General features: G+C 39.9%; 2 protein-coding genes across 3 annotated transcripts; one reads left to right on the top strand and one right to left on the bottom strand.

Moving 5' to 3' along the window:
* Positions 1-26,737: 26,737 nt before the first annotated feature.
* Positions 26,738-28,275, top strand: LOC112819977 (COP9 signalosome complex subunit 3-like). Its single transcript, XM_073888833.1, is given in 1 exon segment — positions 26,738-28,275. A coding segment is annotated over 1 exon segment (1,272 nt). The 5' UTR covers positions 26,738-26,803; the 3' UTR covers positions 28,076-28,275.
* Positions 28,276-33,944: 5,669 nt separating this feature from the next.
* On the bottom strand, positions 33,945-52,809 carry MACIR (macrophage immunometabolism regulator). 2 transcript variants are annotated; one of them, XM_025866863.2, is made up of 3 exons: positions 52,627-52,809; positions 44,779-44,865; positions 33,945-36,699 (listed from the first exon to the last, which is right to left on the bottom strand). In XM_025866863.2, exon 3 carries the CDS (start codon positions 36,674-36,676, stop codon positions 36,053-36,055), a length of 624 nt encoding a protein of 207 aa, XP_025722648.1. In that variant the 5' UTR covers positions 36,677-36,699; positions 44,779-44,865; positions 52,627-52,809; the 3' UTR covers positions 33,945-36,052. The 2 variants fall into 2 exon arrangements, with proteins under 2 accessions (XP_025722648.1, XP_073744946.1); XM_073888845.1 differs by lacking the exon at positions 52,627-52,809 and adding an exon at positions 45,918-45,982.
* Between the last annotated feature and the right edge of the window lie 19,280 nt (positions 52,810-72,089).

Genomic DNA, 72,089 nt, shown 5'->3' with positions numbered 1-72,089 from the left:
GCAGAGGGGGTAGGAGAAGCAGACTCCCTGCTGAGCAAGGAGCCCGACATGGGGCTCCATCCCAGGATCCTGGGATCATGACCCCCAAGCAGAAGGCAGCCAATAAACTGACTGAGCCACTTGGGCACCCCAAGCAACCAACTCTTGATTTTGGCTAGGTCATGATTTCAGGGTCATGAAATCAAGTCCCACTTCGGGCTCCAAGCTCAGCACTGAGTCTGCTTGTCCCTCTCCCTCTGCTCCTCCCCCTACTCCCTCTCTCACTCTCTCTCAAATAAATAAAATCTTAAAAAAACAAACAAACAAAGACTTGGGGATATCTGAATACTAAGAATATAAAAGCAGTAAATGATATTGTAGCATTTATATGTATCTCTGTTGAAATAAATTACTCAGATTTAGACTGCAAGTCAGGGTGGAACTAATCAGTTTACTAAAAGCATTCATTCAACTTTTAAAACTATACTTTGTGAATAGGTTACTCCAGAGCAAGAATGATGAAATATTTTTCAGGATGGACTTATTTTTCAGCATTTTGCCCTAGTGTCTTGAAGACAACTCTTTTGAGAATATGCTTTCCCAGTTTGGGGTTTGGGGGTTGTTTTTTGTGTTTTGTCTTTGTTTCTGATTTACAAATCTGGTAACACTATTGCTATAGTTCAATAGGATTCTTCGCAATATTTGATGCTTTACAAAATGAACATAAACACATCCTCAAGACTCTACTAATTGGATATGCTTAAAAGTTGTTCCAAATATTTCTTTGGATAAGTTAATGGAGGTCCAGTGCCCTGGGATAGGGTAAGTGATCAAGTAAAGCATCAGGGGCTAGGGTTTGAGGAAGGTGAAATTATCTGGCATGCTGGACATTCCCTCCCTGCTTTCAGCAATTACAGGATTTCCCTCTGGGAGGTTTCCACACAAGAGTCTCAATTAGAAGAGTCTATTAACAAAAACAAAGCCTTCTAGACAAGTGTTTTTTGCAAGAATATTCCATTCAAAACAACCACAGCAATATTTTCAATAAATATGTTTATAATATTTCTGATGCTTGATATAAACATCAGAATCATCCATTTTTCATTCTGAGAAGATTGAATTCTCAATCTACTATGTTAGCACACATCAAGCTAGTAAAAGAAATCTATGCACAGCATGACCTACTTTTGATGTACTGATTTTTTTTCTCAAAAAGAATTAAAAACTGTCATTAAAAATTCAGATAGAACTGCATTAACACAATGGATGTAAAAGCCTATTTCAACACAGTAGAATGCATTGTATTTTTCATGAGATTCTACAACCAATAATTTTTAGGTATATTTTGCTGTTAGATACATTAATATAAATCCTCTCAGTTCTTAGAATATAGTTTAATTCAGAGTCATATCCTCAGTTGCCTGTTCTGGTACCTAATTCATTTTGTAAAGGGAAGAACCACCTTTATTAAGGTGGATTAATTTTGATATTATGAATATTCATATTTTTATCATACTATTCTGTTTTTCATTAGACATGCTCAGAGATACTCTTGCCTCTATAGCAGAATTTTATTTTTATTACCTAATTTTTCTGCTTCAGTTATTATAAAATGCATTTTAAGTTTTTAAAACTTTTTTCTACATTCACAACTCTATGACATATGCATATATGTTCATTTTACAGATGAGGATACTAAGGCTCATAAATTTAATCTAATTCAAAGCCTAGAAAAGGGTAAAGTCAATATTCTAAGCAAGTTCTCTCTGTCTCTACACCTCTGTTCTTCCCACCACATCAGGTAATGAATCATATATAACTGTACTACAACTAGCTGTGAGCATAGAGATGATGTAATTTTTGACCTGTTTTGCATGCTCAGTGACACCTAATTATCATCAACATCATGCTTCTAGTGTCATCTAGCTATCAGCATTCCTTTGTCATTCCTTGCCTATTAACTCTTTTTCAATCAAAGCATATTCTTTTCCTTGCATATGCCTCTTCTTTCTTAAGCTACACAATCTATTGAATGAATGAAATATCATTCCTCATTTTCTCCTCCATATACACAAGTTGAGGGCATTGGTCACATAGTAGAAAGAACACAGGCTTTTGACAGGTAGATCTGCATTTGACTCCCAACACCACCACTTAAAAGCTACATAACTGTGAGCAAGTTATTCCTCAGAGATCATCATCTGTAAAGGGCATAATGATGCTTATCTTATAGGGTTTATAGATTAAAAACAATGCATGCACGTAGTAGGTACTCAGTAAATAATTTCTCTCATTACTATTTTCATCATTATACCATATGCTTCAGTTAAATCAGACCACATATCCACCCCACCCCCAGTATTGTCTATGCTTTGCCACCATTTGTCTGTAATTCTCATCCACCCCATTGTCATCCAATTTATTCTTCAACCTTAGTTCAAAAGTCACTTCCATCAAGCTTTCCCAGCTCCTACTAACCAGGAGAGATGTCTCCTTTATCTGAGCTGCTATAGCACTTGGAACTTGCTTACTAGATCCACTTTATCTTGTATCACAATATGTTTACTTTTGTCTACTGTGTCATTAAACTGTACGAACCTTATTTACATGGTCAACATCATAATCTCTGTTTTCTCCACAGCATCTAGCTCAGGACCTGGCACTCAGTATATGGATGAATAAATCAAGTATATAAAGTTTTTATGAAATCTGTATTCCTTCTTTAATAGCCTCAAAATCTCTTAATTTAAAATGTGCGGGAACTCTTAAGCTAACACTTTTAGAGATATGACTCATTTCTACAGTGACCAAATAAAAACTTCAACTCTTTGACCCTTCCCCAGAACATCCCTACGAAGATGGAGATGAATAAACTGGAATACCCAGAGGAGATTTAGGAGTTCTGAGATATATTGTAAAAAAAAAAAAAAGTAGTCTGAAACAAAAAGAATAGGAAGATGGTCAGTACTGTGATATGAAGGGAGAAGTAATGTGTAAAATCAGATAGAAAAATAAACTGCTTCTAATGGAGAGTGAACATCCCTTGGTCCATAAAAGGAAACTCTGTGATGCATTTGTGAAAAATCAAACAATTTTATACCATTGATTCTTATATTAAGGTTCTCTAGAGAAACAGAGATGATATAGTTATATATAGCTATATATATATATAACTTATATATATATATATATACATAAGAGATTTATTATAAGGAAAGGACTCACAAGATTATGGAGGCTGAGGAGTCCCACAATCTGCCATCTGTAAACTGGAGTCACGAGAGCTCTGGTAGAGTTCCAGTCCAAAGTCGGAAGGCCTGAGAACCAGGAGTACCAATGGCGTACATCCCAGTATGAGAGCAGAAGACCAACTTCCCAGCCCAATTAGCCAGGCATTAGTCTCCCTTCCTCCATTTTTTATTCTAATCAGGCCCTGAAGGCATTAGAGGATGCCCACCCACATTGGGGAAGACAAACTGCTTTACTCAGTGTACTGATTCAAAGGCTAATCTCATCCAGAAACATCCCCACAGACACACCTAGAAATGTTTTACCACCTCTCTGGGCAACCCTCAGCCCAGTCAAGTTGACACATAAAACTAACCATCACAACCCTCAAGTTTAAAAGGATGTAATTTTGGCAAAAATAAGGAAATTCAGCGACTCATACCAGGGTAGCTAATAACTCTTAAGCCTGTTGGTGAACACAGCCACAGGTCTGCAGGTGAATCACTGAAGAAAGGCTCTGGGCCAGAGAACAAAGTAGGCGCTGAAACCCAGCAGGTGCTCTGCGCACCCAGCTGCACTGGGTTGGCTTGGAACTGCCTCCACCTGGAGGAATGGTGCCTTCTTACAGTTTGCTGGGAAGCTGTGAACCTGAGGGGTTGTCACAGAAGACCTGTTCCAAATTGTCTCCGATGGTCAACAACAGCCTGTCAATAAGCCCTTTGGGCATTCCGATAAAAGCGTGCCTCTTCTCTTCCCTAGTAGGTATGTAACCCTTCGCACTGCATGCTGTGAACTGGGGCTGTAAATGCCAAAGGTTCAAAACTATTCAGTGCATCAAGGCCTCACTTGCACTTTCACCACATATAAATTCTTACAGGGCAAGAAAAACACCTTAAAGTATTAAAAATAGATAGTTCTTGGGTGACTCTTTGAAAACAGACATGCTTTCAATCTTTTGTTTTATTTAAGAATAACAGTCTTACGTGGGAATCCCACTATTGAGGCAAAAGACATCAGAGAAAGACTTGTCACATGTGCTCCTGGGAGGGAAATTTTCTCTCCCACTACTCCTCCCACTTCTAAAGAGGCACCCTCTCAAGCTTGTTTCTTTCAAAGCTTTAGAAAGTAGGTGGGACAGAAAAGGATGACAATGTCATTCCATGTGACAGCCCCAGCATACAATGAAAACTCCTCTGCCACTCAGCCCAGTGTATTCCCTTCTGCGGAGACAAATTCTGATGCTCTGCGATCGTGACCTCAAACCACTAATAAAACCATCCTAAGTATGGACTTGCATCCTGGCTTGCTGATAGCTGCCCACCCACACGAGCCGTATAAGCAGCAGCTTTAGGAAGTCTGGGGGTGGGATCACTTTGTGTGGGACAGTGGGAGGATGAGGGCACTAGCGCTGAACGTGGCGTCTGTTCCCTGAGGCTTTCTGGAACCCAGGGGAGGTGATGGGAGGGGCCTCCTCACCCGCAGAAGCTGGAACAATGTGGAGACAATTATACAACCGGGAACAGTGGACAAAAATAGGCCAGAAGAGGCATCACGCAGTTCCCTCTGCCTGGAGTGTCCTTCCCTGCCCCTCCCGTTATGGGAATTCTATCCACCCCTAATGACCCTTAAATACCTGCTTCTCCAGGAAGCCTTTCCTAATCTTCCTCTTTTGCTCTCCCCTCTTTCTCCCTCTCCTCCACTAGTACATGCTCAGAATTCATCTTCACTTCCTCTATGATGTTAACCTCTATTGCACTTAACTCCTCTTTATTAGTATTTAAGTGTATCTTGTTTATTGTGTTTGAATCTTCTTGGGTTTGTCTCCCATATAAATCACAGACAACTCGAGGGTAGAGACCAAACTTGGTTCATCCCCATATACCACCAACACGAGGCACAGTGCCTTGTTCACGGCAGTAGACAGGGCCTTTGCACATACTGTCTTATTTACCCAGGAAACACTTCTCTTTTCTCCACCCACGCCAGCCCACTTAACCAAGTTTACTACTACTTGTTTGGAAAGGAACACTATCCTCTCACTCCTCATGCACCCTTTCATGAGGAATTCCCGCAGTGGCTTTGATGGTCTTTTGTCCGTCCCACACTGGCTCACTCCATCCTAGGACAAGGAGCTGCATTTGATTGGGATGTTTGCAAGAACGGACCGAGTAATCCCAGTCTAGCTCTTACTCCCTATCCCAGCTTTCCTGATGGTGTATTCTGGTCTGTGATCTTGCTTGCAGCTTTAAAGCATAAATTCAATTCAGAGAAGTATTAGCAAGCTTATATGACTATATATGTAAGCTCTATCCTAAAGTCTATCCGTAATACAGTTGATATTTTGATCTCCATCTGTCTGACTCCTTTGTCTTCCTCTCCATTGTTTCCAAACTCAAGCAGGAGAGGAGTGTTATGTACAGTCCTCCTAATGTCTCATTACTAGTCCTATTTCAGGTTTTAACAAATACATCACTTCCTTGGAAACTCTTCCCTGACCACTGAAACTTGGTTGGGTTCTCCTGTACATCATATATATGAAATATTATATATGTATAAATATCACTTTGTCATACCTATTTTCCCCTCCGTGCCACTTACCCAACAGCGTATTTTTCTGTGGGACTGCTTTCTTAAACTTTTTATTATAGAACATTTTAAACATACACAGAAGCAGAGAGAATAGTATATGGATCCGCACACACCATCAACTAGCTTCATCAATTACTGACCCAATTTTATCTCATCTATACCCCCAACCCCCTCAACAAACCCAGACAACTTTGAAGAAAATATCCCAGACATCGCATCATGATATCTATATTTATAGCACATATTTCTAATACACAAGCACTAAGCATTAATGTTTGATTTTTTACTTCACTTTTTGTGGGATTATTTATTTTAATGATTACTTGTACTTCTTCCCTCAGATTACAAACTCCATGTGTCAGAGACTTTTTTTTATCCTGACTATATTCCTAGTACATAGTAGGTGCTCAATAAATTAAATATGAAGGAAACAATTTTAAAAGTGAATGTGCAAAATAAGTCAATCAGAGAAAGACATGTATCATATGATCTCACTGATACGAGGAATACTTAATCTCAGGAAACAAACAGGGTTGCTGGAGTGGTGGGAGGGATGGGGTGGCTGGGTGATAGATCCTGGGGAGGGTATGGGCTATGGTGAGCGCTGTGAATTGTGTAAGACTGTTGAATCACAGACCTGTACCTCTGAAACAAATTATACATTATATGTTAAAAAAAAAAAAGAGAGAGAGAGAGAAGAAGAAGAAGATAGTAGGAAAGGAAAAATGAAGGGGCGGGAATCGGAGGGGGAGATGAACCATGAGAGACTATGGACTCTGAGAAACAAACTGAGGGTTCTAGAGGGGAGGGGGGTCGAGGAATGGGTTAGCCTGGTGATGGGTATTAAAGAGGGCACGTTCTGCATGGAGCACTGGGTGTTATATGCAAACAATGAATCATGGAACACCACATCCAAAACTAATGATGTAATGTATGGTGATTAACATAACATAATAAAGTTAAAAAAAAAAGTGAATGCAGAAAACCATTTGCAAGTTGGGGGCCAGACAGCATCCATTCCCCTTCTTTTGTTACTAAAAGAACAGAAGAAGTTCCCTCAACTCTCAGTCCCTGTGATCCAAGAAGTTTGGGCTCTACCCCTGGCTCTAGAGTTATGGCACACGGATCAGGCCTGACAAAGAGTAATGCAACCTCATGGTCAACAATACTGGTTTAGTGATGAGCACAGGACCCAGTCAAAGACAATGGGTTGCTGGGAAACTTGGTGCGCAGTCCGCAGAGAGACAAGCACTTTCTCCTACTGGACATGAACCTGGAGAATGCGAGGTTGATATCAGTGCAAGGCCAGAGTGTATTTGAAAATGGCTCTGATACAGAGGATGGAGAACCAAGGGACGGGGAGAGAAATCAGGGTCTAGAGAAAGCACTTGAGTCAAACGTCATGGGAATCAAACCTACCTAGGGATTTTTAAAGTTACGTTACTCAGTGAATACCCTGTTGGCTTAGACGAGCTTGGGTTAGAGTTTCCAAGACTTTTCAACTGAAAGTTCCTGTCTGATTATAAGGGAAGAGGGAAAAGAGAAAGGGTAAAGAGAAAACCATTTGCAGGGTAAATAAAATATATTCTTTTCAGTCGAGTCCTTGGCCTAGTAATCACATATCCTGAGATTTTAATGGCAGATCAAGCCTCTAGCCTTCAGAGCCCTCATTTATATGATGAGGGGAACGAAGCGGCCTCTAAATCCCCTTTGAGAAATTGACTGAGTTTTGTGGGGAAAACCCGAGAGAACATACGGAGGGATCTGGACTTTCTTGCTGGGAATAGCATCTGATTACTAGCATATTTCCTTTCTTGGTTTAATTCATTGTAAAGCATTTCATATCTTCTAGGAAAGAAATAATAACTTCCTAAATGAGAAAGACCCCTTTCACTTTTGGGCAGGAGATGCTCTGTAGGAAAAATAAGTCTTTCCTCACTCATTGTGACCCGACTGTAATATAATATCAGCATTATGAAAGCACATTCAGATATTAGGCATCATCAACAGGGAGCCAGAGATAAGCTTTTAAAAATTTTCCCCAGCAGAGACTTTGCCTTCTGCAAAGAGTAAGCTCATCTTAGCTGCTATGGAGATCACTTGTTTTCTTTAAACACACGTGTGTCTTTATTTCAAGTTCCTCTTTTTGGAACAGTGTGAAAATGTTCACCTGGTTGAGAGACAAATCTCAGAATAATACTTAAAGGCAACAAAAAAAATTGTCTAATATTTAGAAATCTCTTGGCTTTAAAGTCTCGTATTTTCTCCTAACAGAATTTAAGAACTATATTTATAGAGTTGCAAGTAGGAATCTACTTTTATTGAAGGAGGTCAGAAAAAACTGTGGCGGGAAAAGAAAATGGTCTCAGGAAACATGGAGATAGGGAGAAGTCCTCTGGCTGTAGTCCTCCCACTTGCTACCTACTCTCCCACTAGGTCCGAAGGAAAGAAACTCGGGCAATTAGAAAGCCTACTTCCCCTTTGTATTCTCATCCACCAGAAGATGCAGGAGCAGGAGAGATTGCTCTCTGAAAGACACCTTCTCTGATCTCACTAAAATCTGTATTTTATTCAAATTTCTGATTGTAGAGATTCATAAAATCTTTCTAAGGAGCAGTGTGACAATAGAATTATCAATACCTTAAAAGCAGACATATCCTTTGTGGTATTCAAGATGGCTCCTGGGATTCACTCCTTCCTGGAGCTCCTCCCACAGCGAATCCTGGCTGAGTGACTGCAGTAGCATCCTATCCCAGCTGTAACAAATTGCTACAAATGTGGCTACTTAAAACAACACAGATTTAGTGTCTTCAAGTTCTGGAGGCGAGAAGTTCAAAATGGGTCATAATGGGCTAATATCAAGGTGTCCACAGGGAGTGTTTTCTCTGGAGTCGCTGCGGGAGGATCTGTTTCCTTGCCTTTTCCAGCTTCCTGGGCTCGTGGTCTCCTTGTAGCCAGCAATCACAGCACTCGGACACCTGTGTCTGCAGTCACATCTTCTCTGACTCTTAACACTCCTGCCTCCCTATTTTACTTATAATAACCCTTGTGATTACAGTGGATCCACCTGGGTAATCCAGGCCAATCTACCCATCTCAAAATGCTAACTTAACAACACCTGTAAATTCCCATTTGCCATAAAAGATAACACAGTCACAAGTTCCACTGTTTTAGGACATCTTTGAGGGATCATTATTCTGCTTACCACAGTGACCAATAGAAAATGGCAGAAGTAACAGCTTGTGATTTCCTTTGTGAGGTCATAGAAGGCAATGCAACTTCAGTCTTGCTTTCTGGAATGTTTTTGTCCTGAGGAAATCGGCTGTCATGTGTGAGGACACTCAAGCAGCCCTGTGGAGAGGCCCATGTGAAGAAGGATGATGTTTTCCCACCCACAACTGGCACCAACTTAGCAGCCACATTTAGAGCCACATGGAGTGGATCCTCCATCTATGGTCGAGCCTTCAAATGACGACAGCCCAGCCAACACCTGACTGCAACCCCAGGAAAGATCCTGTCTAGCCACCCCTGAATCCCTGACCCAAACATAAAACATTATTTTTGTTCTATGCCTCTAAATTTTGGAAATGCAGTCAGTTGTATTGGAGGGAATTCTGAGGAAAGAACAGTGCACAAAGTATATGCACACAAAATTCTGAATAGAGAAACTCATCAGAGTTTTTATTAATGAAACCTTAAAGACAACCTGAATATGCAGCTATGGGGGAATTGGTTAAATAAAGTAAAACATACCCATATAATGGATGAGTAAGTATCATGTTGCAGAACATAAAGGTCATGTAGAACAATAGTTCTCAAACCTTTTCTGGGTAAAACCTTTTCTGTAAGTAAAACTTTTAAGAGAAGCTTGCATGATAAAAGCAAATCTTTCCAGCTGAGGTAGGTTCAGCTTCCCAGAGCCAGGCCCTCGCTAGCAGTGGTGCATCCCAAGAACACCCAGGATTCTGGGAGCACAGTTTGAAAGTCACTGTTCTAAGAGAATTTTCACGTCACATGAACCAGTATACCAACTGAAAGAAGCAAGATCCCTGTTTTTTGCCATGTGCTTGTCTCCCTTGCCAGCCTCATCTTAGGTGCTCTGCCCTCGCCATCAGTGCGCTGGCCTTCTGGCTTGCTCAGCTCTCAACTTCAATGTGACTTCCTCAGTAAAAATCTCAGTGTCCATTTCTTCCCTTCTCCCCATACTAACCCAGATTGGATCAGGTCCTGAGGCTGGAAGTCTAAGATTAAAGTGTTGGCAGGTTTGATTTTTTGCTGAGGTCTCTCTCCTTGGCTAGCAGATGGCCAATATCTCCTTGTATCCTCATGTGGTTGTTGTCTGGTCTATGTGTCCCTATGTCCTAATTTCCTCTTCTTATGAGGACACCAGTCATAGTGGATTAGGGCTATTATGGACTGAATGTGTCCCCTGCAAATTCATATGTTTAAGTCCTAACCCTCAACGAGATGGTATTTGGAGGTGGGGCCTTTGGAAGCTAATTAGCTTTAGATGGGTGGGACCCTCATGATGCGATTAATGTCTTTGTAAGAAGAGGCTAGAACTCACTCTCTCACTAGCGCTCTTTCTCTCTCTCCCTTTCTCTCCCCGCCCTCCACTTGATCCCCATCCTCTCCCTCCCCCTCTCTTTCTCATGGCCATGCAGGGTATAGTGATGTGGCTGGCTGCAAGCCAGGAAGAGAGCTCTCATCAGTAACCAAATCTGTTAGCACCTTGATCTTGGACTCAGCCTCCAGAACTGTGAGAAATAATGTCTCTTGTTTAAACAACCCAATCCAGGGTGTCTGGGTGGCTCAGTCGGTTTTAAGTGTCTGCCTTTGGCTCAGATCATGATCCCAGGTCCCACATTGGGCTCCTTGCTCCACGGGGAGCCTGCTTCTCCCTCTCCCTCTGCCTGTAGCTCCCCTTGCTTGTGTTCTCTGTCAAATAAATAAATAAAATCTTTAAAAAACAAACAAACAACCCAATTCATGGTATCTTGTTATAGTCGCCCAAGATGACTAAAGCAACGGACCACCCTAATGTGGATAACATGTTCTCCTGATATGATGTGACGAGAAGGGCACTTCATTTCTGTGGTATTCTTTCCAAAACCCATAACCCTAGCCTAACCTTGGAAAAATAAGAAAATCAGACAAATGCAGATCTGAGACATTCCACAGGATATGTGCCCAGTACTCCTCAAGACCATCAAGGTCTCGGGGGGCAGATGGGGGCTTAAAAAAAAAGGAAAGATTGAGAAACTGTCAAAGACCAGCAGAAACATTAACAGAAAAACTGATGAAATCCAAATGAAGTCTAGAGTGTGGTTAAGAAAAAAAAAGGAAAAAAGAAAAAATCCTATCAAGAATAGAAACTTTATTCTGATATCCAACTTGGGGGAAAAGAATTGTCACAATTCTCTAGAAGCAAGGTAATTTACATTCTCAATACAGGAATGGGAAAGGAGCGATAACCTCATCAAACCCACAGAGAAAGTCCTTATTCAAAGTAACTTGTTGGAAAATTTGGCTCTCATTCTGTGTACATTAGAATCCTCTTGATAATCTTGTAGAAGATACATTAGAAAAATACTGATTCCTTTCTATTCTCCCTTATACATGCCACAGCCAGAATGCCAAGTCAGCCTGAAATATATATTAGGAAAAAATATATTAGGAAAGTATATTATTTTTTTTAAAAAAAGCTTCAAGTTGAATAAACTGAGTTCTAAAACCATAAAAATCATTCAGGTAATATACCCAATGCTAATGCAGTTTTAATCCCTTTAAGGAAGACTGTTAAGAGGTACTAAACTTCCAAGAAACAAAAAATGAGTAAATGATTTAACAAAAAAAAAGACATATATAATCTCATATAATCATATCAGAGGGCCATTCTTATAAATTTAAACTAATAAGCAGAATAATAGTCTTTCATTTCAGTGGTACTATAAAAAGCCACCAAATTTAAAAACTTTTGGAGGACTGTTTCAGGGAAGGAGATACTTAAAAAACTGTGAGTACATTGTCTTTTGCTCAGATAATCTTTTATGTTACCCAAGCTGCTGCCCTCCTTTTCTGGCCTTTTCCCTTTCCTAATTCCTTAAATCCATCTTTCTCCGCTGTCTAAAACCAGAGAGCATAATTAGAGGGCATGTGGCTCCACCTTTTATGGAAATAGCTCTACTCCTTATTTGCATGTGTTTGGACCCATTACCAGCTGTCTGTAAAAGCAGGAGGGTGACCATTCCTCCTTATTATCCAGGCAGATTCTGTTCAAAGCCAAAGATTAGAACAGTGCAAATGGTAGAAAATAGCTTTTTTTTTTTTTTTGAAAAATACAAGAGCAGTTTAAAGTGAATAGAAATTAGTGGATCAGTGAACTGGAAGGAAACGTTATTGCCTCTGAAATAGCCTTGCTCCCACTCAACTTTGCATAACAATATTCAGTTTGCTATTATGTAGCACGACTTCCAGCCTGCTGCCCAGCCCAAATCAGGAAAATTCCTCTCTCTACCATTGGCTTGGTGTGAATGAGATGCACAATGCAACCCAAACATAGTTAAACCTTTTAGAGAGGACTATTTTTTTAATCTAAGCAATTATTTCTGCCATTAACAGGTATAAAATGTCTTCTAACAAGAAAGTGCAGAACAGCAAATGTGCTTTTGAAATATGCAGCACAAGATGCATATAAATAAGACATTCTAGGAGTCTATCTGCTTCAATTTTATAAAGCAGATGTCTGCTGTCCTAAGCAAATAGTTCAAGTTGTTTCCAAAATATGGAGGCAAAAAGCAATAGAGGTACCATTTACACACTCATTAGTAAGAGAGGAAATGCATCTGCTTTGGAAAATTGCTGCTCACTAAAAAGCAAGTTTCCCTAGCAACGGCTACATCACACAACTCAGACCACTTCTAAGCTACAAGAGAAATTACAGGAAAATATATAAAAAGATTTTTATCGAATATTTTTTATCTTTGCCATGGGAACATTTCCCCTAAACTAAGATATGCCTAGGGAAATTAAGACTTGCCATACACCAGGCAAAAAAAAAAAAAAAAAAAATTTAAGGATGTATCTATAATTACTCATCGTTTGCTAAGGGCAAAAAGATGGAAAGCCTTTCTATAACATCAGATGACAGGGAGAGAGAGAGTGTGTGTGTGTGCAAGAGAGGAAGACAGAAGCATGTATAAACCAGGGAAGTGTATAGAGAGGGGATTCCCTGTCTCAGACACCATCTCAGTAGGGGGTATGGTTGGTTTTGTGACCCCTGGCTCCATTCTTTTCTTTGTGGCTGAATAATCTTAACAAACCAAACAATTTCTAATTGGATGATAACAGAAGCAATAGATAGAGGCTCTAAATCCCATAATTCTGTCTGTGTTTTACCTCACTCCCCATCCCAGCTGCCATTGGTGAGGAGGTGGGCATTTCTTCTGTCATCCTTCTCTCTAAAAGCTTTCATTATTCAAAAAGGCACTTAGAATTCTCTCAAAGTTCATCCAAATCCAGTAGGGAATATCTTGATTTTTCCAGAAAAAAAAACTATAAAATATGTCTTTTTGCCATGAGAACTGAAATAATGTCTAAAAATAAAGTGGAACATCTGAATTTCCCAGCATTTCTGGATTGTTCTGGTATCTATGTGTTGTTTTAACTGAAATGCTGCTTGGGAATATAGCATGTTTTCTCTCAGTAAATCATTACCTTATAATACCACATCTGAATGTATTTTCATTGCTGATTCCAGTTTTAATGCCATAAATAAGAATTTGTTTTCAATGTCTTTTCATTGTACCAGGTAACATTTCATACAGCCTATCTCCGCCTAGAGGATCATTTTCGGTCCTGCATCTGACAGAGTGAGCATGAAGGAGCCAAAATAGTATGAGTAGTCTTCAATCCACCATGCTCATGGTACTCTGAGATGGGGGAAAAAAATAACAGCAAAGTAAGTATATGGCTTTAAATTCAAATGCACTATCCTGTAAAAACCAAGATATCAACAATGGAAGAAAGGAGCTGAGATCAACTCAGTACCTGTTGTGTGCTAGGCATTGTACCTCCGTTCTTCCTGTGGTCCTTACATTTTTCAGAAGAGGGTTTTGAAGCTCAGAGAGGAGTCATTTGACCAGCATCACACAGGAGTAGTGGTAGAGCTGAGATTCAAACCCGAGTCTATCTAAAACCATTGCTTGTGCTCTGTGTCGATCTCCCTTTGCCCCTCTGATAGCAGGGATTATTTTTGTTCCCCCCCCCCCTTTTTTTTCACCCAGACTTCTCCTTGGCAGGGCTCACAAACTTGAGCCTTTGTTCTTTTTAGACAGAACCGTTTCATTTACAAATGTGATTAATAGCCAAATTTAAAGCCAGAGATTTCATATAAAATCTTGATTTGCGGCTTCTTCCAAAGAAAAACATAAAAAGATGTGACAGCACCAGGATTCCCTCATAGCCACTGACACCTGAGGAAAGGCTGCATGCTCTTTCTTCAGGTGTCCCCAGCCTGTCACTTCCACAAGTTAACCGCGTGGCTCCGAGAGGCAGGCCCCTGAGTTTGCCATTGCTGGATGAATGGTATCAAAATAAGTCACCTTATATTCCAAACATTGCAAGAAGTGCCATGCCTTACAACTTGGGAATGGGTACAGGGGGCCAGCTGGAGGCTGCAAAACATACCGAAGGAAGGAAATAAGACTGAAGAACAAGATGGAACCTGTGAATTCGTTTAGACTTGCTCAGGCTCTAAGCAGGAAAGATAATGAGCCAAGATGTTTGAAAATTAGTCATGAAAAAAAAAAAAATTAAAGACCTGTCCTCAGCCGAATAATGATCTTCCATGAATTTCAGCTAAGGAGATAAAAAGAGCAGGAGTCAAAGAATCTAAAAACTAGAATTCCCATTTTCACCCACTTTACTAGCTCACTTGGTGATCTGTAAGCAGCGCTCGGCCTGCAGTGGCTTCAGGTGCCACATCTGTAAATGGAAAGAACTGAGTGTTGCCTTCGGGAATCTGGGCTGAGGGTTGTCCAAATGTCCCACTTGGCCAGAGTAGCCAGAAACATTTGTGAGTCTGTTTTTGAAATATCTGACTTTTAAAAATATTATCAACGAATTCAAAACTGTTAAAACACCACCTAAGCCAACTGTGGGCAGTGAAAGAAAATGTCTCTGGGCTACATTGGCCTGCAGGCCCTCTGTTTTCTGCCTCTGGACGAAACAACAGTTAGCATCACAATTCTGTGATTTTAAGTACTGAGTAGCTAGAATCGTCCTTGAGAAGAAGAGAGGTGTGTAGGTGGGTATGTTTTCAGCGGAAGAGCTCAAAAAGATGATATGTGTGGCATTCGCTAAGTGGCCCGTTTTGCCATCCTCCTCTGAATCTTGCATCTCACGAGTACAAAGTAGGAGAGGTGGGCAGATGCGCTGTGTGAGCATCACTCAGAGTCTGAGTGGGGAGATGCTGCTGGAGAGGAGAAGGGGCAGAAGGTAGAGACTGCCCTCCAGGGAAGCACGGGAATTATACCCACACCCAGGAAAGCCATGAAGGAAGTAGGTAAGAACATTTTAAAAAAACATGTACTATGTGCTTGGTCTTTCATAGATCCCATTTAGTCCCTAAATCTTTAAGGTAGATGCTGATGTTACCCATCATTATCGCAACAACAATGTACTGGGCATTTGTCATGAACCAGTGCGAGGTGATTTAATGTATGTCTTATGTTAGCAGCAGCATGTTACCAGAATCTTCTACGGCCAATATACAGATGAGAAAAGCAGGACGTCATGACAGATTCAGCAATGTGGCCCAAAAATCTACAGCAAATTAATAGGCAGTGTGATTCAAACCAAGGTCTCTGTCTACACTGCACTTCCTCTTCATTCTTTTCTGCTTCTCTAAAAACTCAGGGGACTGATTAAAAATCCCATCATCAGGAAACAGTAGGATGGAGATTCCTTTGCAACTTGGAGTCTTCAGAACCCCTGGCTGCTTGTTGCACCATCTATCCCCCAGTAGCACCGGGCCAGACCCAAGTCCCCAAGGTACAATGCACTTGAAAACTGTTCCCCTAAACTCTTCTTAAATTCACAAACTACTATGCTTTGGTTTTCATTTCTGGGACACAGTGTATATACCTAAGGTATATGATCCCTGGCTCCCCTAGAGAGGGAAAGCAACTCTGGGCTAAGAAAATTAGACAACATTTAATAATCACTGTTTCTCCTTTCTCCAATAAAGCAAAAATATTAGAGCGTGAATAACACCGTACTTAATTAAAAAAAACACACACACAAGAAAATATAGAGCATCTGAAAAAGAATGCTAGTGCATTGAACATATTTCTATTCACTTTGCCACTTGCTTCCCACGTGAGAAAAATATTCTAGACATGATTTCCAAATACAAAAAGAAATGCAAAAACAGGCTAAGTAGAGAGTGTTTTGAACTAGACAGAGCCACACCAACACTGACACCAGTGAGCACCCACTCTGTGCACTGCCCTAAAGCACTGTACATGTATGACCTCTTCTCATCTTCACCCGACTCCACTTTTCAGATTCGATCACTGAGACACAAAAAGGCTAAGGGACACGCCCAAGGTAACACAGTAAGTGGTGGAGCCAGCTTTCAGACCCAGGCGCGTGATTCCGATGCTTTGATGCCCTCTCAAAATTGTCAAGTGAGAGAAGGCACGGTCTAACATGGCCAGGCACGATTTGTAGGATTTGGAGATTCCTCTTTTCTTTGGTTCCTTCCCATTCTCTAAAAGTACATGATTCACTTAGAGTGATTCACACAGATACACTTAGTATGTAAACTACACCTGTAGAAATCTTTTTAATGCACACGTTAATTCCTACAGGTCCGTAGGGCCCTGTTGAACACAAATACAGAAAATCACAGGCCCCTTAGACACAAGAGTGCTTGGAACTGCACATTTAATAAAGTGTTAACTAAATGAATATACTCACAGACCAAAATAAATAAAATAAATAAATAAATATACTGACAAACCAAGATAGGTACTTATATGAGGCAGAGGCACACAATGTCTGCCTACTAAATGTTTGATGAATGAATGAATGCTGTGTCCCTTAAAATTTATTTATTCATTCAACAAATACTCATTTGGTGCCAACTCTGTGTCAGGCACCATTCTAGGCTATGGACAGACAGCAGTAAGCCAAACAGACAAAATTTCTGCCTTCATGGAGTTTACATTCTGATGGAGAGAAACTGAAAATAAACAGGATAAGTAAGATATTTAGTATGTTAGTTATAAAAGCTAAAAGGAAAAATAAAGCAAAAAAAAAGTGGGTTGAGACAGTTAGAAGTGGTTTTGTAATTTTAGATAAGGTGGCAGGAAAAGGCGTCCCTGATTAAGAGTCAATGCTTTTAAAAATAATGCCCTGGTAAAGATTTTTAAACTTCTTTTTAAACATTTGAAATTTTAGTATTCCTATATATGTGGTAAATTTGGTCAACTATATTCAATTCGTATTGTTGGGTATGAGAAATGTGATTTTCTAGACTCAGAAGAAATTGCAGGGAGTCACAAAGCACGACAGAAAAAGAGGATATATCTTATAAATCACTAAAGACAGGTCTAGATTATTATTGTTTTGCTTATTTGTATTGATATCTGATACTTCACAACTGGATGTATTTCCAAATGAAAACTAAATAAGTCAGTCTCATCTGGGAGCCTTCTTGAAAATAACCCACTGGTGCAGATTTCCGGCGTCCTTGCCTGACCCCTATGCTTCCTGAGTGGCGTTTGAGGTGGCAACCATATGATGTGGTCTGTCTCCCACACACCTCTGACCTCCTTGGGGTCAGCAAAGCACTTAGGGCCACCAAGCAGATAAAACAGTTTGGACTCTTTCTCTTGCTCTAAAACGTGAAGACTCACTAATGAAACCCCACTCAGTACTAAAACAAAAGAATTTCACAATATCAAGACCTTAAAAGTGGATACTATGGAATTGGGGTTAAAAATCAAATTATCAGGACACCTGGGTGGCTCAGTCTGTTAAGCATCTGCCTTCAGCTCAGGTCATGGTCCCAGGGTCCTGGGATCGAGCCCCGTGTCGGGCTCCCGGCTCAGCGGGGAATCTGCTTCCCCCTCTGCCTGCGGCTCCCCCTGCTTGTGCTCTTTCTATCTCTGACAAATAAATAAATTAATTAAAATAAAATAAAAAGTCAAATTATCACTCAAGACACAACCATCTGTAGCTAATTCTATATGAATAATGAGAAAAAGCCCTATTCACCTTCTTGGGGTTCACTAGCCTTGTCAGCACTTAGTAGTGTGAAATTATACACTAGGCACGGCAAAAATGTTTGAAGGTTTATTTTTTTTCCATTTTTTGTTATCATTTTGTTTGTCCACAAAGAAACTTTTATCAAGTTTTCGGTCTGTGAACTTGCCTCCATGTGTCCTTTGCTTCCTACAGCAGGTGTCCATTTAAAACACGGATAAACATTTGAAAGTATTTTGCTTTTGAAAACCTACTAGGCATTAGTTAATATTTCAGCTTCTTTGGTATTAGATTCACTTTTGCACAGAAAATAAGTCTGATTCTGATAACAGAGAATGTGTGACTTAGATATTTAAAAATATATCCCAAACCTACTTATCTGACCGGTAAGCCTTCTAAATCTATTTGAGTCAATAGCATATATTTACTAAGTAGAAAATCTGGAAAGTTCTTTTTTTAAAAAAGATTTTATTTATTTATTTGAGAGAGAGAGAGAGAAAGAGAGTGAGAGAGAGAGCACAGGACAGGGGAGAGTCTGAGGGAGCAGACTCCCTGCTGAGCAGGGAGCCTAATGCGGGACTCGATCCTGGGACTCCGGAGCTGAAGCACCTAGGCGCCCTAGAAAGTTCTTAATTATAATTAGACACACAGAGAACTACCCAAACGCATTAGAAGTGAGACCACTCAAGTACTTAGCCCTCGTCCTGCTGTCAGCTCTATTCATGTTTCACTCCGGCCTCATAGCTAAATGTCACAGCTTCACGCCAAATGCACCAAGGACTTTCCTGGCACCAATGTGCCTACTTCACAATGAGCAATATTTCAGCATCATCAGAATTAACCATCCACTAAATTCGATTTAATAAGGCTGCATCATCCTCAGTGTTTCACCTTCATGCACAATTTATTATAATTTCATATGAAAAGCCAAAAGCTCAGAAAACACAGATGCTATCATATTCCTGAACAGAAAGCCCTTTTCTTGAGCAGTTTTAGACCCTGGAGAGCAGCTTAGACTGTAATTGGGAGTCTTCTCCAATCAGCTGACAGAATTCACATTGAAAGAGATTAAAGACAAAAATGTCAGGGTTTACTGATTGTGAGAAATCCCTGAATTCTCCTTCAGCCCTTCAGCGCTGACAAGATGAGAAGCCTCAAACAGGGACTCCCAGGGCCTCGCTGAAAGCAAACCCAGCCCCTGGCTTTCTTCGGGAGCTCTGCTTACACCACAGAGTGAGGGAAGACACACTGCTTTATGTGATTTCAGCGTGAGGCTGGAAAGCACTTCATCCGTATGTAGGTCTTTTCTTAACTTTTATTTCGTGTTACTTTCTCCTGGCTTACAAGAAGGAAAAACATCAGGCACTGTAGTGCACATCACAATTGAGAAAGAAAAGAAGTAAACTGTAAGAAGAGACTGTCAAGTAAAATCTAATATTAGAAACATTAACAAGGGTATAACATCATTTTGTTGGCCTCTAGTTAAAATGGTGCATCTGAGGTTATTTTAAATTCAGGATAAAGTCTATCTTGAGACTGCATAGGAAGGTCCTCGTTAGATGGAGGTGATACAGATACAAAGCTCCCACGGTTAAAAAAACAAGAACTTTAAGGATAGGGCAAGGGAACGAAATCCTCTTGCTGTCCTAATTCATCAGGTCAGTTGCTTGTTACCAACTAAATAAACCGGCTGTGTGCTCATCTTATAAAAGGGCTAGGTTTTCCACTAGAAAAGCAGAAGCCAACCACAAAAGTGTGGTTTCCTCAACAGCACCAGTGTGCAAACTGGTGTGTACCGGAGGCAAAGGCAGCCAGTGCCCCCTCAAGCCAGAGGTTCCCAGCAGTGTCGACAGGCTGTTGTGGTCCTCTGCCTAGTCTTGCACACTGAACAATAACTGAAATCCATCACAAGATCACTTGCCAGTCCTCCTCGGTTAAATGGGTCTTTATTTTTAGAGAACAATGGGAATTATAGGAAGCTGGAGGTCTTACATCACAGAACTATAAATAGTTGCTGTTAAATGCAGCACTATGTTTTTGTTTTTCAATTCTGAAATGAAGTTGATATTTGAGAGGGGTTTTTCATCTGTTCGACAGTTTATGATGTCCCGGTGATGTCATCTTATCTAGGTGATTAAGGCCTTATTTGGCTTTTCAATCAGACAAACCACTAGCTCTCAACAGGAATTTTAATCAGAAGGATTGCTTGCTGTGCTGAGACTGTCCCCGGTGAACAAACAGAACATTACTGACCTTTCCTCCACAGGAAATTTAAATTTGTATCATTTGGCTGGTTAGGATTTCTGCCATTCCCTGTGGACCAAGATTAGAGATGAACTTTCAGGTTCAGTCATACATTAAACACACAAACACATAAGCTGTGAAAAGCCAGAAGCAGAATGATGTGTTTCCCCTGATGCAAAGGTCACCTCTGTTTCTGCTCATTCATTCCAGCGGACCACAGGCTCCTATGCTTACTGCCCTCATTTAGGGAACTCAAATTGGTAAATAGCCATTCTTATGGGTCCTCAGCATGTTCACTGCATTACGATTATCTGCTATATTTAACCTAGCTCTTTCATTTGTATGTTAAAGGAAAAAAATATTTCCCTTGTGACAGATTAGACCTAACAGGACATTTTTTTTTTAATGTGTAAATGAGGTTAGATTTATCAGAATAGTTCTGGTTTGGTCTAGAAAGTTTCTGACTTGTAGCAGCAGCAAGGGAAAAAGAAAAAAAAAATCCCAAGTAAATATTCCTTAGAGAAACCTGCTGCTCTCAAAATAAGCAATTTCAGGGCACAAACTCATAAAACTGCTGTGTCATCAAGTATTAATTAAATAGGTTAGGGGAGTCACACAGAAAGCAGATCCTCTACCCCAATAAAGTCAGTAAAAATAACTTCACTAAACTGGTGACCATGATCTCCAGGATTATTAAATTTGCAATTGTTTTTGTATTTCCTAAACTGATTCATAAACTGATATAATTATAAAACAAAACCTTCTCTAGGATCCCACAAAGCATTCATTTAATGACTTAGGACTGAGAGGAAAGGTTGAACGGTTTTACTCTAGAATCAAATAAGCAGATGTAATAACTAAAAAAGAAAAAAGACTCAGGACTAACGGTTTATTATATCTTATTTAAAGGGTGAGGTTGTCTGAAACCAAGGTGAGGCTACATTTCCAGCTCAACACTTATCTCTAAATTGGTCTTCAATTTAATTTGTTTAGCTACACTGTAATATCTGATTCCAGGAGGATATGCAATTAATTATCAGGAAACATCAGGAAAATACTTAAATCTAACCTGCTGTAACGAACATACAGGTCTAGGTTAGGAAGCAGTTTAGAAATGCTTTTTAAATATTTATAAGTTAGGTAATTCTATTAATTTTATAATCTGTTTGAAGGATGCTTTGTAGTTTGGTCATGAAAGGGCTGGGGTTTTTTGTTTGTTGTTTGTTCTTAAAAAATTTAAATCAGTGGGCTAGAGAATGGTTTATCTTGATAGGCAGGTTTGATTATGCATTGTTTTTATGAATTGCCTTCACAATGAAAACGAGTCACACAAATGAGAGAGAGGAAAATCATTTCAGATTTCAGCTAGGTGCAAACGCACAATTGCTTGACACTCTTCTTGGGAAAATCAATTTGGATTTGACGTCGGCCGTATCATTTCTATTGCACAATATCAAATATCAAAGATATCTTGAGAGAATAGCTTGTTCTTCATAGCAGAAGAATATGCCCCAAATTGTTTTTAAACTGAGCTTTCAGGGTCTGTGAAATGCCATGGCATTACTTTAATGATTAAAAAATGAAAAGTCAATAAAAATGAATGATGCATTCATCCTTAATTATATGCCAAAGATGAATAGATATCTATATTATGAGCTGGAAAAAAAAAAATGAGTAACTACTGCACCAGACACTGTGCTAAGCAAAGACATGTTAATTTAGCTCCCATCCTCCACAATACATTTAAAAAAAACTGAGTCTGGAATTCAGTAGCTCAAGGTCATATAGCTAAAAGTGTCAGTGCCAGGATTCATGCCCAGAATTCAAATCCAGGTTTTGTCCAGTTTCAAGGCCCGTGTTCTTTTCACCGCATATTCTGCTGCTTGGTTTCATACTGATCTGGCTCCTTCCAGTCATGCAGCTTTCAATTCAATGACCAACCCTAGCAGTGCAGAACAAAGGTAGTTGCTTCCTTAAACTCACCTTGCTCTTCTTCCCACTGCCCTACCCTGGGAATTCTGGGTAGGACACTCCTGTCCCTCTCCAAGTGATTATAAGAAGTGCCCAAGCTAAACAGTGCATGCAAAGAGATTTTAAAGTCATCCTGGCATAATTATCCTAATCAACAAAAACCAAGTGCAGCTCAATTAAACTTTTGAGAAGAAAAGATTGTGTGGGAGTTCAATAAATTAAAGTGTAAGGTCAGGCTTTTATAAGGTGCTCCAGATTCTATCACCTTGCTCTAATTCTTGCATATTTCAGCAGTCATGTTTTTTTGTGACTTCACAGAAATAACAAGTCATTTTAAAAATCCCGAGATGGTTACAAAAGTACTGTTAACACACACTGAGCATCCACATATAGCCCACAACACTGAGAACACCGGGATAAACTTGGAAGTCTGCAATTGCAAAGTTATTTTTAAATCTAAACCAGGTGATAATTTAAAAAAAAAAAAAAGGGAAGAGGTGAGTGTTACTGAGCCAACTTAGATTTCTCAGTTTCCGCAGTGTTTGCCTTGCTCCTTTCATTTTTGGCATTATCAGTGTCATAAGAGTTTGAACAAATCTAGAGCAATTATCCAGAAACCTTCACACATAGGCTGACTTGATCATCCTGAAGTCTTTGATTCACATATTTCTTCAAACATTAAGTGAAATTATTTACTTGTAAAGATTCCTCATCTCCTTTTAGAATGGTAATTTCAAAGTTTTTTGAATAGTACATCAATGAGAGCAAATAACTATTATCAAATTGTCAAACAAAAGGATATCTTTCAAGATAACGCAACTGCACAAAACCTTTGGTTATCTGTACACAAAACAAAGAGCATGCTATATTTAATTTAAGAAAAACTCATAGGCTTTCTGAATATTAACTAATATCGTTAAAAGCCACCTACAACCTAATTTGGTTTAGGGTCAAAGCATTGTGTGCACACAGTAGGTTGTCAATGTGTAATCTGAATGAACCTAGGCAGTTTTAACCTAGGAAATTGTCAGAGGGAAAATTTATATATATTTTTCTGTATGTATAATTCTATATATCTGTAACAGTGACTGATTTCAAAACAAAACACCAGGAGAATGAGTATGAGGCTGCCATGTATGAGGCAAGCCTTCAGAAGGGGCAACAAGACTTCCCAGGTACGCCGAATGCAAGTCTGTGAATGGGGAGTTACTCATTAAACAGCCCACATAAAGATTCTTGTTAGTACAGATTTTTTATGGAGCAACCAACTGCACAGAGGGCTATTATAAACTTCGATTATGTATCTAAATTTGTATGAATGGAACACTGCTTTAAAAAGCCTTTAGGTACAAAATTTTGAGAATTTCTGTAATTTCAAAAAGGTCCAATCACACACTCACCCTCCTCCACCCCAAAGTTCCATTGCTTCAGATGTTTTTATTAAAACTAGCAGCTACAGAGGTATCGTGAAGGCAGATTTAAGCCAAATAGGCTATTTTGCCTTTTCCATTTTCAACAAATAAAATTTGATTTTGAAGTTTTTTGCCGGTATGTCCATCTTTCAGCTATATCACAGAACCTTAAAGAGAAGAATTATTATCATTTGAGGCTTTGTTACAGAATGAAGAATCTATAGTTGTGCATTTAAAAAAAATGTGTTTTTACTTCAGAAGCTATGAAAAAGTAAGCTGTACCAGCCACAAGAGATTTTTGGAAAAAAGATCAAAAGATGGCTAATATATTTTTATATGAAAAAAGAACACAAGCTCAATTCTCAGTGGCTCTTGTCAAAGCCAGTTTGCACAGTGGCTAGACAACAAATAAGGGCATTGTTAGCAACTCAGGAAAACTCCTACAGAAATAATTGAAAATTTCCCCTCTGGGTTTTCAATTTACCCTCAGCAAAATAAAAACAACCCTTAAACCAAAAATACACACTAGAAACTGGACCAGGGGGGCGCCTGGGTGGCTCAGTGGGTTAAGTGTCTGACTCTTGGTTTGGGCTCAGGTCATGATCTCAGGGTCCTGGGACAGAGCCCCCCACGTGGTGCTCTGCACTCAGCGGGGAGTCTGCTCGAAAGATTCCCTCCCTCCCCCACCCCCCGCTGTCTCTATTTCTCTCAAAATAAATAAATAAATCTTAAAAAAAAAAAAATAAGGAACCAACCAGACCAGGCATTGAGAGGAGAGCCAAACAAGTGTTTGTTTTTATCAAAGATTTTATTTATTCACCCAAACAAGTGTTAATGGAGAGATGTAAACATGCAGGTTATGGTACATGTACATATTTTCTTCTCTTCTCCATTCTTATTAAGTACACATTAACAGGGAGGCCTTATGGGAAGTTAGCTGTGGCAAAGTGTAGCCCAGTAAGAACAGCTAATAACTATTGGAGGGATGGACTATGTTATGCTGTATAGTTTGATGAGAGCCCTGAGAGCCGGCTGGTCCCAAAGATGGGAAGAACAATGTGTGGGTTACCGGAGGCGGGTCCTTGGACCACACCCAACCCCGTGCTTTATATTCAGTGCTTGAGCACAAGCAGCCTGGGCCCAGAGAGGGTGGTGGGGTCAGCTCCAGCTCTTACAAGTTGTGGGGGCATCAGGGCAAAGAGGAAGGAAGAATCCACTTTCTGGATACTTTGTCATTGTTATTATCCCTTTGTTACCAAAGGTGCTGGCAACAAAATGTATTACAACACACTTTCTGGTTTTACTTCCCACCCCCCCACCCCCCCGCCACCGCCCCCAGCCCAGGATAGGATGAGTAACCATATCACAATTTACCTGTAGGTGCAAACGAAATCGAACTCTGGGGAGATAGATTTTGTAAGGGCATCTTGGGCCAGAGAACGTGATCAGGAATTCTGCTAATGTGCCGAAAAAAAAAAAAAAAAAGGTCTTCAAACAATCAGAGATGGCTACCTGAAAGAACTGTGTGGTAAGAAGCAGAAAAGTTCTTCACGGTAAAGCAGTATCATGCTCTTAAAAGACAGACTAAAAACCATGACCAAGAACACAACCTCACTTGAGGCACAAAAAATGGATTCTGCAAATGGGATATTCAGCAAATATTTCACTGCATGGTTCAGGAGTCCCTAACCAAAAATAAAATGTGTGCACGGGAAAAGGTTCACAACACAAACTTCAGAAACCTATTGAGACAGATGGGCTCTGTTCTGGTGTCTTTTATTTCCCAAACTGTATTAAGTCCTCAAATTAGGAACTAGAAGGCAAATCCAAGAAATTTGAAAAATATAGCACTGGGTAGAAAATTACTAGCAAAAAAGATGTAGAAAAGAATGAAAATAAAACTGTCCATTGTTTAAATGGTCCTTATTTTTTTATTTAAAGATTTTATTTATTTATTTGAGAGAGAGAGAATGAGAGCCAGAGAGCATGAGAGGGAAGAGTGTCAGAGGGAGAAGCAGACTCCCTGCTGAGCAGGGAGCCCGATGTGGGACTCGATCCCGGGACTCCAGGATCATGACCTGAGCCGAAGGCAGTTGCTTAACCAACTGAGGCGCCCTTATTTTTTAATCTTGCTGAATCTCAAACCCATGTTCAAACATTTAATAAGATAAAATCCTGAGAAACTGGACTCAACAAGAAGAATTTTGGTCATAAATTTAACTCTTATGGTCATAAATTTAAAAAGTTTAAAAAATTGAGTTCGTATCTCCAATATATACACACCTATTTATATTTTTACAATTTACATATTCACTACTCTACTGGAACAGTATATAAATGATGTACACAACAAATAATTTTGAAAGATAAAAAGTATTTTTAAAGCAGATCTAATATTTTCCTCTCAACCCAAGTGTATGATCTTTGCACAACTGCACAACTTGGAACATCAAACAGCCCACTTCCGGCAACACTAGTTCACAAGCTGGGTGTGAGCAGCAACGTACATGCACCAGCTCAGACACACACGTTTTGAGATTTTGCAGTATTTTATTTAAAATACTTCAACTTTGGGCACCTGGGTGGCTCAGCTGGTTAAGCGACTGCCTTCGGGCTCAGGTCATGATCCTGGAGTTCCAGGATCGAGTCCTACTTCTGCTTCGGGCTCCCTGGTCAGTGGTGAATCTGCTTCTCCCTCTGACCCTGCCCTGTCTCATGTGCTCTCTCTCTCTCTCTCTCTCACTCTCTCTCAAATAAATAAAATCTTTTTAAAAAGAAAGTCTTTAAAATACTTCAACTTTAAATGTAGTGCTTAAGAACCTTCTTAAAGCAGTTGTGGGGCAAATTACGACAGCAGTTCAGGGATTTCAGAGACAGTTTTCCTTACTGTCAAAAACTGCACTTCATTCAGCAACTACAATGAGAGAGGCATTTATATTACATGCAGTATGTCTAATTCTCACAAGAACTATAAAGTAGAAACGATTTTTCCTATTTTATTTAAAAAAAATGAAACCGGTGGAGGATCGCCGCGGCCCCTCCTCCTAGAGAAGCCGCCTTTTCCCGCGTGAGCCGCCTCTGCTGCTCCTGCCGCCCAGGGGGGAAACATGGCGTCTGCCCTGGAGCAATTCGTGAACAGTGTCCGACAGCTCTCGGATCAAGGGCAAATGACTCAGCTTTGTGAACTGATCAACAAGAGTGGGGAACTCCTTGCAAAGAACTTATCCCATCTGGACACTGTGCTCGGGGCTCTGGATGTACAAGAGCACTCCTTAGGCGTCCTTGCTGTTTTATTTGTGAAGTTTTCCATGCCTAGTGTTCCTGACTTCGAAACGTTATTCTCACAGGTTCAGCTTTTCATCAGCACTTGTAACGGGGAGCACATCTGATACGCAACAGACACTTTTGCTGGGCTTTGCCATCAGCTGACAAACGCACTTGTGGAAAGGAAACAGCCTCTCTGAGGAATTGGCATCCTAAAGCAAGCCATAGACAAGATGCAGATGAATACAAACCAGCTGACCTCAATACACGCAGATCTCTGCCAGCTTTGTTTGCTGGCAAAATGCTTTAAGCCTGCCCTTCCATACCTTGATGTGGACATGATGGATATCTGTAAAGAGAATGGAGCCTATGATGCAAAGCACTTTTTATGTTACTATTATTATGGAGGGATGATCTATACCGGGCTGAAGAACTTCGAAAGAGCACTGTACTTTTATGAACAGGCTGTAACTACTCCTGCCATGGCGGTCAGTCACATCATGTTGGAATCCTATAAAAAGTATATTCTAGTTTCTTTGATATTACTTGGAAAAGTACAACAGCTACCAAAATATATGTCTCAAATTGTGGGTAGATTCATTAAGCCTCTTAGCAATGTGTACCATGAGTTAGCACAAGTCTATTCAACCAATAATCCCTCAGAACTCCGCAACCTGGTGAACAAGCACAGTGAGACTTTTACTCGTGATAACAACCCGGGGCTGGTGAAGCAATGCCTGTCTTCTCTTTATAAGAAGAATATTCAAAGGCTAACCAAGACCTTTTTAACATTATCATTACAAGATATGGCAAGTCGTGTGCAGTTATCTGGACCTCAGGAGGCAGAGAAATATGCCTTACACATGATAGAGGATGGTGAAATTTTTGCAAGTATTAATCAGAAGGACGGTATGGTCAGTTTCCATGATAACCCTGAAAAATATAATAATCCAGCCATGCTTCATAACATCGACCAGGAGATGCTGAAGTGCATAGAGCTGGATGAGCGACTGAAGGCCATGGACCAGGGGATCACAGTGAACCCCCAGTTTGTACAAAAGAGCATGGGATCACAAGAAGATGATTCTGGAAACAAACCATCTAGTTACTCTTGAAACTAACATCCATCCTGAGTTAGATGAGAGAAATTTATCACCTTGGCCAGTGGCAAGTGTTAGGAGGGCAGCAGGGAAGACCAAGCCTGTTTGACCTGGACATTGAGAGATTACATTTTGTTTTGACATCTTCAGTCCTATGTGCTTTAAGAAAACCATTCTCTCTGCCAAGAAAGGAAAAAAAAAAAATTCAAACTTTAAAGTCTGTTTTGGATTTATTTATCCTCAGATTAATGTTGTTATTGCATTAAATCTACCTTTTTGTTTAAAAAAAAATGAAACTAAGTTTCATGATCAGCTGTATCCTATAAATAAGTGGTAGAGCCAGGGTGGGTATTCTCAAAACCACAAAATCATAGTGGTCCCAACTATAGGACATTATGGGAAAGGCCAGTATTTTTAACTCTTTCAATATCTTCTTTACAGCTGGCTCCTTAAAGCAAAGAGAGGGGAACAGAGAAACAAATGGTTGGCTATTAAAAATTACCTTCGTTTTAAAGAACAGCCATCAGATATTTCCACCTGCTTCCCTCCCCTTCTCCTCCAGCAAACAGTCCTAGAAAGAGGACTGCAGGCCAGAATTCTGCGAGTGGTTCCGGTGGTCAGACACACGGGCCTAGGGTAAGGTTCCACCAACAGTCGTCCCAAACCTCAGAGTCTAACCAGCACTGTTTCCCCAAACAACATCCTCTCATCTTAACAAAGAACTTGTGAAGGGTGAGTTTTGGAGCCGAGAGAGCCGCGGGTTCTGTTCCACAGAGCAAGCACAAGAGCAGCGGAGAAATGGAAAGCTGGATTCCCTCCCCACTCTTCTCACTGGATCGACTCTGTAGTAGGAGCATCCTGGACTTTTTCTCAGGGCCCAGTGTTTCTGGCTATGTTCCCAAAGAGCCTGAAACTGGCTACTTGGTACCCCAGAACTTATTCCTCTTCCAGACACAGGTGCAGAGACCATCCGTGAAAACTCTGGACTACCAGAGACCCACAAAAGATGAGCTCAGTGAGGCTGGGGTAGTTACTTTAAGGTAAAAAGTGACTGGATTAGGAGAAATGCTGATTGTTAAATTCTGCTTGGCAGCTTAAGTACCATGACTTGAAATTTCACTGCTAAACTCAATGGAAAACGTGGGTCAAATACACTAGTGACTCAATATGATTTCCTTTCCTGGACATTTTAGAAAGATACATGACTTACTTTCTGTCCAGGTTGGTTTAGATGGTAGAGAAAGTAGAACGGATGAATCTCAAGGCCTTTTCCGGTTTTATATTCCCACACAAGCATTCTTCCCACTGGCAAACCCCTGTTCACTCCCCACACCCAAGCAGAGCTTCCCTATGAAGCTTTCTCCACACTTAAGGTGGAATCAGGGAACTTTTTCCTCTGCATGCTCCCAAGATCTTAAGTTTATGTTTACTAGAAGCACTCACTTCAAAATGCAAGTGTTTGTTCTTCACTATGGCTCTCTGTGCTTACTCGGCCTTGTATTCTCACGACTTATCACCATGCCTGGCATGGACTATATCACAATAATAATCTTGTGGATGAATAACTAAAGGCTGACCCCATGAATCTGAAGAAGCACTGATTCCTACAGATAAATTATAATAGCTTGGTCGTGGTGGTTCTGTTTCAAACCAGGATTTGTTTTTATACACTTTATATACATCCATCCTAGTTCTCTGAGCATTTTGTCTGTAGCCTCCTAAGATCACTACATCTGGTTGTCAACATACAAAGGAACCTCCTCTCATTAGTGGTCACACTAAATCCAGCATAACACAAATGAGGTGGCTCTTACAACTCTTCTATTCACAAATGAGGAACCACTGTCATTTCCAGCATTTGCTGTGATTTCTATACAAAATTGCCTGGCCTGGTGGGGAAAGTTAGGCTTTCAACTGTTCATTCTCTGGCATCTCTATTCTACTCAAAGCGTTCCTCAGTATCATTCCAATTTTAGTATATGTGCTGCCGGAGCAAGCACCAAACTGTTCCTCCAAAACAAGGGAAGATTTTTTTAAAATTTGAGAAAAAAAAAAACAATCCTCATCTATTTTGCTTGGAGGGCTTGATCCAGCAAATACTTAAAAAATGAATTTCAGGGTGGGATGTAGCTAGGCAATGTTATAACCAATGTAATAGAGTATGTCCTTTTCCCCTAAAAAAAAAAAGTCAATTTGTCATGTTTAAGGAATATCTTTCTGAACTACCAGTGAGTCACTTTATGTGGCCTACTGCAGAATAATATTCAATCCTAGAAATACTCTATCCCTTAAAAAATTTTTTCCTTTTAATTTTAGTAATTTATTATAGGAGTATGACACCAAAACTGTATGTGAAACATTGAGAATAACAAAACCCAAACTTTATAAATATTAGAAAGTACAATACAGAAATCTACCAAATAATGCAGGATTCTAGTTAGCTGTATTAAAAGATGAGGAAACTCCTTGCACAAAACACTTCCCATATAGTTCAATTGCTTATACAAATTATGTCAAGAATTCACACTTTTAAATATACTTCTGACCCTGAATAACTAAAGCAAGCCTTCCTCTGTCAGCCTCAGCCTGCCCCACTCAAGGAGGAAGAGTGGTGCAAGAACAAGCAAATCACTAAAATATCCATTTACTTACTCCCGCATAGCTCTCACCTTCCCTGACCCCCAATTCCAATATTTCAGTTAACTACCATCTACCTTAACTCTTCTCTTCCAGAACACAGGTCAGCAACCAAGGAGAAAGGTGCAGATAACAAGTCAACATTATTGCCATGCTACAATACTTCTTAGATTCAATTATTTTGTTAAGCTTTTACCTTCCCCAAACTTCCTATGAAGGTTTTTTTTTTTTTTTACCTTCTACACAGATCAGCAACAAAGTCAGCATATTCAAAATAAGTTGGCCCTCCTACTGCACAAAATAGCTCTTTCCCAGATTTCAGTCCCACAGGATTTCAGCTCCTCTTTCTTAAATTGCTATTTATTCAACACAACACTTACTTGGCATGCATCTTAGGCTACCTTCCCCTTCGCTTCTCTCAATAACAGCCACGTCCTTGGAGGTGAAAGCTAGCTTGAGCCCTTCTGTACCCAGAGTGCCAGCACACGCTCAGGAGAAGCCCTATGGGTGACGGTAATGGGGATGGGAGCCATTCTTCTCCCATCTCTGGTTAGGAGACGGGACCCAGAACAGCCTCCTACTCAAAAACACTCAGACCATTTTTCAGTTCACATTATGACCTACTGTAGGGGGTATGAGGGTGTGGTAAACAAACAGGTTTTATCTCCTACGTAATTCTGATCAATTCAGCACCAGCTGCCTATTGCGCTGGGTTAAGAAAGATAATGAGACCACATCTGGACTGAGAGAGAGACTGTACTCTGACGGATTAGGGACGGCGGCCGCATGCGCAGGTGAGGAGCATGTGCAAGTGAGGAGCATGCGCCGTGTGTGCTCAGTGCTTGCCATCCTAGCTCCAATCACTGAGCGAAAATGTCAATTTCAGCACTTTCAAAAACTTCTTCCTGCCTAAGTTCCTTTCCTAAATGAAGCATTAGACCAGGGATAGAGGATTCAAAGTCTTCCAGATATCTATTTCTATGTATCCTTTTTGTTTGTTTATATGACTGTTTTTATTTTAAAAAAATAAAAAGCCTTGATGTTCTCCATCATCCCGATCTCTAATTATAACTTAAAAAAAAGACAAAACCCAGAAACAGTAGTTCAGTTATAAAAAAAAACAACAACAATCTGTGATACCTCTACTTGAAATCTTTTTCCTAAGCTACTGTTCTTTAAAAAGATGGCAAATAATTTAAGTTAGTTAAATTTATTTTACTTAAGACAAAACCTGTTTCGGTGGTTATTAAAGCAAAAATTTAATTTTTCCCAAAGCAAAAAAGAATTGATAATGCATTCTAGTTAATTTCCTTAGCAAATGTGCAGTTTGATATATCTATGTATCCTTTTATATAAAAGTTTGGTGAAGAATACTGTTCCTGGTGAATCAGACTTAAAGGTCAACATGATGGACCCAGCGTTCCCTCCTCTTGCTGCTAGCTTTTCCACAAAAGCAAAAGCATCAAAGCTCTTCATTCCAGAAGCGACACCAGCCGGGATCACTTAAGGATCCCACAGACGGTGCAGCCACTCACTTTCATTCTAGTAGATGCCGCATTCTTCTGTTTAAAAAAAAGCTCTCTTTCCTCATCCTGTGCTCTCCCATATATCTGTACATCAAAGACAACCCCAAGATCAGGGGTAACAACATTGGGAGATTTGGTTTCTGACTTCTCTGAAATCATTTGATGAAACCTTGCAAAGGGCCTTTCACAATGGTGAAAATACAAACTCAACAATCTCCCCCAACAGGAGCACAAAATGTCCTAGGGGCTCGACAAACTCAGAATAACAAATCAAACCCATTCTTCTTTTTGATTTGTTCCTGGTCGTGTTCCCCTCAGCCAGAAAAATCCTTAATTTTTTTTTTGTAATATAAAAGATCGAAGACTCCATTTCATAATTCTTATCTAAAGCAGCATTATTACAAAGCAAATCACATCGAGCGCGGACAATCTCCACTTCTAGCTTTATAATCCAATTGATTTTATTTCTAAGGCAATCTTCATCAATTTGCACTTCCCTAATCAAATTCTGTTGTTTAAAGAGGCAATTTTGCTTAATACTTGCTGTCCCCTCTGCATTACGGTAATATGCATCCTTGCTCTCCCACCCCAACCTTCCCAAAGCATTTGTGCCACTTATGAACTGCTCCATAGCTCTCCTCCTCCTTTCTCCCACTGAGAACAAACCACTTAGGCCAGGGTCATTCAGAAGTTCCCTCAAAATGTGTTCAATGGTTATAATGAAATAAAAAGTCTTTCCAAGATAAAAAAAAAAGTATGTTACAGAGTGAGAAAATAAGTAAAAATATGTTGCTTTTCTCAAGAATTCAAGAAATATTCTTTGTTTAGTGAAAGGCCAGTTTGCCTTTTTAAGTTAACTTACAATCTTATAAAAGCTTCCCAAATCCCAAATACTGAAATCATTTAAATAATTACCTCAGGGAAGGAAAAAGGCACACACCCCCATGGGCATTATATGACATAAGGAACAATAGAGCCTGGAACAGGAGCCTCGCTGAGCCAGAGTCTGGAAGGTCTCGGGGTTCTGAACCGGTTTACATTTCAATCCATCCCCCACAGTCTTTTCCTCCCTGACTGCTAACTCCAGGACCCCTGGGACCAAAGGTGCAAACACAGCCAAGGAGAAGTCGGAGACAAACGCAGCTCACCTCAGACTGGCACCAAGAGTGAAATGCTATTGCCACTTTATACATCAACAGAGCCTCTAAAGCACGGTATTTTTGCAAAAAAAGAAAAAAATATATAAAGTGATGTGGTGCTGCCATTTATTGAAAGGCAGGCACTGTAGGATAGCATCAGGTGTCTTCTGGGCAAGTGTGCCCTGTTCAGTATGAAATGTTAAATTGAATAAAAATGGCGGGGGGAGAGTTCAAAAGTAGAAACCATGTCAAAAGTCTGAAGAAAATGGGATTTTTTTCCCCCTAGCGAAAAGAGATCCGGGCTAACCTTTTTTTTTTTTTTTTTTGATGGGATCCTACCCACTATAGGAGCACAACAAGATCATGGAGTGCAGAGAAAGCGAGGTTGAAAGAAGGAGCTCTCCAAACACATTGCGTCAAGTACAGACCCAGAGTTTCAAAACTTCCTTTCTAGGAAACCGAACTTAAAATTATTTCTCTGTACTAACCAGATCATTGCCCATATGCCGCACCTCAAACTTCCAACCCCTTCATTTTTGCCACTGAGGCTCACTTGTCTTTAAGTAAAAACAAAACAAAACAAAAGAGCTACATATTTTTATTTAGCTCAACAAACTACTTAGGTCCATGGGCAGGGGACAGATCTCACAGGTACACAGCTGTGTTTCCTCATGGACTGAATACATATCATTGCCATGAATATATCCTTTACCCTGAAATGCGAATGAGCACCAAAAGTAATTTTTTTTTTACAAAAACGGGGCCTAAAAATCAGTCCTTAGGCGGAATTCCTGAACAGTAACTAGCCCGTCGATGATGGACCTTATTTAAAGCACCACACAACAACGTGTGTTTACATCACCCTTTTATTTCATAGTTAGAAATAATACAGTTCCACAGGGTAAATCATCAATAAATAACGGTGTTTTAATCATTAAACGTAAAAATCCCAACTCTTTGGCATCTGACAGGATTCTATTTCTTGTCAAACTAATGACTGTATAGATAGAGTTAATCTTAGTGATCATTCGTCAATACAATATGTTACAAAGGTGCAATTTACTTTAAAATATACAACAGCTGAAAATTTCCAGCCCACCAAGAAATCTGATCAACTCAGTAAGATATGGGTCAAGTTCCCCAAGGTGCTTTCACATGGTTTGCCTCAGTGAAAGTATAATAAATGTTGATTAAGAGTTCCTAGGGTTTTCTTAATACTTATTCTGCTCTAAACGGAGTTTGCCATTCATTCTGGCTAAAGGAAAGTCAGTCCTCCCTGCACCAGGAATGACCCACTCATTAATAAAAGGTGTTCTTATTTTATAAGCAAAACTGCAAACACCTAAGAAACTCACAGCCGCCAAACTAAAATTTAAAATCAGCAGTTCTATGCTGCCAGAGATGCCAATTCAGTAATAAATTGCACCTTCAAGAGTCAAAAAAGAAAAAAAGAAACAGAAACTTTTACAAAAGGTTAAGGTACATACATTTTTCTCAAAATATATTCAAGAATAGTTGAGCTGTATTTGTTACTAAAGCCAGGGCGTTACTCCTTTAGCAACAAATTAAACCAGTGCAATTGACATAAATTGTTAGGTAATCCAGGATTAACCCATTAAAACCGTAGAAGCACTTTAGGCTCCTACACTAATCCTAGAAACTGGAATTTCAACGAGCGCTTGAGTTGCACAGAACTAAAACTGGAATGACTTGATGCCATGCTGAATGGTATCACTTCATACTTAGTTTAAGCATTCGATAGTAGAAATCATGAGTCCTTCTATTAAAGTTTCATTCACTTACAGAACATTCAGATGCAAACAGTATTATGCCTATCATCCACAATTAAAAGAATCCTTTCCATTTTAAAGTTCCAGATGAATTTTTAACTTAGAAAGTAAGCACTAAGGAAACTTTTTTTAACTTATGAAAACTTCATATTGGAAACTTTCTGGAAAAGCTTCCCCCCACCCATTGTAAAATAAATACTTTGTATCCCAAATTTAATTGTATTAAGACACACTTTAATAATGCTATAAAGAAATATTGTACAGCCATAGAGATCAATAACTTTCCATGCGGAAATAAAAAAATCCATTGCTCAATAGTATTATTGAGGCAAGTGAAGAAAGATTATTCTCTTGTCAATCTGAAATGTTAATTTTTTCAGTGCAAAACCAGTTATAAAATATTTAAACTCAATATTTAAAAATAAAAAGTGGTCCAATTCAGCAATGTTCAAGTTTCAAATTTCATAAAACAAATCATTGTACATACATTTTATAGTAAAATACAGAGATTAAAGAAGTACTTGAGTACTTAAAGATATAAATTTCTAATGAATCATACCAAGTCAGCAACAACCAAGCAGATAACATTCCCAGTTTGAGTGTTGGAATCATAAAGACGGCGTGACTGTACCAAAGCCTTTTCTTCCTAGCTAAAAAGCCATACAAACTAATGGCCAACATTCTGTTTTCTTTGCAGTTGCGTGCTCTAGAATGATTTCCCCCCAAGTACCTGTGATTTCATTCCTGTATTCAAATTTGATCCAAACAATTTTTATGTGCCAGGAACACTTAGCTGATATAACCATCTATAATGTGAAGAGTCCTGTACAGAGAACAACAGTGGGTTTTTCCGGCCAAGCGGAGGCTGACCTAAACTGGTTTACACTCTCTGCACGTCACTCATGTATTATTCCTGGCAAACACACGGTCCCCTCTGAGGGTGAGGTGTTGAAGCTGGTACTGGAGCACTTCTGTGTCAGCTGGCTCCTTGATGTTCATTTTATCTAGATTGAGGTAGTCCAGAGATTTGGAGTGAGCCCTCTTACCTTTAAGAAGACAAAGAGGCAGAGGCCCATGGAGGGCCTTGTAAGGTTCATAGGGTAAAGATTTAGTGCACTTGTCTCCTGAGCTGGGCATCCGCCTTCGCCTCCTGCCATTGACAGCCGGGATCTCGTATGGCTGGTAGTACCGACTTCTGGTTTTATACAAACGGGAGGAACGCGCAAGTCCTGCGTCCAGCTGCTTGGAGCGCAAGGAAGGCACAGCTTCTCCCTTACTCTCTTCACCTCCCGTGCACTTCTGGGCTAACTTCAGGAGTTCCTCACCAGTTGTGAAGCCAACCAAATAGTTAGAGTCCATGTGGAGAATCTGGTAGCCCGACACAGTCCGGCGCATGGGCGAGCACGGCGTGCTGGAGCAGCGGGGCTTCTCTGCTTCCGCCTTGCCCGGGGAGCTCGCCTCGGCCACAGGCAAGGGCAGCGTGGCCAGGGTACTTCTGGACTCTCCGTTAACATCGACTTCCATTTTAGGCACGAGGCGGCACACTCCTGAAAGTAAACAGACTCAGATTGTAACGGCATCGTGCACAGAACTGTGGGCCAAGCTGCAGCAGTTGAGACGGCTCAGGGAGCATGAAATAACACCGTCCTGAGAAACAGCCACTGTCCACCGGCCAGATGTTTATCTGTGTCTATAGAGCATTCCAGAGCAGGCATTAAAATGACTAGGACTTCTCTACCTTCATGAACTTGAAGGCAGGTTAAATTAGAGTCTGGAGGACGACTAAAAGGTTCACATGGAGAGGGAAACAGAAAACAATACTTCTCTAAATGAGGCACTCTGTTCCATCACACAAACTTTATTCCTTGATGTGGTAGTAAGCAAATCAAATACAGATCTCAACATGAGGCAAATAAAAATATCCTACACAGTGCCACAAGAATCCGCCAGAGACACCCAGCTTGAAAATTTACATCTTTACATTTTCCATCATTTAATTTAAAATAAGCGCTCAGCTCTTCACACCTACAATTTTTTTTTCAATTGCATTTAAGGGGTATATAATGAAAGATGAGAATGGATCGATTTCTGCAAAGGTTCCAAACAGGCCTAAAAAATGCTTTTAAGGTATGGAGGAGTCAGTCTTAAGGGAAAGTTCCCCAAATGTTGCAAATGTTCTTCCTCCCATGTCCCTAGTGAATTATTTACAGCAAACCATTTCGTAGTTTAAAAATAACCCTAAATCCAATAAATCAGGTCATTTTTAATATTGAACACATATAAAATATCAGATGCACTTTGACTATTTAATCAGAAAATATGCCATTGATTTGCAAGTTATTTTATTTTGCAATACCTAAGACACCGCACTTCTGAATAGTCTAATAAATGGCAGAACAATTCTCAATGAATGCTGATATCATTCATCACGATGATGACACTACATAGTTTGGAAAACCCCACTGACAAGAAGTACCACAAAAAATAGCCAGGTTTCTAGGAAGCTGCAGATAAGTCAAATTTTGGAAAATAAAAAAATACTAAGGGAAAGTGAGTGACAGTGTCATTTCAGAGAAACTATTTCTACTTGATCATTAGCGAGGAGTAGAAAACACAATTTTAAGTACCTCAGGTTGCTAACCAAAATGATGTCAAATAGTAACTAATTTTAAGATGAAAAATTTATTAGAAAAAACTTACATTAAATGATTCTTATAAATCCTTTTGTAAAACAAATAACCTTTTCCTGGTTGAAGCATTTCCCAAAGTTTGGGTATTCATTTAAAATCCAAGCAATTCTAAAGCTTAAAAAAAAAAAAAAAAAAAGAACCTTATTTCCCTCACTTGCATGCTATACTTTCCTTCGTTAGGAAATAAACCAAGACTATGAAGAAGTCACCAGATACCACCTTGTCCTCACTACAGTTCACATCTAGAGCACAACTGAAAATTAACATTGAGTCCTGAGATAGAGCAAATGCCAAAGGGATCCACAGAGCTTTATTTATTTCTTGCTCTAAATCTTAGTCTATGTAGTTCCAAATTTAATTTAATCAAAATACTGTAGCCTCTCAACCCTTCTAGATTTAAGGTAATTGGCTTTATTCTATATTAGTAATGTAAAAATAAATTTATATTTGATTGTGTGATTTATTTCTCTGTTAAAAGGACAGGAATAGTGGGGGACTATCAGCTACTCTGATAAGCATACAGAAACCTGAAGATTTCTTATCTAATAAACTTTAGAGGGCCCGAGCTTCATCAAACCTTATGCTGAATAAACAAATGTTTCCTCCACCAATCTAATAGTTCCTTTCTCACTAATTCTAGATCCCCAGAAGGAGCACAGAAGGACGGATCCAAGGCCTCCAACCTACCTAACCTGACAGGCAGCTACAGGCAGCAAGTGTGTGCCTGATAGTCCATTCTGAAAGACAAGGAGAGGGGGTCAGTGAGGCTCAAATAACCAGGGCTGTGGAGGAAATGGAGCACACACACAGATGGGTACCCCACACAAGAATGACCCAGGTGATGACACTCAAGCACTCAGTCCACATTAGGTGACACACTGCTCTAGGTCCTTCCAAATCTGGGGAATCCGTGACAGTCCACAGACCACTACCAGCCACCTTCCTGTGTTCTCATTTGGTGCATTATAAACTTGCCCAAATCCATGCATCCACACTCCATCCATTCGGATTTGGGTAATAATTCAAACAGAGGCTAGGCTGAAAGTCATCTTCTGTGCCTCTGAGGGATAAAAATTGCTAAGCAAGGGAAGAGCGTACAAAATCACAATAAAGAAGAGCAGGCACAGGCTTCTGTGGTCAACAGGACCATCAGCAGTTTGCTCCTATCCTAAGCCTGTTCTGCTGCATCAAGGGAGACCATCAGGAATTCTCATAATCTCTAGAGGCGGAGGATAAAGGATGTCAGGATGCAAAGGTTTGAGAGAAAAAGGCAGAAGGTATCTATTATCTAGAAAATAAGCACCCAGAAAATGAGAAAACTGAAGGCAGTGAGTGAAGTGATCTATAAAGGTCACAACTGGATGGGACATGAAACAGCTAGGAGGACAATACTAAGAGATGAGTAACCACCATGGCTTCAGTTTCCAGCAGCCATAACACCATAAAAACCAGCATGTGGGTTGGCCAAAACTACCTAACAGGATCTTCAGGCATCTACCTGACAGACAATGATTTCACCTTGACTGTCAAACAAAAGAAACCAATGTGGTCTAAGAGCTCTGGAAATTCCAACCGAGCAGCCTGGTGTTAAGAAACCTACCATATTTTGCTGAGGTAAACAACACACCCCCTGTTCAAAGACACCACTTAACCAGCAAGTTAAAGAAACAAGCACTTCCAATACACTCTAACAAGTATGTGGCCTAGGAACTAGGGTCAACACTCTACGTCCAATTTCTGAATTACAGTCTCACGGCACTGGAATGTAAAAACGCTTGTCTTAAATATTACATATGTAGCTGCAACCTACTGTACTTCTGATAAACAACTGTAAATTCTGGAAAATTGCTTGCACGTTTTAGCTACAAAAACATCAGTACTTCTGCTCCAAACAGTAAGACAGTCTCAAAACTAACAGCTCTGTGAGGTGGTTTCAATTGGTTTCTTCAGTGTCGAATGTATGAGAACATCTTCAGATCTTGATATTCGGGTAGGAACGTCAAGGGTGCGGCAACCTGACTCTTATAAACTGCTTAGATTTTTTAAAAATTTTTTACTTATATATTGCCCTTCTAAAAACCACCTAGTAGTGTGCACCACTGAGAAAGCTAGGTGGTGGCCGCCTTTCAGAAAAGAGAACACAGATTGGCAAATATTTTGTTTTTAGCTAGGTGGAATGCTGACTAAGCAGTATGCCCTCCACTCTTCAATGTGACCAAAAGCAAACTTCTTCTGCTATTAAATTCCTGAGAATTTCCTGACTGGATTTCATACTGGAGCAAGACTCTGAGAGCAGTGACAGGATCAACTTCCTCAGGTGACCTCTTAAATGAGCAGAAGTAGTATAGGAACACATCTAAAGAAGTCAAGCTACTTTCTAATTCTCCAGTCTAGCAAAAAAGAAAACAGTGACGCTACAGATGGAGGTACAGTATTTCACACACCAAAATTTCTTAAAATTTCTCAAAATTTCTCAAAATTTCTTAAAAGCTCTAGATCAGGGACGCATAGGTGGCTCAGTCAGTTAAGTGACTCTTGATTTCAGCTAAGGTCATGATCTCAGGGTCATGGGATCGAGCCCCGTGTCGGGCTCCATGCTGGGCGTGGCATCTGCTTTAAGATTCTCTCCCCCTCTGCCCTCAACAGCCCCCCAACCCCACTCACTCACTCTCTCTCTAAAAAAATAAATAAATAAAAAATAAATAAAAGCACTGATCAGAAAACATGGCTACCATGACCACAACTGGAGATGGCCTGTGCCTGGCAGAATATTCTTTATATTTTACCATTAAAAATCTGCTTATAGGTTTATCATTCTTTTTTTTTTTAAGATTTTATTTATTTATTTGACAGAAAGAGAGCGAGAGAGGGAACACAAGCAGGGGGAGTGGGTGAGGGAGAAGCAGGCTTCCTGCTGAGCAGGGAGCCTGACATGGGGCTCGGTCCCAGGACCCTGGGATCATGACCCGAGCCGAAGACAGACGCTTAACGACTGAGCCACCCAGGCACCCTATAGTTTTATTATTCTTAACAAACCATTTGTGACAAAGCATTTTGTTTCCTATCCTAAAATAAACCGTGCCTCATAAATGCATACTGCCAAGATAAAAGATTACAAAGAACTCTTACAAATACCACAGGTATGTGCAACAGGCACCCACTCCCGCCGCATCAATAAGAATAAACATGAACCAGGAAACTAGGCACGATGCTAACTTCTGCACTGCTAAACGCTAGAAATCACAGAGCAACGACATTCTTATTGGTTCCATTAATGCTTTTCATACGTAGTTTAAAGCAAAAATAAAAACCGGAAACAGAAAACAGAAAAAGTATTGTCATTATAATAACAGAAGCAGCAACATTTTCTTTGATAGAAGAGTCTAGAACAAAAAATACAAAAGAGAATGGAAAAGTCAACTTGTAGTTGACTAATACTTTTAAAACTGAGTTTCCTAAACAAGTTCCAGGAACATATATAATTCTTTGTAATGGCACCTAAGGGTCTTCACTATCAAATTCCTTCACAATCAAATCTGTAACAAAGGTACTGACATAGACTTACAAAACATGAAAGACCTGACAGTATTCATAGGGGCCACCATATTTCTTTGAAATATGGGAGGATTCAAAACTCAAGAAGACTATAGACAAGGTAACACCTCAATATCTGCTAGAAAAATGTACACAGCGTATATTTTAAAAACATGGGGTACAGCATGCAATTATGAATTCTGGCTGCAACTAAGGCCAACAGGTCCAAACTACAACACATGTGTAGGGGACCCTTGTACACTGAGATGAGCACACTCAAAAGACCATCACCTGGGTAAAAATCTGCTCAGTTCTGAACACTCCCTGAGAGGTCAAGCCTCCCAAGCATTTGGCACAAGGAGCATTTAAAAGATATAACCAAGGTGCCTCAGCTCCTCAGACCAGCTCTGAAAATAGCTGAGAAGTTTCACAACTGCCTTACAAAGAATTCTTTTTGAGAAGGACTGCATTCTGGGAATTTTTTTTTAATCAGGCTTATCGAAAAAAAAAAAGCCACATCAAAAAAAAAAGTCACCATCAGTAATCAAAAAATTGCTCCATATGCTTGAACCATTTTTAGTAACACACAGCAATTCCATTTAAGAGAAAACATATATAACTGTCTAAATATACAGAACAAAAATGTCACCATGTGAACAAAATCCTTTTCAAGAAATGATCCATTTGGAATAAAGCCAGCTCTTGGCAAATGGAGTCTCCCAAGCTTGACTACTGTCAGTCTAGTAATATCTAGAACCACCTAGTTTCAATGCCAGCATCATCTTGGATTTCACCTCTGCAGAGCTTCTGATTATGAAGAAGAGGGCACTGAAGCCATGAAGGCAGGGGCTTGCCCAGGGCGGGGCAGGCAGTCCCGGGTTTCCTGACGCCCGCCACTTCATCATGCTGTGCTTGGGGCACACGGCTCCTCAACTTAGTATATAGGCGAACAGCATCCAAGGAGCTTCAGAAACTATGGAGGCCTGTGCTCTACCCCAGGTCTGTGGTTTTAAGTCATCTGGGGCACAGCCTAGGCTCTGAATTTTTCAAAAGATCTCCAGGAGATTCTACTCTGCAGACATGTCTGGGAACTTGTCAGACAGAACTTATCAGATAAAAGAATTTCACTCCTCTAAGTCCCTGCTTTTTGTTTTGTTTTGTTTTAGATCAGTGATTACTGTCCCATTAGTGGATATCTTTTTGGCTGCTTCAAATTGCTAACAACCTATCCCTAACACCTTCTAACTTACTGTTTCTAGTCCATTGTGGGCTTAAAAAGTATGTGCTAATCAGACTTGTTAAAACTGGATACAAAATAAAAATAAATCTGTGCTGATTGAGAATCAGGCCCCTTCCTCTGCACACACTTTGCTACAGTTACTTTAACTTCTTTGAAGCCTGTGCCAGGTAAAGCCCTTTGGAAAACAGTTTGGCAATTACTTACACAGTTAAATAAATGTTTATTAAACAACCCACCTACCCTACTGGAAGGTATTTACCTCAGAAAAATGAACACGTATGTTCACACAAAGACCTGAACATGAATGTTTTTAACAGTTTTATTCATAATCACCAAAACCTGGAAACAATCCAAATGTCCATCAACAGGCAAATGGAGCAAGAAACCATGCTCCATCCATACAATGGAATACCATCCAGCAACAGAAAGGAGCAAACCAGGATTACAAGAAAGAAAGCAGCAGATAGATAGAAAATGCTACATATGTATGATTCTATTTATAGGACATTCTGGAAAACTAATGGGACAGTAATCAATCAGTGACTGCAAAAGGTCAGGGTTGGGAGGAGGGGACAAAACTACAAAGGGGCACAGGGAATCTTGGGGGGTGACTAAAATGGTCTAAAATGGTCTATATATTGACTGTAATGGGCATTCCACAGCTGAATACATTTTTCAAAACTCATCAAACTATACAAAAGGGTGATTTTTACTATATACAAATTATACTTCAATTTGAAGTCTGACTTTAAAAATAAAAAAATAAATAAAATTAAAATAAGCCTGTCACATACTTCCAAGTTTTTAAGCCTGTCACATACTTCCAAGTTTAAAATCCTCCTAATTTTAAAATTCTTCAAATTATCTAATCTCAGAATCAGAAGGAATCCTAATGGTTGTTCAGTCTATGTTTGAACACCTCCAATGACAGGTAACTTACTACCTCTCGAGTTGGTTCATTTCACCTTTGTAGCTGTTCTAGACTGGCCCTGTATTTACATATATAACTATTTAACCATAATAATGTATACACACCCACATATACACATATGCATCTGAAGAGAAAGATACACACACACGCACACACACATTCCTGTAACTTCCACTCACTGCTCCTAGTTTTGTGCTTTCTTTAAATTAGATGAGTTACTGACTCAGCCATATTATTTCTACTCAATATCCTCTAAAAGTATTTTGTACTTAAGAGTTTTCAAACGTCTTGCTTTTTTCCTCAAAACTGAAAATTTAGTAATGTTTCCATTTTCTCAATGTTTTAAAATGCATTGTCATAAATCTGGTACGCTGTATCTACCTAATGAAACCAGAAAACCTGGTTTTCCCCATCATTCATTTGAATCATTCTGCTGCTGACTGCTAATTTGGAGATCACTTATTATGAAACCAGAAGTTTTTCCAGAATTTTTTTTCCCAAGGATTTTCCCCCCAAGGATTCTGACCACCCTAATTCAAAGCAAGGACTTACAAGGACACTGCTCAAGTAGAATGAGATACCAAAGCACCAAGTCACACTAATGTACTTTTTCAAATGCTAAAAAGCTACAAAGATAATTATCAATTTTTTTTCACCTTCAAACACATGGAGTCACATGGATAACTGTGTTAGCATAGATACAACAGAAAATGCATTGAAAAAAGACAAGGAAAAAACAACAGCACCGCATCATTTTAACAAGTTTAAATTCACGGTGTAATAAAAGTGAACTGCTATACAACCAAGTGAAACTGATGCTCCTTTCAGTCACCTGTTGGCCATTCTTTATGTATGATAACATACAACTAGAACTTTGTGCAAATTATTTTGCCAATCTCTAGGGATTAATGTTTCACTAAAATTTCCCTGAAATTAGAGCAACTACCTCTTAACTACTCTATCCTGAAATATTATTCCATAAAACCTCCTTTATCTCACAGGAATAAGGAAAAACCCCAATCAGTAAGGCAAACACTTCCAAGGTAATAATCTTAGCAATCTGCAACAATAATTTCAGTTCCCATCATTAAAAATTTCATTACTGTAGTATACATGTTTGCAATAATATCTCGACATTTCACATTCATCTGTTTATGTAGTCCTTAAAACACATGACGATATTATGTTCATACAACGGGTTAACAGAGAGATAAAGCAAAATATAACTCACCAGACTAAATCCCAGATGTCACTGTGCAATGTCCAATGAGTCCCAAGGGAACACAGGCATAATATTTTTTCTGCTCTACTCCAGATACTAAACATGGAATATAAAAATAAACCTTTAATTTAACAAGTAACACAACGTATAAAGCAATTATAACAATTCTAACTGCAACACAGGATGAAACTAGCAGGAGGTACAGGTTATAGAGGATATAATATTAATTCATTTAATTAAGGCAATTTGACTTTGTTCCGCTAAATGAAACTTCAAACATTTTGTCATGTTTGTTCCTCTGTATTCTGTTGCTGAAATTCTACCTCGAGACTAAGAGCAGCTAACTGGACTAAATAAAGAGACACACAAATTTGGGGGTTTAAATGTTGGTTCCACCAACCTAGTCTTCTTCATGTACCCAAGAGATTCACAATATTCTATGAAAAAAATAACGATGAGGCCAGGATCAAAAGAACAGGTCCTAGCTATGGCCTTCCTAAGAACTCTGACTCCTGACCTTGCATAAAGAGCAGTATTTAAAATGAGGACCGTATCGTTCTTCCTCCCTCATACAGATGTCATGTGGATCAAGTGAGATGAGGCAGGGGAACGTGTTCTGCGCATTGTAAAGCCCTTTAGAGATGTGTGATGTTATTATTATGCAATTAATTTTTGGTGTCTACTCATCTTAGCCATAAAATAGCAACAATAAAAATCCTTCATAAGACTGCTCTGAGGCAAATGACTGGAAAGGCCTTGGAAAACATTTTTTTTTTTTTTTAAGAGAACAACACTTCTTTAGAGTTATCACATTGCTTAAGGTTTCGAGCATCTCCTCTAGGCCTCCCCCTTACCTGGGGAGGTAATGTGTGAGAATCTATCTTTATCTCCTACCCTCCTTGTTAATTTCTAGAGGTCAAGAAAACTCCCCAAAGTCCCATCCACCTGTAACGATTTCTTTGCTGGTTGGGTTTCTGTGGCCGTGCTTAACCAGGGGCCAGGGAGCCTCAAGTGAGCTGAGTGGATTCATCTCACCAGCACAGGTGCACAGGACCCCCAAGAGTGGCTACAGAGAAAACACGCCCTCACGGCCAGTGCGAACAGCAAGGGAGAAGGCAAGGACTCTGTCACTTTATTACTTTCCTTACCACGGCTGAAGAGTTTCATCCAAAGGAAATGGCTAGTTACTGAGTTAAAGGGATCTGCCTCTTGAACTTCAGAAACTGGAAGGAGTGAGTGCACCAAGACCTGTCTGTCATCCTGGGAAGCTCCCACAGGTATCAGCCTTTGGAACTTCCACAGATTTAGGAAACGGACACGCGATGCTCCCTTGCGCTGCTTCTGCCGCACACTGGGTCCAGGCTGGGGAACCAAGACACTACAGAAGGAAGACTCGGTTCTCCTCCACCAGTGAAGCCTCTGGTTTTCACATAGAGTGAACTGTAACGCAGCAAAAACTCTTGCCCGACAATACGTTTTTTATTTAATATAAGCACCCCTCAAAATGTCCCCAATACTACTGTTGTAAAGTTTAAGCTGATTTCTTATTCAAGTAAATGGATTTTTAATGGGGAAGGGACATTTAAGAAGAAACTCATATTTTTGAGCACCTTCTGTATGCCAAAGCTACGCGCCATTTCTATCGCTTCATCTTACCCACTACTCCATGAGGAGGTACCACCCCCCTTGTAAAGTATTCCATCAAGCAATGCTATTTGAGAGTCAGGCGGGAACTTGAACCCGTTTGTCTGACTCCCAAGCCCACTGGCTTTGCTTTATATACATGTGGCCCGCATGGACAGCTTTTTACACAATAACCATGTTCCTGAAAAATGTAAATTAATTTCTGTAAATGGAATTCTATTTCAAATGTGTGGGGAGGCACTTTATTTTAAAGCTTTATTGCCTCACTTGTGAAATGATTAGAAGGAGGTGGTTTTAGCTACTAGTTCTAGTGTTATTTCCAACTTGAAAATGTGAGGATGTTAAAGCACATACCAGAGTCCTGTACAAAGTCAGTCTACACCATGGACCCTTTCTCCTAGGAGCATATAAGATACTTGAAAATCATAAATTATAAGGGAGGACAAAGACGATATCAACCAATAACTAGCTGGTTATATGGTTGGATGCCAAATAGAGAGAGACATTTCCACTTCATTTTTCAGGGCTACCTCTATCATGGAGTGAGATAAATTTCATTTAGACTTTTAGAAATCTAGACAGAAAACCCAGGAGCAGGAACGTTAGAAAAATCTGGATGTGTTTTAATTCTAAATAAAAACTAGTTTTAGAAAACACTGTAAAATCTCATTCAAGCTATCATGTAATGTGTATTATGTATCTGATGATGTGAGCTTCTTTTCAAGCTTTTGAATGCATTGAAAAAATAGATTTTCCAACATTTTTTTCAAGAGCAAAAGAAAAATCAACCCCAAACTTGATTCTGGATTTGAAAACAGAGAGCCTTAAAGTAATTATCCAACTCTTGCCCAGGAGCTGATGTAGAAGTCTAAGAAAATGGTCGGTAATTTCATAGCCAACAAAGTGCAGTAACTGATTATCCCTATTACAGCAGTGCCAAGCCAAAAATAGAAGACAAACACAGAGTCCAAGAGAGCCACCCAGGCGAAACCAAGGTGCAGCAGCTCCATTCCCTGTCTCAGTTTTTAGTCATTTCTGACTCTGCTTACTGCTGTGTGCGTCACCACCTGCTAACTGTGGACAGAGGCTAAGAAGAGGATAAAGATGATGAAAAAGAGGAAGAATTAAAAGAACGAGACCAGAGAGTAGTAGTAGTATAAGAATATATCTTCTTGAAGAGATCGCCTATAAAGGTATCTAGCTTTAAAAAAAAAAAAAAAGACGACGACGAAGAAGAAGAAAAATTACAGTATGGGCTTTACCCCATGTCCTGCTAGAAACAATTAAGATTTTAATATGAAAGTTCCCAAAAAACTGGATTTTTAATAAAAAGAAACCAATATTTTTGAACACCTTCTCTATGCCAAAAGCTACAAACGTTTTATAGCTACTTCATGGGGAAAATATTACCCCCATTTTAAAGTATTCAACCAAGTAATAACTATTTGAGAGTCAGAACAAGAATCTGAACGCCTACCAGTCTGACTCCAAAGCCCACAGACACTGGCAGAATAGGGATGATGAGTTAATATATTTTGTTTACTATGAAAGTACCAAGCATTTCCTAAATTTCCACTTTGGCTCCGGGGCAAGAGTAGACCATCACTTTAAGGTTCCCATGCTTTCAAATCTAGAATAAAGTTTTAGATTGGAATAGCATTTTTAGGGGCGCCTGGGTGGCTCAATCATTAAGCGTCTGCTTTCGGCTCAGGTCATGATCCCGGGGTCCTGGGATCGAGCCCCACATCGGGCTCCCTGCTCAGCAAGAAGCCTGCTTCTCCCTCTCCCACTCCCCCTGCTTGTGTTCCCTCTCTCGCTGTGTCTCTGTCAAATAAATAAAATCTTTTTAAAAAAATGTTTAGAAATAGCATTTTTAGAATATTTTAAAAATCTATAAATCTCTAACACCTGCAGCTGATTCTGGCCAATGTTTTTACCATGAAAGCTTGGCAAGATATCAACGGATCTCCTCGCAAAGACAGTCAGCAAGAAGGAAAAGAATTCATGTGAAATGCTTACAAGATGGACTAAACGCTGTGTAGAAAAACGGACTGAGGTAAAAAGAGCAGAGGCTAGAATACATAATGCTTCCAGCTACAAACAGCTGAAATGAACAGAAAACCCCGTGACATTATCCTGGAAGCAATTAAAATAGGAAAAAGTCAGCATGGCCAAGGTCTTCCCGCAGGCCTCGGGATAGGGAAGCCATGAGTGACTAAGCAAAAGACACCCAACGTTTGACTGCAAATGAAGCTACGGCAAATAGGAAAGTTTGCAAACATTAACCAGGAAGTGTGTCAAATATCTCAGGCAGGGTGATAGATATCAAAACAGGTAAATAAAGAAGAATGTCCTGCAAAAGTAGGGTGGCCACATGTCTCAGTTCACAGCCAGTAATGCGGCATAATTATTTATAGCACCCCCTTTATCTCTCCAAAGTGTCCCAGTTTGGCAATTACATTGTTATCCTACTCAAAAGTAATATTTAACAATGAAAAGGCAATGAATTAAAAGACTGGGGGTGGGGAGGGGAGGAAGGAAAAAAGACCCTTCTGCTTGCACAGTGGCTTCCCATTCAGATCTGAGGAGTATTTCTGTGGTTGTATCCACTCGGCCACTCAATTATTCATTTACTCCTTCTGTCCTTCAACAATATTTCTTGAGTCTTATTATATCCCAGCATTGTACAGGTACTGGGACAGATACAAAAAGTGAAGGCGGAGACCAGGCGAAAAGGAAAGACAGACAGACATGGAAATCTAATGCATAGAACAGTAAACCTGAATGGTACTGGGAACCCAGAGAAGGGAGTGTTTTTTTTTCCCCAAATACAGAAAGCTCCACACGAAATGTTCAGGCCCACACAAAATCCCTACGTACAAAAAAGCCATAAGTATGAGACTTCAGCACAGATCTACTAACAAAATAGCAATAAGAAAAAAAATTGAACGACAGAGAACTAGGGTTGACAGAGGGAGGGGGTGGGGGATGGGCTAGATGGGTGATGGGTATTGAGGAAGACACTGGTTATGATGAGCACTGGGTGTTGTATGTAAGTGATTAATTACTAAATTCTACTCCTGAAACCAATATTACACTATATGCTAACTAACTAGAATTTAAATAAAAATTTGGAAGAAAAAAATAAAAAAATTTAGGGGCGCCTGGATGGCTCAGTCAATTAAGGGTCTGTCTCTTAATTTCAGCTGAGGTACTGATCTCAGGGTTGTGGGTTCAAGCCCTGTGTTGGGCTCCACCGTGAAACCTACTTTAAAGAGTTTTGTTTTTTAAAGAAAAAAATTAAAATATATCACTTCCAAATCATATGGTTATAAATATGAAGGCCAGCAAATAGCCCTTGTGAATTTTGGTAAATAAAGCCCACTAATCATTAAAGAGTATATTATGGAAAATAAGATAAATTTTAGGCAAAGAAAAATGGTGGAAGTTATGGATTCTAATTCTAGATCCCAAAACACAAAGAAAAAAAAAGGAAACAGGCAGTATTTCTCAGAGGAGCTATTTGAGGAGAGATCAATAATTTTAAAAAACAGATTTTTAAAAGTTGCATTCAGATTAATGAAAATATTTTGCGACCACTAGTCTCAAAGATTACTCTAAAAACAAAAAAGATAAGGACCAAAACATCTCTCAAGTAACAGAAGACTGAGCAGAAATAAAATGGTTTAACTGCTAGTACAACACACAGAATAAGAACAAAATGCTTAGCTGTACCTACCCTACATGCTCCTCGTAGGGATTACTTCAATCTCACCTTTCCATTTGTAACTCATAAAAACTAAATCATCAATAATTTTTAAGAAGAGTTGTTGAGTAGTGCGTGACATTTCTGAAACCATCCTTGATCTTACAAACCTCACCAAGGGGGTAAGACAACCCATAATCAGTTCAGTAAGACAAAAAAATGTGTTTCTCTTCCTAGTATCAGTTCTTTTAATAGCAACCCCCTGAAAGTGCAGCATGCATTTTCCCTCTATTTCTGTTAGTAGAAATTAAAGCTAGATTACCAGTGTTGTCTCACTATTATGTAAAGTCACCCTTCTACTTTTAGAAAAAAAATTGCTTTCACTACAAATATGACTGACAGTAACTGGAACGGCAGATCTACATGCAGTCTTTACAAGAAATTTGCCTCTTAGGAAAGCATAACCGAAATGGGACAGGTGCATACGGTGGAATTAGCTAACCTTCCACATGAAAGCTTAAATCCAGGAACTTATTTTGATAGGCTGGTGATAAATCCAGAGTTCTCTCTGGAGGAAAAGAGCTGATTTTTTTTCCCCAGAGGATATAAATAAATCAGCAACAGCAAAGCAAATTTCAACTCTGTATATAAAGTTTTGCTACTCCTATCACACTAAATACTTTTAAGGGTGTACAAGAGCTCTCCAAAGGATACAAAATTATACAAAGTAAACAAATTCGCTATTATGCAAGGTCAATAAATACCCTATATATCTTATGTCCTAGAATACTCACTATTAAACAGTCTCACTTGCAATTTACTAAAATGTTGACAGAAGCAAATTGTATACACCGTTCCTATCAAATCAAAAGGTCTACAGGTTCATCAATCCTAATATTTCATCCTGGTCATTTTATTAAGTTTATAATGCATACATAGCTACAACACAGAAACACTGAAATCTGTGAAACATTCATTAAACATAATTGTGTAAGCATAAATCATGGTCTTGAGTTAATAAAGTACCAAATGCTTCTGCAATAATAACCAATACTGTATTTTGAAATCATTGAGAAAATAAACTTTGGGAAGTGATCACTTCTATCTCCCTTAGTGTGTAACTTCCTCTAACAACTAACTTGTAACTAAATTGTAAGGTGGTTCATCTGAGAAAAACAATGTAAAATAAAGTTCTAGTAACGTCAGAAATGTTGTGCAAGAATTGCTCTCTCGCCTAGGAGCAGTGAGCATGCAACAAAATGCTACTGCCTCCATTCTTCCTCAGATGATTAGAAAGTTCCCAGCCCCAGTTTTACCTGTGCACTACAACCACACGCATACCCTATCAGCATCTTGGCTCGACACAGACCACTAACCTACCCGGGTACAAACTGATGTGGGCGGAGAAGCAGGAAGACCCTAAGGATGTGGAACATTTGCAAGGGGAAAAGGACGGGGCCATCATTCCCTTCACGTTCCCATCGCCTCGCAGGCAGATTTGCAGATTCCACCACTAGAGAGAGTTTGGCAGCTTCACAATGGGGCCGCCTGCACAACGCCCGCCTGGAAACCCCTTTCCTCTGCTTACCACCCGCCCCAAAGTCCACCCGCGACAGGTGGGGAGAGGGCGGAGATGCCCAACGACAAATCTGCCGCTTTCGCTTCTGGCCAGCACCCGACCACAATCTACACGCGCGCCCCAGGCACTGCCGGTCCGTCCGCCCCCGCCGCACCGGCAGAAGGGCAGCGGGCGCGGGCTGCGGGCTCGAGAGTGGCCTCACCCCCACCCCGGATTGCAGCTCGGGCGACGAGGGCCGACGAGATAAGGCCGTCAGGGCTCGCCCCCAGGCGCTATCTGGCCGGGGCAGTCGCACCCAGCGCGCGGCCATAGCCGCCGCAAGCCCGGGAAAGAGCTACTTCTCAATGGGGCCCCGAGACCGGCTGCCCCGCGGTGCGGGCACGCCGGCGGAGGAATTAGCGTGCGCGCCAACGCGCCCCGACTTCCGCGCCTCCGCGCCGCCGCACCGCGGGAGAGGCGCTCCGGCTCGCCGAGTCCCCGCACCTCCCCGGCGAGCGCACGCCGCGCGCACACGGGGGCGCACGTCCCCGCACACTCACACGCGCTGCACACTCACGGCGTCTCCGGCCCCACCCCTGTGCCAAGCAGCCGCGGGCTCCCCGCACCCCGCAAGGGCCCCACCCAGTTCACCAGACCCCAGCCTCCTGCCCGGGCGCCCAAGGACCAGCCCGCCGAGGCCCGGGGCCCCTGGGGCCGACCCGCCGCCCATCCCAGAGGCCCGCCCGCCCAGGGTTCCCCAGCACCGCGCAGACACCGCGCGCCCGGCCCCGACACGAGGCAGGGAGGAAGGGGCGGTGCCGCGACTGGGGCTGGCACCGGGGCTCGGTGACTGGGGCACCCCCCAACCCACCCGCCCATCACCACCACCACCACCTTTTTCTGCAGCACAAAAGGTTGCAGGCGGAACCGCCGTCCCCGTGCAACCTACCGGTGGCCCACGGCTCCGCCACCTCCGCTGTGCCTGGGCCACGGAGCCGGAGGCAAGGGCGGGAGAGGCGCAGGGCTGCGGCGTCGAGATCCGGGCAGAGGCCGCCAGGCGAGCCAGCCGGGTACCCTCTCCTCTCCCACCGCGCTCGGCGCCAGCTACCGCCCGGCGTAGGCCCCGCCTTCTCCTCCCCCGCCCGCCTTCCCAACCTCCTCCCTCTAGCTGCGGAGGCGCCGCCCGTCAGCGCTGGGCCCGCCTCCTGCGCCCTGCTCCGACACCCCGAGCAAGGGCGGGCGGGCGAGAGAAAGGTTTTAAGAGGCCTGAAGTAGTTGGCGGGGGCGGGGGCGGGGGAGTTGCGGCCTGGGGAGGAGAGGAGGAGTCGTGACGCCTCCTCCCAGTCCCAACCGGCACTCTGCCTCGGGAGCTCCGACTCGCAGGCCCGGCTACGCTCAGGTTTCCTCCGGGTTAGGGGCTGTGGTGTGATGTTTATCATCGGTGAGTCTCTACTTAAAGGACTCTGCACTGAGCCGAAGTAGAGAAGACCGGAAGCCCATGAAATTACAAATTATAGGGTCAATCTTGAAAATTGCGGGGTGAGGTGTATTCAGATTTAGATTCTGATTGGATTCGCTGTTTTTGAATCCTCAGACTTGATCTTTTCCATTCTTGTAAGAAATTCTTTTCTTTGATCAGACTTTTCCATTCTCAATTCGTGTGCATCTCCTCTGCCAAACAAGTTAATAAACTCGGCGATAAGAATATGACATTTGGTTAGCTCTCACCATGTGCCAAGCCTTTTCACATGCATTTCCAAATTTACACCTCTCACTTCTGTAAGGATGTGACCAATTATGATCCACATTTTAAAGATTTGGAAAGTTTAACTTCCTCGAGGTCACACACCTAGTTGGTGCCTGAGCTGAGTCTGAACCCAAAGAGTGGAACCACAAAATGGTTTTATAAATGTTGCTAATTTATGTTGCAGTCTCAATCCAAGAGAGTTTGCTGTTACTGTTGTTTCTTTTTTTTTTAACAAAATACTTTATCTGAACATAAAAGGCATAAATTTTGGTGTATATTAATACAAATTTAAATAAATATTGATTCAAACTTATTTCAAAATCTACATATGCCTCCGATAATATAAAGGCAAATAAATCTGAACACCCGTGTTTCAACAGAGTGATGCCTGCCGGCTTCTGCACTAGAAGACGTTTTATATCACCTCTATGTGCCCTGAAGTAAGTACGGGAGGATAGAGGCAGAAGGACACTTCGAAGAACATTCTCTAAACAATTTTAGAAAACATAAATTACTTGATTTCCAACATAGATATGTATGTAATTTCTCAGATATAGAACCGCGCACAATATACTATGTATTGAATAAATAAATGAATGGATTTTTTGTTTGCATCAATTATTTCAGATTATAATTTGTTTGACACAACAGTGAACTGGACGTTATTTCAGATTGTTGACACAGTGGTGCTTTGTCCTGATAATCATTCTCATAAAACCACTTCCCAAATAGTGTATATTTTATATTAGGAAGCTTCCTTTTATTCTGTCCTGTCTGAAATCTTATAACCTTTCAGAAGAATGACTTGTACTTGCCCTTTGCTCTGAAAGTTTGGCAATGTTCTTTGGCCAAAAGCAATAAAGTGCTGGTTTGCCCTTAGCTTTATTAGGCTCCAGCCTAGCCATCTTGAAAGGGCTTTGTCTCCAAATTGCCTTACTCTCTGGGTGGTGCTTCCATCCTACCCTTAACTCCTCACCCCATCAAAATTTCAGTTTTTGAGTATCACAAAAAACGCCTACATATTAAGCCAGTTCATGAGGCAGTTAATGACTGATAATAACTTTATGTGTGGCCCCTCAGTACCCTGACTGGGTACTGCCTTAATTTGGATCTGTTGTGGCTTAGTAGGAGCTGTGGCTGAGGGGAGGTGGGGAATGCAGAAGCTCTTCCCAGATCTCTTTTGTGTTCTATGAAGATCTAGTCAATCTATAAAAAAAAAAAAAAGCCATGCTTATAAACAATAGGGACAAATGTAGAAAAGACCTCGTGATCTGAAAGGCCTGATTTTGAGGAGTCCAACACTCCATCTCAAAGATCCCTTGTGTGAGTTACATCTTTGCCTCAAGCCACCCTTCCCAGAAAAACCACTTGAAAATGATGGTTGCCCGAGAAGGCTTGTATATGAATGTAACAGTGCCACTTAGCAAACAGCCAGCTTGAGAGAACAAGATAGGTAGATTTGATGATAATAACATAGTGGATATAAACTACAAAGCCAAGTGTGTAAGAAATACCACATTGCAGCCCGTGCTCTAAACCCATTTGTTTCCATCGGGGCTAACCAGGAAAATAGAGACCACTTCAAGTCTTTACAAACAGACAACTCAGGGCAAAGAAACAATAACACAGAGAATGGAAGAACTCAGAAGCTAAGCAGGGGTTGGTGAGGTAATCCAGAAATTAACAAGCATGGCCCCTAGCTGGAGAAGTAAAGGGAGGAGACAGAGGTACTGGAGCCCAGGGGCCTGGCAATATGGCCAACCTGGAAGCTGCGGCCACGGAAGAGAAACAGCTACTGTCAAAGAAGTCATTTGTGGCAAGGGAAGGGGGGAAAATGTACCATAGATTTTCCTCTCCTTGTGCCTTCTCATCTCCTGCCAGTGCCTGACATTCAGCCAAAACTAGATCACAGCCATCCTGAGAACCTGGGAAACAGCCTTTGGGGTTAGCCCTTCTGCAACACAGAGGCAAATAGGGTAAGGGCACAGAACGTGCATCTGAGGGCAGACAGGCCCTGAATCAGCACATCTTTTTATCTCACTTTCAAGGCTTCAGTTTTCCTTAAAGTTTTTCCCCCACTCCCTTGTAGGGTCAAAGTTCCAAGAGTTCCATGCCATTGCTATGTGTAGGTGGTGATGACAGGGAGTGGGAGGAAGTCCTTTGGTTTATATGCATCTGTCTACAGAGGTTTCTTGTGTCCCTTCCCAGAGCTACCACCTACAGCAACATGCTGCAGTGTACAACATGTCCATAGATGGGATGGCTCTGTTCTACACACTTGAACACTCCCTTTAGCTCTCTCCTGCTCCAGCACCACACTTGGAGCCAGAGAATATTTCTAAGCTCTTGGACTGTCCTGTTAAGCCTCATACATTATCAGTCATTTGTATTCAGGGTCCTTTATCAAATATATGATATAGGCAGGTTGAAAGTTTAAGAATGAAAAAAGAGATATATCTTGCACACAGTGTTGAAAACAAAGTAGGAGTGGCTCCATTAATATTAGATAAAGTAGACTTCAGATCAAAGAAAGTGGAAAGACAGAAGGGAGCATTTTCACATACCCAAAAGACTAATGTATAATGCACCAAATAGGAGAGCTGCAATTTATGTAAAACAGAAGCTGTTGGAACTGAACAGAGAAATAGGCAAACATACAATTATAGTTGAAGACTTCAATACCCCTCTATTAAGAACTGTTAGAACAATGAGACAATAAACCAGCAAGGATCAAGAACATCATCAACCAATAGGATGTAATTGACATCTATGTCCGCCCATAAACAGAAGAATGCACAATCTTTTCAAATGCCCATGGAATACCAAGAAGGAAAATATCCTGGTTCATAAATCAAATCTGAACAAATTGAAAACAATTGAAATCATACAGAGCATCTTCTCCAACTACAATAAAATCAAATTAGAAATCAGTAACAGAAAACCAGGAAATTCCCAAGCACTTGGGACAAAACAACAAACCCCTGCGTAATCCATGAATCAAAGATGAACTCTTCAGGGAAATTTTTAAAAATACATTTATTTAACAGAATGAAAATGAAAATATAACATTTCAAAACATGTGAGACACAGGTAAAGCAGTACGGAAAGGGACATCTGTAGCACTAAAATGTGTACATTAGAGGAAAATCTCAGATTAATAATCTAATCTCCTATCTTAAGAATTTAAAAAAAAAAGAGAGAGCCAAATAAACCCAAAGCAAGCAGAAGAGAAGAAATAATAAAGATCAGAACAGAAACCAATGGAATTGAAACAGAAAAATGGTAAAGAAAATGAATGAAATGGAAAGCTGACTCCTTGAAAGGATCAGTAAAATTCACAAACCTCTAGCAAAGCAAAGAAAAAAAGAGAAAACCCAAATGATCAAAATCAGGAACAAAACAGAGGATGTCACTATAGACACTGCAGACATTAAAAGGACAATAAGAACATACTATAAACAACTCTATACTCATAAATTTGACAGCTGAAATGAAATGGACCAATTCCTTGAAAAATACAAGCTACCACAATTCACCCAATATGAAGTAGATAATACGAACAGCCATGTAACTATTAAAGAAATTAATTCATAATTTTAAAACTTTCAAAAAAGCAATATTTGGGTCTAGAGAACTCCTAAAAAACTCTATCATACATTTAAAGAATTAATATCAACTCTGCAATCCCTCCCAGAAAATAGGAGTGAACACTTCCCAATTCATTTCATGAAGCTAATAGTACTTTGATACCAAAACCAGAAAAAGGCACTATTTAAAAAGAAATCTATAGACAAATATCCCTCGTGAATACAATTGTAAAAAACTCAACAAAATATTAGCAAATAAAAATCAGCAATATATAAAAAGAAGTATACACTATGACTGAGTTTATTCCAGGGATGATAGGCTGGTTTGATATTCAAAAATCAGTATTATCCACATAGTAACAGACTCAAGGAGAAAATTCATATGATCTCTAAGCACTGGGCAAAAGACAAAATTGTTTGTTCTCACCACTCATATTCAAGTTGTACTGGAATTTCTAGCCAATACAATAAGGCAAGAAAAGGCAAACAGACTTGAATGGAAGAAATAAAACTACCCCTATTTACAGATGACCTGATTTTATGTAGAAAATCCCAAAACATCTACAAACAAAAACAAGCAAACAAGTTCCTAGGATTACGTAGTGAGTTCAGCAAGGCCTCAAGATACACATAAAATAATCTGTATTTACCTATAACGAATATATGGAAACCAAAACTAAAAATATGGTATCATTTACAATCACTCAAAAAAAGAGAAATACTTAGGTTTAAATCTAACCAATGAAATATAGGATGACAAAATGTTGATGAAAGAAATCAAAGATCTAAGTAAATGGAGAGAAGTACGTGTTCATGGATTGGAAGATTCAACCTAGTGAAGATATCAGTTCTCCCCAAACTGATCTATTAGTTTAATGTAATCCCTATCAAAATCCCAGTAACTTTTTTTATGTAGGCAAAGATGAATTTATTCTATAATTTATATGGAAAGGTAAAGTACCAGAACAGCTAAAAAAAAAAAAAAAATCTTAAAAAAGTAGAGTAGGGGTGCCTGGGTGGCTCAGTTGGTTAAGCGTCCAACTCTCAATTTTGGCCCAGATCATGATCTCAGGGTTGTGAGATGGAGCCCTGCATTGGGCTCTGTCTGCAATGGGAGTGGAACATGCTTGGGATTCTCTTCATCCCTCTCCTTCTGCCGCTCTCCCCCCTCACTTTTGTGCTTTCTCTCTCTCTCTCTTTTTTATTCTTTTTTCTTTTTTTAAAGAATTTATTTATTTATGACAGAGAGAGACACAGCGAGAGAGGGAACACAAGCAGGGGGAGTAGAAGAGGGAGAAGCAGGCTTCCTGCAGAGCAGGGAGCCCAATGTGGGGCTCCATCCAGGACCCTGGGATCATGACCTGAGCAGAAGGCAGACGTTTAACAACTGAGCCACCCAGGAGCAACTCTCTCTCTTTCTAAAAAAAAAAAAAAGAAAAAACAGGAAGAATCAGTTTACACCTTTGCAAGACTTATTATATAACTATTTTAAATGAGACCAGTGGAATAGAATAAAGAATCCAGAAATAGACTCACAGAAATATGGCAAACTGATTTTTGACATAGAAGCAAAAGCAATTCAACAGAGGGAAGATAGCCATTATAACAAATATTGCTCTAAGCAATTGGACATCGTTAGGAAAAAAAATTGAAGTTCAACCTCTTACTCTATACAAAAATTAACTAAAAATGAATCATAAACTTAAATGTAAAACATAAATCTACCAAAACCATAAAACATTTAGAAAAAGGTAAACTTCTCAACTACAACATGAAAAGCATGATTCATAAAATGAAAAACTGATTAAGTGGACTTAATTAGAATTAAAAACATTCACTCAGCTAAAAACCCTGTTAAGAGGATCAAAAGACAAGCTAAAGAGTGGAAGAAAATATTTGCAGACCATATACCTAATGAAGAACTGGAACCTAGAATATATTATAAATGTCTTAAAACTCAACAGTAAAAAAAAAAAAATCAAATAATCCAATTATAAAATAGGCAAAAGATATGAAGAGATATTTCACCAAAGAAGATATATAGATGGCAAGTTAGCACACGGAAAGATGTTCAAGATCATTAGCCATTAAGGAAATGCAAAGTAAAACCACAATGAGCTATTACTTACACAACTATCATAATGGCTAAAATAAAAAATAAGGACAACACTAAATGCTAGGGAGGATGTGGAGAAACTGAATCACTCACATTGCTAGTAAGAATGGAACATGGCAGGGTGCCTGGGTGGCTCAGTCGGTTAAGCGTGTCTGCCTTTGGCTCGGGTCATGATCTCAGGGTCCTGGAATTGAGCCCTGTGTTGGGCTCTCTGTTCAGCAGGGAGTCTGCTTCTCCCTCTCCCTCTGCCTCTCTGCACTGCAACCCCCCCCCCACGCTTGTGCTCTTTTGCTGTCTCTCAAATAAATAAATAAAATCTTAAAAAAAAAAAAAGAATGGAACATGGCATAGCCATTCTGGAAAACAATTTGGAAAAACACTTTGGAAAAAAATTGAACATGCAGTGACATGTGACCAAACAATTACATTCTTGAGCACTTTTTCCAGAGAAATGAAAACCTACATTCACCCAACAACCTGTAAATGAATGCTTAAAGCTTTCCTAATAATAATGCTCTGCATTATTCATTAGAGTCAGAAACAGGAAACAACCTAGATGTTCTTCAGTGGGTGAATGGTTAAACCTTGATGCATCCATACCATGGAATACTATTCAGCAATAAAAAGGAACAAACTCTAGATACATGCAACAACCTGCAGAGAATTATACTGAAAGAAAAAGCCAATCTCAAAAGGCTACAAACTGTATGATTTCATTTAGAGAACATTCTTGAAATGACAAACTTAAAGAACTGGAGAACAGATTAGTGGTTGCCGGGGGTTAAGGCTGTGATATTGTACCATAGTATAGTACTCGGTAGCACTCTACGTAAGTTACCAAGAGGGAATCTGGGTAAAGTGTTTATGGGATCTCTCTGTATTATTTCCTATAACTGCAAAATAACTCAAAATAACAAGCTTTAAAATACTGAAGGAGTTTAAAAGCAGCACATCTTCATGTTGACAGCATATCTCTAGAAGCATAGCCAAGAAGTGGAAAATATGAGTTGCCCCAGGGAGGAAAAGATGGTGGTTGGGAAACAGAGTGGAAGGTAATCCTTTTAGTATACATTCTTCTGTACATTTTGAATTTTGAATGATGCAAAATTAATGCCTATTCAAAAAATAAATTTTCACATATCTGTTTTGAAATTCATCAACCAGTCAGAGCCTGATGGTTTCCAATTGTTAAGGGTTTTGATTCATCTGTTAATTTTCTATTCAGAAACTACGTGAAGTGGCTTTTTCACCCTTCCAATCAGTAACCTAGTGCAGTATTACAACTTCTTGTTCTTCCTAAACACTTAGCCAAAATCCTTCCTTCTTTAATCATGAAGATTCACTTTAATATACTCATTCTTTTCCAGAATAAAAAAGAAGTTTATGGGAAAGTCTGTGTTACTATTTGTTATTATTGTAATTATGACAGTGTGTTGACTATGAAATTACTGACCACTTGCTCAGATTCCCCATCAGCACCAGGGCAAGGACTGGATCATAACTGTAAGACCCCACTGCTTTCAAATCCAGAATGAAGTTTTAGGTTAATTTTTCCCTTTGTGTTGAAAAAAATACAGCTGGGAAAATACAACACCCTTGAGCAACACGAGTTTGAACTACACCAGCCCATGTATACTTGGATTTTTTTTAATTTTAATTTTTTTAAATATTTTATTTATTTGTCAGAGAAAATAAAAGACAGAGGCAGGCAGAGGGAGAAGAAGGCTCCCCACTGAGCAAGGAGCCAGGTGCAGGACTCGATCCAGGACCCTGGATCATGACCTGAGCCAAAGGCAGATGCTTAACCGACTGAGCCACCCAGGCATCCTAGGATTTTTTTTTTAAATACAGTACAGTTCTGTAAATGTATTTTCTCTTCCTTGTGATTTTCCTAACATTCTCTTTTCTCTAGCTGACTTTATTGTAAGAATACAGTGTATAATACATACACAAAATATGTGTTAGTTCACGGCTTATGTTTTGATTAGGCCTCTGGTCCACAGGAGGCTCTCAGTAGTTACTTTTTGAGGGTTTGAAAGGTATATGCAGATTTTCGACAGCAAGATGGCTGCATGTTTTTCAAGGGTCAGCTATATGTTTTTCCAATACATTTAAAAGGTTGAAAGGAAGTGCATATCACCAAATACATCATGCAAATTACATGATAGCTTGAATGAGATTTTACAGTGTTTTCTAAAACTAGTTTTTATTTAGAATTAAAACACATCCAGATTTTTCTAACGTTCCTGCTCCTGGGTTTTCTGTCTAGATTTCTAAAAGTCTAAATGAAATTTATCTCACTCCATGATAGAGGTAGCCCTGAAAAATGAAGTGGAAATGTCTCTCTCTATTTGGCATCCAACCATATAACCAGCTAGTTATTGGTTGATATCGTCTTTGTCCTCCCTTATAATTTATGATTTTCAAGTATCTTATATGCTCCTAGGAGAAAGGGTCCATGGTGTAGACTGACTTTGTACAGGACTCTGGTATGTGCTTTAACATCCTCACATTTTCAAGTTGGAAATAACACTAGAACTAGTAGCTAAAACCACCTCCTTCTAATCATTTCACAAGTGAGGCAATAAAGCTTTAAAATAAAGTGCCTCCCCACACATTTGAAATAGAATTCCATTTACAGAAATTAATTTACATTTTTCAGGAACATGGTTATTGTGTAAAAAGCTGTCCATGCGGGCCACATGTATATAAAGCAAAGCCAGTGGGCTTGGGAGTCAGACAAACGGGTTCAAGTTCCCGCCTGACTCTCAAATAGCATTGCTTGATGGAATACTTTACAAGGGGGGTGGTACCTCCTCATGGAGTAGTGGGTAAGATGAAGCGATAGAAATGGCGCGTAGCTTTGGCATACAGAAGGTGCTCAAAAATATGAGTTTCTTCTTAAATGTCCCTTCCCCATTAAAAATCCATTTACTTGAATAAGAAATCAGCTTAAACTTTATAACAGTAGTATTGGGGACATTTTGAGGGGTGCTTATATTAAATAAAAAACGTATTGTCGGGCAAGAGTTTTTGCTGCGTTACAGTTCACTCTATGTGAAAACCAGAGGCTTCACTGGTGGAGGAGAACCGCGTCTTCCTTCTGTAGTGTCTTGGTTCCCCAGCCTGGACCCAGTGTGCGGCAGAAGCAGCGCAAGGGAGCATCGCGTGTCCGTTTCCTAAATCTGTGGAAGTTCCAAAGGCTGAGATACCTGTGGGAGCTTCCCAGGATGACAGACAGGTCTTGGTGCATTCACTCCTTCCAGTTTCTGAAGTTCAAGAGGCAGATCCCTTTAACTCAGTAACTAGCCATTTCCTTTGGATGAAACTCTTCAGCAGTGGTAAGGAAAGTAATAAAGTGACAGAGTCCTTGCCTTCTCCCTTGCTGTTCGCACTGGCCGTGAGGGCGTGTTTTCTCTGTAGCCACTCTTGGGGGTCCTGTGCACCTGTGCTGGTGAGATGAATCCACTCAGCTCACTTGAGGCTCCCTGGCCCCCGGTTAAGCACGGCCACAGAAACCCAACCAGCAAAGAAATCGTTACAGGTGGATGGGACTTTGGGGAGTTTTCTTGACCTCTAGAAATTAACAAGGAGGGTAGGAGATAAAGATAGATTCCCACACATTATCTCCCGTGTTCTATTACATTTAGGAAAATGTTTCTGTTCCTTAATACGAATTTGAACTTCCTTGCCCTGACACTTACTGTTCAGTACCCTCTCTTTCTCTCTGTCTCTGCCTTTGTGCTCTTCTGTCTCTCTGTATGTGTTATTCACTAGTTACCCCTAGGAAGGATGAATAGGCATAGCTGAGCCTTAAACCTTAGGATACGCCACCTTTTGAGTGCCAAAGCCCACCTGGACTTTCCTTCATGTTATTCCAGATTGAATATCTCATTACAAATGTAGTTGAAGATGATTTCATTTTCTGGATTATACTCCTTGGAGGAGGGGGATGGAAACAAGGGCAAGGTAAATCCCCATGGGGCAGGCAGTAGATTTTACTAAAAAGAGGAGGAAGAACGCTGGCAGCAGGGAAAAAGAAGGCAGAAGAACAGACAGAAATAGTGTGTGCTCTTAAATGACCCCTTCTGAGGGGCTGAACTTCCCTTTTTTTTTTCTCTCTTGGATTAGGGAAACAGATATCTCTGGCGTATAACCTTAAAGGTTCTAATCCTTGGTTGTAATTAATTTTCTTTAATTATTCCTCATCTTCGGGAAAAAGTGTCTCACCCGTGCAGCCTTGACTGCTAATGCTTTGGGGGAGTTAGAATACACAGCAAGCAAACAAAGTGTGGACTTTCCAACCACAGGAACATGGAGCCCAGGCCAGCACCCTAGCTGGGGGGAAAGTAGGGAACTCTAGCTGGTAGCAGCCTCCAGGGGAGAGGATGCAGTGTGGAGGAGAAGTTGCCCAGCTGAGACTTCAGGGGTAGGTATGAAATGAACTTACTCCTTTGCAAATCTTATAAAAAGAGTAGGAGTTGGTGAAATGGGAAGAGGTTGCCACATAGATCACACTCAGCAGACACAACGTGGCCCTTCTCACAACATGGAAACCACCATTAATACAAGGAACCCCAGTTCCCACTTTCACCTCTCCCCTTCTTATCTTGGGTGCTTTCTTTGATTAGGAGCAAACTTCCAATGTCAGAGAATTATCAGCTGTGTCGTCATCTAACTAAATAAGACAACAAATCAATCTGAGCCCATTTTAACAGGTTAGCTCCTATTAAATCAGTAGATTAACATGAGTAATACACTGTATCTGCGTGAGCATCCCCCTTAATTGAGGATGACACAGACAGAGCTGCAGTTCCATAAGGTATTAACCTAGTGTACATCAACCCAAATTTATGAATCTCTAAGTGACATTCCCTTGATGTTTCTGTATTTCCATATTGTTTCAATAGCCACATGTGTCAGATGCATTTCTGAAATGTTGTCAGTAGAGAATAAGTATTTAAGATACCTCTTTCCTGTAAGTTTCTGGTTGCCCTTTTGAAGTCCCCACAGTAACATGTAACTTCAACATGCACATTCCGAAGTATTCTGGCTTTGTTGATGTACCATTTGCATACAGTAAGTTCTTTGTTCAAACTCTAATGTAGCCAAAAGGACAGTCAAATCACAGAACTTTCATATCCTTGTTTCTGTAATATTACACATATATCAATGTGCACCACACAGGTGATTATCGTATCTTGGACTTCTTGGAATTCTAAGAGATTTTTATATTGAAGTTATCATCCTACCTAAGTATTCAGCAGAATAAGAAGAATAGAAGACTCACAGGGACAGAATGGCATAGATCTCAATGGTCACTAATTTTCTGCCTCTCTATGTTCATTTACGAAAAAGATAGTCTTATTATGAGACTGGACTTGCCTTCTGTTGCACATGACAAAGGCTTTGAAATGTCCAGAGCTATGTATCTGTAAAGGATAAACTGATATTCAAAAAGCACTGTGCAGTTTCTTTTCTCTCAGCCTATGCTAAAGTTGATGATCTTCCAACTGTAAAGGTCAGGTTCTCCGTTTCCTAAAAAATTCACTACCCAAAGTCCTATAAGACAAATTTGGAGAAGAAAGTCCACTTAATCATTCTCAAGGGAAATATTTCTTCCTAGTAGAGAAAGCAATATGATACTAGAAGCCCACTTATTTAGAATTTGAGTAAGAACTGCACACACCATCATAGGTTTGGGTCAGATCGTCCAGGTCCTCTTGTTGGCCCATTTGGACCTCTCTTTCCTGCGCAATCTGAAGACAAGAGCTCTAAATGGTTCTCAAGCCTAGATTTTCACTTCTCCAAGCTACCCTTTCTGTCCTTCGAACATCTAATATTTACCTGGAAAAGCCCCCCAGGCTGTCTTACAGAGAAAGCCTCTCTGCATGAACTTCTTTTTAAACATCTGACAGCTCCTGGTTTATTGAGGAAGGGGTACCTCCACCCACCACAATTTGGTGAGCTTCATCAACATGTTATCATATTAAGTACCATAAGCAAACAGTAAGGTAACAATGACTTCCTTATAAAGCATTGTGATTTTTGCACTATCATTTTATTGATTATTTTTGAAACTTAAATCCATTCTTATTGACTCATCAGCCAGAAATTATAAATCTGCTCTTTGGTTCATGGTTACCAGGCAAAAGAAAGCTTTTGTTTTTCTGTGCTAAATCATTAGAGTCAGAAAGAAAGAGTTGGCTCTTAAAATCACACTGTGCATGCTTAAGGTTGGTCCTTAAACCAAGCCTGGGGCGCGCGCGCGCGCGCGCGCGCGCGCGCGTGTGTGTGTGTGTGTGTGTGTGTGTGTGTGTGTGTGTGTGTGCGTGTGTGTGCGTGAGAGAGAGAGAGAGAGAGAGAGAGAGAGAAACAGAAGGAGGAAGGGAGGGAGGGAGGGAGGATTGAGGGACAGAGAGAGAGGAAGAGAAGTCATTCCTATATTCGTGGAGGAGTTGCTGATCATCATTTTTCCCCTAAAATAGCTTAACTTAACCATATTTCAGTAGTCTACATTTTTCCTTCTTGCCTTTCCATTGCTACAAATCCTGGATGAGAACTTTCTTCATTCTGATATCCTGGAGCATATCGGTGACATACAATCAGTATCTTCAACATCTTCATGGTCCAGATTCTTTTCCTCCAATCCCCTAGTCGCCAGGATATTCAACACAGAACTGTTGAGCAGGGAGCAATTGCTCACCAGTCTTGAGGCCTTACGGAAGGTATAGGTCAGGGATCAAAGCTTTTTTTTTTTTCTCTTTTATAACCATCATTTAGCGCTAGTACACAGTGAATACTCAATAAATATTGAGGGAAGCAAGGAAGGAAGGGGCATTTTGCAAATGACCTGGCAAAAAACAAGCAAAAAACTGGGCATTTTATGTTTTAAGCCACAGTATAAGGGGGTCAGTGGCAAGGACATCCCATTACTTAAGACAATCAGAACCAAGACTGGTTTTGGGGGAGGGGGTAAAATTACTAAAACACATGAAAGTGGTGATGATACAGATAATGATGACGACGATGGTGATGATGAGAATTCTTACTAAAACTTACTGATTTTTAACTGGAGGACTAAAAAAATGAGGGGAGAACAAACTCTTGATTGGTTATAATAACATTACTTACAATCATTTCCATGAACTACTTCTATCTAAGCCAGATTACTTTGCAATATGATAATGATGATAAACACTCTAATAGATAAGATTACTTTTATTATAATTTTATCCTCCTAGAGTATTTATCTATATATACTTCTTCATAGTTGTCATGTAGCATGGTGATATGTTTATTCAGAATATGGCTTAGGACTTAAAAGAGTCAAAGGAAATACTGCATCTCTTCAAGGAAAAATATATTTTTCCTGGCCATGGTGAATAAGTTGTTTTGTTCTTTTACTAATTAGTCATATCCTCAAACCAAGGTGGATTATCTTTATAATCAGCCTTGGCAAATAGGTGCTATTTTGTTTCAATTGCAGACAAGCTGATAGCTTAGAAATGTAGTGGTTTCCTATGAACAGGACATACAAGGATAAGCAGAACCAACACAAATGAATAGCTGTCAGTGTTTAGAGGTATCTGATTTGCTTTTCCAGAAATCTACTAAACTTTTTTGTCCTTGATATTCTTAAATTTCATAGAATATGCCTAGATGTGGCTTTTCTTTTTTTCTGTTTGTCACGCTATAGTTTTTTTTCACTGAAAGCATTCATCTTTCAGTCTGGGGAATTGATCTCCATTGTTTCTTCAAATATTAACTCCTCTCTTTATTTCTGGGACTCCTAATATTCAGATGTTAGGCTTTCTACTTACTGCCTCCATATTGCTTAACTTTTCTCTTATATTTTCTGTGTCATTATTACCTGTTCCCTCTGGGAAAGTGCCTCCATCAAATTTCTAATGTGTTCATTAATTCTGTGGCTGTACCAACTCTACTTTTTATCCCATCTATTGGGCTCTTTATTTCAACTCCTATGCGTTTTTACACATAATATTTCCACCTATTTCTTTTTATATTTTCTTATTATCATTTTGTGTTGGTAATGTTGTTCCTAATCTATTTGAGTGTATTTACAATGCCTATTTTGAATCCTTGTCCCATCACTTGTAAAACTCACTCTTTTGATGGACCCTGTAATCCAGGTTGCTGTTTTCTTTAAAAAAAAAAAAAGCTGAGCTCCTCAGATCTCTCCTCATTTTAACCTATCAGTTAATATTCCGACTGGAGTACTCATTGCTCTGTCCAGCAACATACACAGGGGAAGGCCAAGGGTCAAAGTCCAGTCTAGCTCTGACCTGGTGCCCTTGGATTGTTCACAGGGCCAGAGAGAGTTGTGAGCCTAAAGGTGGAGTGCGGTGGGCACCAGAGAAACATCTTAGTTTGTGTCGCCAGACCTGGAGGTTTGGGTGAGGAGGCAGAAGAAGAGAAGTGACCATCCAAGAACTATCAATCCCCACCTGCTTTTTTGGAAACCCCTAACCAATATTTGGACTGCCAAGATTTTACACGTGACACCACCTGCATCGGTGTTGATCCTGGCACCATTGATGGCCCTGAGGCAAGGACAGTCATGTCCTCACACAACGGTTCAAAACAGCCCCCAGTCCGCCCAGGAATTTCTGACAGCTTCATGTCTCTCCTGATGTTTCTACTGCCACTGGCTTTGATCTTGGGGGAGTGATGTTGTGGTGCTTCATGACACAATGTCTTGACTGGAAGGGGTGATTAAAACTTACTTTACTCAAACTCCATATAAAATCCTTTGTGGTCCTCCAGTGCTTCATAAAAACTATTAACATTTTGTATAGGCCCATAGTGATAAGATGCCTGATTACAATGTGCAGAGAACTGCACTGTGGAACTTTCAGGCATGTAACTGGGATTCCATGATAGGATATATTAAGGATGTGAAATAGCAAATGGTAAATCCATACATACCACCAAGAAGCGTGGCCATGTTTGTTTTCTCTCTTCATCTGAGACACATGATGATGTTGTTTTTCCGATCCAGAAAGAGAAAATCCTTTAGGATACCATCCTACCTATTTGTAAAGCACCACAGGCCCACCAAAATCCGGCTGGCAGAAATTGCTTGGCTGCTTGGACCACAGCAGTGCTAACTAACTTCTGGCTTTCTTTATTAGTCAAGACAGCTAACTGTGTGCTTTAAAAACAATCAACCCTCGAATCTCAGTCCTTTAACACCCCACAAGTTAACGTTTCTCTCTCATGTTACATGTCACCATAAAGATGCTCTGCTTCATGTAGTCATTCAAGGACACAGGCTGATGGACGTTCTGCGGAGCCTACATACTGTGGGAGAAGGGAGGGGAGGGACATCCTAAATCGGCCGTCACTGCTGCTGAAAACTCATTGGCTAGAACTAGTCACATGGCCTGGTCTGTGAAAGCTCATTGGCTAGAACTGGTCACATGTCCCAGCCAGCCTGCAGCGCGGCTGGAATATGTTGTTTTCCTGAAAGGAGAGGAGATTGGATACTGATGAGCGCCACGTGGCCTCAGTGCTGTGTCCCTGTATTTATGATACAGGCTTCATTTCCAAGATGACACACGGCACAGATTCACCGCTTAGCTTTTTTATTCTCTTTTTCTGTTTTTCCAGTGGATTTTCTTATTCCATGTACCTTATAAAGATGTTTCCCAAGGTTCAGTTTCCAGCCACATGCTACTTTTCTTATGCACTATTTTTCTTGAAGCTTTAAGAAACATCTATCATAGTGTTTCTCATACTTCCTTGACTATAGAAGTTTAATAAATATTGAGTTATTGGTGAGCTAATTAAATATCAGTTCAAGGCTAAATGGTGATTTTAGAAAGTCCATATTTGGTATGCATATTTAGTAATCTTTTATACTTAATAGTAGAAATCTTCAGTATTCTACCTCCCTTTTCTCCTATTACTCCTCTTTCTACCTTTTGCTTCACTCTAACACCTTACCTGTACTATTAAAAAACAGTGTTAATGCTGTAATGAGCTCTGGTCTTTGATAGACCAGAGTTGGTTAGTAATAACAGCATGAGGATATTCGAAGAATATAAAAGTAAACAAGAAAACAAAGTATATTTTTTTATTTTCCACTTTAAACCATCAAGTGATTATCTTCATTTTTAGTTATCTCTAGTCAGTGTTACACAACTAATACTAACTTCAATGCCAAAATAATTTTGGAAACAGTACTTATTGTTTTTTAGTATCTTCAATTAGAAACTATTTAAGAGTAGTGTTTTTCATAAATAGTGCAACTTTTAGGGCTACAACCAAAACAAACTAATTTTTAAAATTTTGAAAGTTGGGGGGGCGGTGCCTGAGTCAGTTAAGCATCTGCCTTCAGTTCAGGTCATGATTCCCAAGGTCGGTTCTGAGCCTGATGTCGGGCTCTCAACTCATCAGGGAGTCTGCTTCTCCCTCTCCCTCTGCTGCTCCCCCTGCTTGTGTTCTCTTTCACCCTCTCTCAAATAAATAAATAAATAAAATCTTTTAAAAAAATACTGAAAGTTGGGTTGTCTGGCTGGCTCAGTTGGTTGGGCCTCGGACTCTTGATTTTGGCTCAAGTCATGATCTCAGGGTCATGAGATGGAGCCCTGCACCAGGCTCTGTGCTAGACATGGAGCCTGCTTGAGATTCTCTCTCTCCCTCTGCCCCTCTTCACTCACATGCTCCCTCTCTCTCAAAAATTAAATAAATAAAACATTGAAAGTCATTTTCATTAAGACTTTTGCATGAATATGTAAGTAATTCAAAAAACAAAGTTGTTCATTGATTCGTTTTTTAAAAATGTCTATTGAACACGACAGTGCTTAAGGCATCTTGTTAATAAATTGACTTTGAAATCTCTGACATTCAGGTACCAATGAGTAGATTTCTAAAAATCTATTGAATCCTCTTAGATGGAGTTAATTTTGTACATTTCTCAGTGTGTAATATGTATGGATATATATAGACATGTGTACATATATATATATGTCTGTATCTATGTATCTAGAGAGAGAGGAAGGCAGATGATGTGGCTCTTGTTTTTGCTGCTTTGTTATTGGGTTCCATTGGCAGGAAAACTTGTTTCTTGCATTGTTTTTTGTTTGTTTAGCCCGAAAATATATCAAAAGGAAACTATGATTCTATATGCAATTAGAAGTAAACTTTTTACTCCATATCAAACATTTTCATGGAAAAGATTATATATTAAACAGATTTATTTTCAACTAAATTATATTGAGTATCTCCTATAACTGCCTACTAGAGTGCTAAAATGCTTTTATATATCTTTTATATTTTTTATAAAGAGCCAGAAAACAGTACCTGATATACAAAAAATACTGTGTCTGTTATGAATTTTTTAAAGATTTATTGGAGTATAATTAAAATAAACTGCACTTATTAAAATGCACTGTACAATTTGATAGGTACTGATATATGCACATACTTGTGAAGCCATCGCAACAATCAAGATAATGAAGATACCCAAAGTCCAGGGTTGCCTGGTGCCTTCACCATCCTTTCTTCCACAGTGATCTACATCACCACCCTGCCCCCCAGCAGGCAGCCAGTGATCTGCTCTGGCATTAGATTTGTTTCCATATTCTAACATGTTATATACATGGAATGATACAGTGTGGATTCTTTTTTTGCCTGGCTTCTTACACTCATCACAATTATATGGAGACTCATTTCCGTTGCTGCACGTATCTATAGTTTGTTCTCTTTTAATACTGAATAATATTCCATGGTATGGATATATCACAATTTGTTTATCCATTCACCTGTTTGTAGACATTACAAATGGAGCTGCTATGAACATTCAGGCTCAAGAATTTGTGTGCATATGCTTTCGTTGATTGTGGGTAGATATCTAGGAGTGGAATGCCTGGTTCCTATGATAGGTATATGTGTAATTTTTAACACAGTTGTCAAGCTCCTTTCCAAAGTGATCATACCGTTGTACATTCTCACTAGCAGTGGATGAGGGCTCCAGTGGTTCTGCTTCCCTGCCAACACTTAGTACAATTGGTATTTTTAATTTTACTCATTCTAACAAGGGTGTAATAGTATCTCATTGTGGGTTTAATTTACTTTTCCTTAATGACTAGTAATTTTTTTTCAATTTTTGTATGCTTTTTGCCATCTTTACTTTCTTTGCTCAAGTATATATTGAGGTCTTTTTCAAATCTCGTATAGGAGTGTTTGTACTTTCAAAAATGTTTCTACATCTTTTTGTTTTTGCAATAGTTTGAAAGCCTGAAATTACTTCTGAATAAAGAAGTAAAAAAGAAAAAAACATTATAAATATGGTCACAAGAATTATAAATGTTAACAAATCATCTTTAAAGATATATTTGAATATACAAATACAATAAATACTTAAAATATAAATATACACAATATAATGTTAAATAATATAAATTAAATTTATTTTATCAAGTATTAAATAATAGTTTAAACTCCAAATGATGCTAGGAAAGATCAAGAAGTGGCGGAGGACAGGTGTGAAGCAACAGAACCACAGAAAGCTTCCCATCCATTGAAGTGGGCCAAGTAAAAAAACTCAGTTTCAATCTTGACTTGCACAATTAGAGATCTGTTTGTTCAAGGCAAGTACAAGCAAGAACCGAAAACTGTATAAATCACTGCAGAAGACAAAAGCAAAAGAACCATATTCCTTACATTGAAAGACAAAGAACACAGGACATGGCACCAAAACATAAACGTAAAAAACTTAAAGCCACATGACAGACAAAACAAACATTATAGTTAAGGATTTTTTGAGAAATGCAAAAATGTTCACAACATAATGTTAGACAAAATGTGTAAGATGCAAAATGTATTCAGAATGACCATAATTATGTTCAATACACACATATATATGTGGCACAGAGAAAAATGAATCAGAGTAAATACATCAAAGTGGTGTCTCTGGATGGTAAAATTACACACAA

This window comes from Callorhinus ursinus, unplaced genomic scaffold (assembly GCF_003265705.2).
Source record: "Callorhinus ursinus isolate GAN/ISIS: 27379988/994484 unplaced genomic scaffold, GSC_fseal_2.0 scaffold3, whole genome shotgun sequence".
NCBI classification, from domain to species: Eukaryota; Metazoa; Chordata; class Mammalia; order Carnivora; family Otariidae; genus Callorhinus; species Callorhinus ursinus.
Note: the sequence above shows the minus strand (reverse complement) of the source record. Positions and strands in the feature narration are given on the sequence as shown.

Excerpts from the sequence above, each read along its gene's own strand:
- MACIR (XM_025866863.2), bottom strand. The coding sequence starts at position 36,676 with ATGGAAGTCGATGTTAACGGAGAGTCCAGAAGTACCCTGGCCACGCTG.